Source organism: Nicotiana sylvestris, chromosome 2 (assembly GCF_000393655.2).
Source record: "Nicotiana sylvestris chromosome 2, ASM39365v2, whole genome shotgun sequence".
Taxonomy (NCBI): domain Eukaryota; kingdom Viridiplantae; phylum Streptophyta; class Magnoliopsida; order Solanales; family Solanaceae; genus Nicotiana; species Nicotiana sylvestris.
Window position 1 is genome coordinate 10479610 of NC_091058.1, and position 72089 is coordinate 10551698.

General features: G+C 39.0%; 3 protein-coding genes across 4 annotated transcripts; 2 read left to right on the plus strand and 1 right to left on the minus strand.

The window, feature by feature from the left end:
* Positions 1-6137: 6137 nt before the first annotated feature.
* Positions 6138-10831, plus strand: LOC104227404 (probable mitochondrial saccharopine dehydrogenase-like oxidoreductase At5g39410). 2 transcript variants are annotated; one of them, XM_009779644.2, is made up of 3 exons: positions 6138-6426; positions 8398-9304; positions 10062-10831. In XM_009779644.2, the coding sequence occupies exons 2-3, from the start codon at positions 8534-8536 to the stop codon at positions 10749-10751; spliced, it is 1461 nt and encodes a 486-aa protein (XP_009777946.1). In that variant the 5' UTR covers positions 6138-6426; positions 8398-8533; the 3' UTR covers positions 10752-10831. The 2 variants fall into 2 exon arrangements, with proteins under 2 accessions (XP_009777946.1, XP_070023794.1); XM_070167693.1 differs by lacking the exon at positions 6138-6426 and adding an exon at positions 7479-7790.
* Positions 10832-12651: 1820 nt separating this feature from the next.
* LOC104227405 (uncharacterized) lies at positions 12652-16042 on the plus strand. The gene is made up of 7 exons (XM_070167384.1): positions 12652-12950; positions 13040-13532; positions 14006-14144; positions 14269-14330; positions 14647-14785; positions 15378-15581; positions 15754-16042. The coding sequence occupies exons 1-6, from the start codon at positions 12806-12808 to the stop codon at positions 15513-15515; spliced, it is 1116 nt and encodes a 371-aa protein (XP_070023485.1). The 5' UTR covers positions 12652-12805; the 3' UTR covers positions 15516-15581; positions 15754-16042.
* Positions 16043-16379: 337 nt separating this feature from the next.
* LOC104227406 (probable ubiquitin conjugation factor E4) lies at positions 16380-32035 on the minus strand. Its single transcript, XM_070167694.1, has 16 exons — positions 30820-32035; positions 28112-28316; positions 27765-27916; positions 27380-27680; positions 27079-27231; positions 26569-26772; positions 26362-26474; positions 20759-20873; positions 19641-19730; positions 19328-19531; positions 19153-19248; positions 18886-19008; positions 17416-17508; positions 17142-17306; positions 16938-17027; positions 16380-16857 (listed from the first exon to the last, which is right to left on the minus strand). The coding sequence occupies exons 1-16, from the start codon at positions 31653-31655 to the stop codon at positions 16678-16680; spliced, it is 3120 nt and encodes a 1039-aa protein (XP_070023795.1). The 5' UTR covers positions 31656-32035; the 3' UTR covers positions 16380-16677.
* Positions 32036-72089: the final 40054 nt, after the last annotated feature.

Here is a 72089-nt window from a genome sequence, read left to right on the forward strand (position 1 = left end):
CAATAAGCTTAAGTCTTACTAACAATTTGAATTTTAATCCAACTATGGGATAATTAGTTTTTTTTTATTTTTATTTTTTTACTTTTCGATAATTCCATGTTGTATTTATGATTATAATTTTATTACTTTCTGTTAATATTTGTTTTTCTCTTCTATTTAATATGTCATTTTCAAGAATGTAGATATTGATTTTATATTTATAAAAAAACTTAGTAATAATAAAAAGGTAGTCATTAAAGGATATTCTTAAAGGATTTCGCTAAAAATAAATAGATAGTCTTACTAACAATTTGAATTTTAATCCAACTATGGGATAATTAGTTTTTTTTATTTTATTTTTTTACTTTTCGATAATTCCATGTTGTATTTATGATTATAATTTTATTACTTTCTGTTAATATTTGTTTTTCTCTTCTATTTAATATGTCATTTTCAAGAATGTAGATATTGATTTTATATTTATAAAAAACTTAGTAATAATAAAAAGGTAGTCATTAAAGGATATTCTTAAAGGATTTCGCTAAAAATAAATAGATGTAAATAATACAAATTTACAGGATTCTCCAATCTCATTTATTTATTTAATTATTTAAAAAAATTACTTAGAATTTGGGATGGATTGTTTAGTGAATTTCACTTCCTTCCCCAAAGATAATGACGCGCTAGACTCTTTAGGCGCGATTTAATTAATTTTACCTTCTTAAACTCGGATGCGCATTTCATGCGACCCAAATCTAAATCCTAAAACATCAAATAAAATATGTTTCGTATTGTGGGTGCATTTCATGTGACACAATCCAAAGATATGTTTTAAGCGATGTTCACATTCCTAAAAAATAATAATTATAATAATAAAGCGGTAAAAGATAAAATTTGCACATGGTTCATAATTGTATTAAAAATCAGATAAATAAGCCGAATATAACAGTTGAGCGACCGTGCTAGAACCACGGAACTCGGGAATGCCTAACACCTTCTCCCGGGTTAACAGAATTCCTTATCCGGATTTCTGGTACGCAGACTGTAATATAGAGTCATTCTTTTCCTCGATTCGGGATTAAAATTGGTGACTTGGGACACCCTAAATCTCCCAAGTGGCGACTCTGAAATAATTAAACCAATCCCGTTTCGACTGTCCTTTAATTGGAAAAAACTCCCTTCGCCCTTCGCGGGGTCGGAAAAAGGAGGTGTGACAGTACTTAATGCCATCTGGCGTAATTCGGGAGAATATGTCTAGTAAATTGTGGTAATTACTCGGGAGAGAGTTACGACAGTCAGAGCGCTCATGATCGGTAGAGAATACTTAGGCAAATTTATAAAAAATGTCGCGGGAAGGATTCCGACAATAAGGGAAATCATAACTCTAGACCTCCTTAATTTTTTCTCCAACCTGTAGTATCTTTAGTTATTAATTTACTATTTTAATTTGTCAGTTAATTAGTTAAACACAAGAATCTTATTATCTATAAGTTAGAAATTGTTTGGACTTGTCTTCTTGGTGATAGTGAACAATTGTAGCTAAGCCTTAGTTCTCTGTGGGATTCGACTCCGGACTTGTAAGCCGAATTATATTTGCACCGACTGCTTAGTGTTTTTTATAAGGCATAGTTGCGCGTGATCAAATTTTGGCATCGTTGTTGGGGAGCTAACTGTGTAGTTGTAGGTGTACATATTGCTAGGTTTAAAGTTTGAACTTTTATTTTATTTTTGTATTTGACTTTTTTTTTTAAAATTTTTGTTTTACTTGTTGACTTGAGATACATGACATCTTGGAATTATGAGAGTTTTGATGTTGGTAATTCTACTTTTGATCCCCCTTATGCATATTGTGGATGAAACCACCCAGGGCAAAATTATCAAAATATTTCCGAGAGCGAGTTTTGTGCACCAACTCAATTTTATGTGTGGAATGTGTGTGATATGTGTGGTGGTCATGATGGTCACTTTCATGGTTGTGCTTATATTTCTTATCTTCCCCCAACCCCTTACTATAATGGTTTTACTTTTTCTTGTGAGGATAATAGGAACAATGAACCTAGGGAAGCTGACCTAAAGGAGATCAAAGATATATTAAAGTGCCATGTGGAACAATATGATGAGAAACCACGGAAGATACAAAGGCAAGAGACAACTATTCACAACCTGGAGGCTCAAGCAAATAAATTAATTGAACCTTGTAAAGCGCAACAAGTTGACATTATGGATAACAGCCAATATGAGCATGAATTGGCTGCAAAAATTGCCATTATACTGGAGGATTTAAAAAAATACGGGGAGGAGCTAGAGGAGAAGGCTAGAGTAGAACACCAACAATCAATCGAACTAGATTTGAGGATGCCTATGTCGTAGAAGAGATACTAGAGTCAACCAAGGATATTGAGGATACATATTTAGTTGACTCTACTGTCATTGATACTGAGGATGTTGGCAATTCCAATATTCATGTAGTAGAGCGCATTGATCTCGCTCCAAGCATTTTTCCACATTATTTTTGGATGATGATATAGAAATAGAGTCATCCGAGCCACTTGAGGAGTCAAGGGATGAGGAACAAGGTACTTACATTCTGGAATTCTTCTTGCCAGAAAGTCGGGATTACACACCTTAGCTAAAGGCCAAGAAGTGCAGAATACTACATTATTTTATTGGGCCAGTCGGATTCGTTCCACCATCCCAGGAGCATGATCATAGAGCAGAATAAAAAATTGGGGTCCAATTCATAAGCTAGGGGTGGAGGCAAAAAGTGATTCGCTTCGTGCCGCGGCGTTAAATCAAGTGCTTGTTGGGAGACAGCTCAGCTTTACTGCTTTCTTTTTTTTTTTTTTTTTAATTATTGTATTATTTTTGTAGTGTCGATTTTTTATTTTCTAGGAGCATGGAAAGCAAAGCTATTGGAAGGATGCAACAACAAATCACATGTTTGGAACTAAGTGTGAGGTACCCGCACGAAGGACCAAGCCTGGGAGAAGTCTGAGTATCTCATGAGCTGCTAGTGCTTCGGCCTTTGGCCTACCAGGGAGTTTCTTTTATCCTCTTATTAGTTATGGTGTGCATTGGGGACAATGCATAATTTTAAGTGTGGGGTGAGGAGATTGTCTAGGTGACTTTCTATATTATTTTAATTTTGTTAGTTTAATTGAATAATTTTTTTAGAAAAACGAAAAGAAAAAAAAAAGATTTTCTTGGTAGGTAGTGTAGTAATTCCCCCTTGGTTTTTCTTTGTGTCGCGGTTCTTTTTCAAGAGTTTTGTTTGAACCGGGTGTAGTTAGTTTTATTTTTTTAGGAGTAGGAGCTAGTGTGAGATGAATTGAATTGCAACAATGTCTCTTGACTTTGTTATACCTTGAAAATAGTGAGTACTTTGGTTGTGACGCTTAGAGTCAGTTTTGACTCTTGTATAAGTACCTTAAATCATATGATCTTAAATTTACTTAACTAATTTGAAAAGAGTGCCTTGATGATCCAATCTTGAATGAGTCATGTGTCATGTCGGAATAATCCTGTTTCTTTGGCAACCACATTACAAGCCTTACCCATTTGTTTAAATTAACCATCTGTTTGAACCTTTTAATCTCTCATGAGCACTTGAATTATTATGAACTTTGTAAAATTTAAAGTGTGGGGTGGTTGGTTCAGCTTTTGAGTGGAACTAATGAAATAAAGAGAAAAGTGCACTGATTTGAAAGAGCAAGAGCCACTTGAATTGAAAAAAGAAAAAAAGAAGAATTGTGTGCAGATATTCATTGATAAGTGGTAACTCTTGATGTAATTGTGCTTAAATAATTGGGAGTTGATGTATATTGATGTGAAGGTGGAGTTATGGTTTGACATAAGTGTGAGGTTTTAAATGTTAAAATGTATGTATTAAAGTGCTTAGGGAGGTGTAGTCTTTCTTATATCTAAATGTATCCTACCCGTCCCTTAGCCTACATTACAAACAAATAAAGTTCTACTTGACCCTAGACTGAATGAGCTCGATTAGTAGAGTAGTACACTACTGGCAAGCCTATGGTGCATCTTTTGTGGCATATGAATGTCGTTTCTGAGAGTGAATTAATTTTTTCTATCTTGAGTTCCTAATTGTTCTTAACTTTTATATTGTATGGAACTACTCTCTTTGTTGTGTGAGGGCACTTGATTCATAAAGGAAAGGTAATGTTAGTGACCTATATGTTAGAGTAAGTGGGTAAATTGTGAATAATGTGTGGTACTTGCGAGTCAAATCTTGAGGTGAAGATGTTACATTTTTGTGCTTAGTCTATTTTAAATATTTTTGGTGTGATGAGTTAGGAGAATTGTTTAAAAAGGTCGTGTCTATATAAAATGTGGTTTGATTGCTCGAGGAAGAGCAATGGTTTAAGTGTGGGGTATTGATGACAGACTATACTTGCATATTTTAGTCGCTTATTACACTCTAATGTATTGCACTTTAATTAAGTTTGAACTTTAATCACTAGTACTTTGCACTAATTGTGCATGTTATGCTTTGTAAGAGTGATTCCAAGCTTTGTAGATATTATGGAATGAATTCAAGTGATTTGGAGCTTTGAAGTCTGAGTAAAAGCCCAAGGAATCAGGCCGGTATCGTGTTCAGGGATCAATAGATTCAACGATATATTGTGGAGCTCAAACAGAGTTTTGAGCGAAAAGCTATGTGCATTTTACTAGACAATGCGTCGTATGCTCGCTTGATTCTCCGTTTCATTCTTAACAAACTTTCAGGTCTTGCATTTTTTAGAATTCCCACTACCGCGGCACATGGTGCGGCGCGACGCGCCTGTGGAAATTTCCTGCAGCCTGTCAGAATCAGCTTTCTGAACTTCTCCACAAGCACATCGTGTGGCACGTCGCCCCATGCGGTGCGCTTGTGCAAATTTTATAGAGCCAGAGTCCTATTTCGCGCGGGAGAAGTTATTTTTGTCTTGCCCGACCCTACTTGGTATAAATATATGTAAAAACTCTATTTTAAGGACGGTGGACAGACTTTTGACACACTTAGACCTAGGGAGAGCACGGAGCCGCGGGGGAGACCTGAGATTCAATCTAAGGAGGCAAGAACACACTAGGAGCAAGGCAGGAAATTCTTCTACGAGTTTTTCACTTCCTTTTTCCTTTTTCCATTATTGGTTATGAATTCTAGTCTTATAATTTTGCATACTATTATGAATAGCTAATTTATTATCTAGGATTTTGATGAAACCCATTGGAGGATGATTTTCCTACTACGTTAATATAGATTTGCTGTAGCTTTTTCTCTAATTGTTCAACTATGTTTATATTGTGGTTGGTTGAAGTGCTCTCAATCGACTGTGCCTATTTAGTATGTATTACTCGGGAGAGAGTGCATATTTAGGTAGTTATTGAGCAACATCACTCCTAACGCATATAAGAGATCAATACGAAGGGTTTAAAGGTGGGATTAGGGATAACAAAACCTTTGGTGCGATCTGAGTGAGTCGTACTTAATGTCAGCTTCGGGAGAATATGTCTAGTAAATTGTGGTAATTACTCGGGAGAGAGTTATGACAGTTAGAGCGCTCATGATTGGTAGAGAATACTTAGGCGAATTTATAGAAAACGTAGCGGGAAGGATTCCGACAATAGAGGAAATCATAACTCTAGACCTCCTTAATCTTTTCTCCAATCCGTAGTATCTTTAGTTGTTAATTTACTATTTTAATTTGTTAGTTAATTAGTTAAATACAAGAATCTTATTGTCTATAAGTTAGAAATTGTTTGGACTTGTCTTCTAGATGATAGTGAATAACTGTAGCTAAGCATTAGTTCTCTGTGGGATTTGACTCCGGACTTGTAAACCGGATTATATTTGCAACGACCGCTTAATCCTTTTTATAAGGCATAGTTGGGCGTGATCAATGCCCATATTAATTGATGCATATTTTATTGGATTTGAGAAAATAATTTGAAATGAGTAATAAATACTATGGGTAAAACATGAAGAAATTTGTTGTCTTCTCTTGATATGCGTAAAGTACCAAGTAAAAGTGAACATCTATTTTTAGTATACATGCCAAGTAAAAGTGACCGGAAGGAGTAATACCTAACAGAAAATGGTGGATAGTCTAATACAGTAATAATTTTTGCTATAAATTAAAATGAAGAAGTACCAAATATCTGCACTTGCTCTTCTCAAGTCCTCCTCATGCCAGATTTCACATCCTTTAATTTCCATTAATGAACGGGAGTACGAGCGAGCGAATGATAACCATAGGATCAACTTCTTCTTGATCCAACGGCTATCTTTCTCCCGTGCTCCCTATTTAAGCTGTGTAAGCCTCGAATCAAAAACCCAAGAGATGAAATCCGCTACACAAAGAGCTAAAACAATGAAATCCTAGTGATTATCAGTAAATGAAGGGAACTCTTTGAAGGCTTGGTCTTGCTCGGTCCTCATTTTGTCATCAGGTAGTAATACGGAGGTTCTTCCATGCTATGTTAAAATACAATTTTTCGTTTAATTACCTTAATTTTTTGTATCTCATCTCTTGTATATTGAGGAATAAAAAATTGAAAAAAATGAAATTCGTATATATGGAGTTCCTGATTTCGTCATAGAATCTGATGTTTGATTCTGATAGCATATAAGTGTTCTCAATATACAAGATGATGCGAGGTCTTAACCAGCATATAAGTGTTCGCATCATTTTGTCATCTGATTTCGTCATACAAGATTTCGTCATGTAAGTCTAGATCGTTCTCCGTGATTCGAGGTCTTAACCAGCGTATTTCTCGAACGTAAGATGATACGAACTTTCTTAGAATGTATTTGATCTCTATGAAAAAAAAGAACATTTGTTTGTCACTTCGACAGCTTTGAGAAAGACAATATTTAATGTCTTTGATCTCTTTGTGAATATTCCATGAATTTTTACGGAGTTTCAAGATACTTTCAAAGGAAATATGTGGTCCCTTATATAGGTGTAGCTAGGGGTTCCTCCAAGTTAGAGTTAGCATTTGGTTATAGATTCTCAAATTTGTTTTGAAAAATTTGATTTGGGTGAAGTTTGATTTGAAAATAAAAATGTATTTGGACATACATTTCAAAACATATTCCCAAATTTATTTTGAAAAAACATGTGTATTATTTGGGATTTGGCCCAAAACCAGCAATTGAGCTGGTTTTTTGGGATTTGGGATTTTGCCAAAATATAGGCAAAATTTATGGTCAAACATATATTTGCCAAATAAAACCCAAGTTTATTTTGGCAAAATCTATGGCCAAACGGGTCCGTAGTATCTTAAATTTAGAATTTTACCCAAATTTCATATGGATTTGATCCGATAAAATTTTAATGTCTACACTGTCATTCTCATAAATGTTTTGTTATAAACATAGTTGCTTAGTTGAATTTAGAGTCATTACCAATAATAAAGAAATTTTAATGCATTATGAATAAATGTTAGGTATCGACTTCAAAATAATTAGAATTCTTAGAGTTAATTACCATATTGTCCCATATTTTAGCTTCTTCCCTTTTTTCCAAAACTTAACGTTCTTTTTCTTCGAGAAAAGGGGTTGCGACAAAACTTAACGTTCTTTTTCTTCGAGAAAAGGGGGTGCGATATATGTAGTGAAGGAAGCTCGTGTCAATACTTTCCTTGCAATAATAACAATATATTTAGTGAAATTTTATAAGTGAGACATGGGAAGGTTAGTATATATGCAAATCTTACATTTATCTTGTGATTTAACAGATGCGGATTTAAGATTTCAAAAGAATCGGTGCACTATTGTGAAGAGGTGGATCTAGGGAATTTACATTTGACAGGTTAAATTTAGTCGTTTACCATAAACCCACCACACCTTTAGAATTATAGGTTAAAAACTATATACTTTTTGAAATTTTATATATCTACACTTCGTACCGAAAACAAGACCGTCAAAGTGGGATTTGAACCACCAATTTCACTTGTAGAGGTGCATCCGATAATTATTGCACCATAGGAATGTTTAAGCATGGGTGAACGCAAAGGTAGATTCATGATTTAGACTTTATGTATTCAACCTTTAAGATATTTAACATTGAATTTATTATATTGCTAAAGTTATATATTCATATCAACTATTTATTGTAATTTTAGTAAATTTTTGACATTAATTTATGTTTCGTGTTAAAAAGATAAGTCTACTGGATTCAGATGAACCTGGTACTAAAAAGGATAAGTAATTCTGAAAAAATATAATATTGTTATATACGGTTTAGGGAGAGTAGCATGAGAATCCATATCCCTTAATCTGGATATGTCTCTAGGTAGAGAAACTATTTTTGATAGACTGTTATTGCATCCGTAGATTTTGAAGCCCATCGACTTCATATTTCTAAGTGATTTTGTCATTCTTCATTTAACTTGTCTCATTGTCCTTGTCAATGGCAGCTTACACAGGAGGATTCATTCTGCGCTACGGCTTCAAGTTTTGGAGGGAAAGAAACGATCACGGGAGGTGTACGTGGGTTTTGGCGGAAGTTCGGTCTTGGACTCTTGGACCGTAAGTGCGTCATTTTCTCAGAGAATGTGGACTAATAAGATGATTTCTTCAAAGATATTGGACTATTTTGGACTTTATCTCAAAAACTCACATCATCCACCATGTATTACGATATCTAGTAGGAAAATGTCTCAAAAGCTCAACCCAAACCCGACTTACGACGTGATAATCTTAGGTGCCTCAGGTTTTACTGGCAAATACGTCATTAGAGAAGCTCTCAAATTCCTTAATATTCCCTCTTCCCCATTAAAAAGCTTAGCTATAGCGGGACGTAACAGTTCCAAACTTTCCCATGCACTCCAATGGGCCGCCCGTTCAAACCCACAACCCCAAATTCCAATCCTCACAGCCGACACAACCGACCCATCTTCTCTCCGCCACCTTGCTTCTCAGGCTAAACTCATCCTTAACTGTGTCGGCCCATTTCGTCTTTATGGTGAGCCCGTTGTTAAGGCTTGTGCTGATTCGGGTTGTGATTACTTGGATATTTGTGGAGAGCCCGAGTTTATGGAGAGGATGGAAATGAAGTACCATGATAAGGCTGTAGAAATGGGCTCTTTAATTGTTTCGGCCTGTGGGTTTGATTCTATTCCTGCTGAATTAGGCTGGATGTTTAATTCGAGACAGTGGCTACCGCCGGCAATTTGCAATCGGATTGAGGGCTACATTAGTCTAGAATCGGACAAGAGAATTGTTGGAAACTTAGGGACGTATGAGTCAGCAGTGCTTAGTGTGGCTAATGCGGACAAGTTACAGGAACTAAGGCGCTCCAGACCTAAGAGGCCTCGTCCTGTGGTAAGATTTTATGATCTTTTCTTTTTTTGTTGAAAGGCTGGTTATTCAACTACATAACATGACTTATATACTTGTTTCATGTCGATCAATGTGTATATACGAAGATTTATTGAAACTTCTACTGAAGTTAGATTGGGGTTACATGTTTCAACAGGGGATTACGGACTTATTAGATATCGACTCTGGTACCATATGAAAAATTATAAGCTTCGAACGCAAAAGATAAAGGGTATGTGTGGAGTAGCCCATGATTTTTGTGGGAAAAATGTAAAAGGGCTCAGTTCAATCACATACTTCAAATCCTCGTATAACTATTCTATCTTCACTACTCTTTTGTTTCACCGGAGAAATGTTGTATGTTAAGAAGCAATTGATCTCTAAAGCTTAGAAGTTGATTAATCATTATATGTTTGAAGGTGTAAACTTTAGTCAATATCCGCAGTCAATTATAGTTAACTCGTTTTGGAGAATGTTTAAGCTGTTATACAAAATGATTATTACGTAAATAGCGGGTCAAATTCATTGTTTACTTTTTCTAGCAGGAATAAGTAGATTATACATTAATTATACATAGTTATACATATATTATACATGATCTATATATATATATATATATTATACATCGGTCGGCTATTTTTAGCTTAAGAGATTAGATGAGCGACTATTTGGATTAATTCTTCTTTTTTAAATAACATATCAGATCTGTGAAGCGTATTATTTACTCTTCCACACTCCAATATTTTCCCGTTTGTTTCAGATTTCTGGTCCTCCCCCTCATAAAGGTCCAATGGTACACCACCTTAAGGAAATTGGGCTTTGGGCTGTAAAGTTACCATCAGCAGATGCAACTATAGTGAGGAGAACACTTTCATGTTTGGCTGAAGCTCCTCGTGGTTTACCTGGTGTTAATGAAAGCACTGAACAGATTGAGAGGAAGGAGGCATTTTGGTCTAGCATAAAGCCAGCTCATTTTGGTATGAAGATAGCTTCGAAATCTCTGTTAGGTGTTGTTCATTTCATTATAGTTGGCTGGTTCATTGGTCACTTTGGTCAAACTAGTATAGGCAGGTGGTTGCTCCTGAATTTCCCTTCAGTGTTCAGTCTTGGATATTTCAGGACAAAAGGTCCAACTGAAGATGAAGTAGCAAGTGCTAACTTTAAGATGTGGTTTGTTGGACACGGGTATAGTGATGGCAATCTTGCATCACAAGGAAACAGGAAACCCGATACGGAGATAATTACAAGAGTAATGGGACCTGAGATTGGTTATTCGACAACTCCAATCATTCTAGTCCAGTGTGCCCTTGTTTTGCTCAAGGAACGAAACAATCTTCCAAAGGGAGGTGTTTTCCCTCCTGGGATTGTGTTTGGCCCGACAGACCTCCAAGATAGGCTTCAGCAGAATGGAATATCTTTTGATGTTATTTCAAAGAATGCTATTAACTAAATGGTAGTTGAGTGCAGTTTTAGTCATATGGAAAATTCGAATTTATGCCACAGTAATAATGATTCTATTAATTCCTTCTACTTTCTTTGCGTGTTCTTCTGACTGTATTTTTTCTTAAGTTTTAATATGCTTATTCAATGCCTTAAGGTGCTTTTCTGTTTGTTTCTTTCCGTGGACTAACTTCAGAATCCCTGGCCATCTTTCTAGTTCTTTCTTTATAGTGTCTTAACTATCTTTACAACCATATATAAAAGGTAGTCATAGAGAACTCCTAATTTTTCTTAAAGACATGAATTATGTGTAGAGAAATAACGCGGGAAAATAACAATAACACAGCTATAACATTATTTGTAAGTCCACGAATTGGCTTGAGTCGTGCTAGGCAACTATTTCAGCAATGTAAAATGTTTCCCCAATATTAAACAAGTTTACCTCTATTTAAGAGAATACAAGAATAGCAAAATATTAATAATAAATCCAGCAAGTTGAAATAGAGAGAGCAACTAATATCTTTTGTCAATTAAAATATTATAGAAGAAGAAATGAAAAGGAGAAGAACATATAGGAAGGAAAGAAGATAGAAGAATTTTCTTCCTTTGCTAATGATTAGCTTTTTTTGGTGTTTGGATGATAGAAGAATAATGGCCTAATCATTGCTATATATAGGCCTACGGAAAGCTTCTACACAAGATAAGTGTATCAAATTTCCTTCATGCAAGATGCCAAAACATCTCATGCAAAATGCCACTTGGCTTAGTAAGGTCATTTGTCAAACAATCTTTTTAAACAATGCCACATGTAAAAAGGTATGACACTTGTAAAATAAAAAGACACATGATTATTTAAAATTTTGAAAATACTCCCACGTTATGAATGAATGAAATTAGCTCCTGAATAGAGCGGAATGGCTATAGAAGATTCACATAGGAGACTATAACCAGTTTGGGATTGAGTTATAGCTGATCGATTAAAATATAAGTTTTTTCTCTCTTCTATATTAGTAGATTGATGTAGGTCAATTGACTAGATAATATTAACAATATTATGTCTCTTTTAATATAATTCTCTTTGTTGTCCGGAAAACAAAAGGTAACTGCAAAATTTATTTGAGGATGGAATTTAACGTTCTTAATATTTTGTGGGTTTTTAGCATTAAACCTCAAGCGAGGAAACCTTCAAAAATTATGTACTCCAACTTAGATTATTAAGCTGGACTATTATTGCAGCTATTCTCTAAAACTTTTTGGTTGAACGTACATATTCTTTCATACACCATTTTTAAAAAATTATACGTAGGAAATAGGAGAAGAGGAAGCAGAATTAGGGGAGAAAAGTAGTTCCCATAATTCGAGTGAGATTGTCATGGCGCAAAAATAGATATGGTCCGGTACTCCGTCATTCCCTGTATTGGTTATGTTCTTTATATCTTGTCTAAGGTGAGGAATTGAATCTTCACCAACAAGGTGAGAGTTCAAATAGTCATCCAACTAAGCTACTACTAAAAGCGAAGTCAAAATATTTTGTTTTACAATATAAGGGAAATGCTATTTCCAATATTTACGTACCATGCAATTTTATTACAGAAACAGGAGCTCTGATCAATATGTTCTATTTAACTTCTTCAGAAAAATATTGAAGTAGAATGTCAAGTAAATGTAATACACATAATTTTAAGTTGACAAAAGAGTTTGAATGAATATACACTTCTATATTCTTCCATATATAATGTTTTAATTTAATGCACCTAAATAAAAGGATGGAAACAAAAAAAGAATGTCACAAAATAGTAGTAGCACTTAAATTGAACGTGTGATCTTGCAGTTCAATTTTGGACAATTCCCATTAAGTTGTCCGAAATGTATAGTTAGGAGTACCAAATGTTTTGGGCGGGTTAGTTGGGCTTGACCCAAGTTGAACGTGGTCTCTTCACGACGCCGTTTACTCCTCCTTCGTCCAGTCCAGTCCAGTTCAATCCCCGGCAAAATCTCCATTTCCTACTCTCCGACCAGTAGTGAGGTAAGTGAGAGAAGAATCATCCCCATCAAGTTAATGCCATGAGCGCCTGCAAAACCTTATTTCGCTCCTCAATTTCGTTTATTGAGTTCAAAACTCGAAGCAGTTATCGGAGAAGTTTCTCTTCTCATTTTTTATCCAATTTCTCTCCTTTTAACGCACTGCGTCTACTCTCTCCTAATCCAGGTATCTATTTATAATGTTTGTGATTTTCTATGTGTTGCGCTGTATCTGTTTACTACACTAACCTTGTTCTTTACTGTATTTCTATGTAGGATTTAGAATCGAACCGTGTAGAGCTACTTCAAGACGATATGGCAGCACTCGAGGAGCAATTTCGCTGGAAACTTCGGAAAATGCGGAGGAAATGACAGTTCCGCGTGTCGCCGTAGAAATTCCGGAGGAAAAATCGGAAGATACAGTAGAAGAGTTGCTTTCCAATAGAGATGATGTAACAAAATTTATGAAAATGGAACGTAGGTCCAATACTGAAGGCCAGGGGCATCAGGACCGTTGGTTTCCGTATTTGGATAGATTTAAGGCGGGAAATGTGGATTTGAATAGCGCAGAGGTATTGGAAGCTTTGAATCCGGTTATAATGGATTCGAGGAAAGAGAGGTTTAGACATGCTGTGATGAATCGGACATATTCTGTATGTTTGGTGGTGGAAGGTTTGAGTGATTTTGGCAATATTTCAGCTGCATTTCGGTCAGCTGATGCACTGGGCATTCAGTCAGTCCATGTTGTAGCGTGTGACTGTTCGAAAAGGTGCTCAGCACTTTAGGTGAAAATAGTACTTATTTGTTTCTTTTTCTTACCATGCTCGATATTGCTTAAATAATTGGCAGTTTTAGTTGTATCGACTTGAGTTTCAAATGTATTCTTAGCATAATACATGATTTACAACAATGTGTCTGAGGCGACATGCTTTATAGTTTCCCCTCCTTTGGCTAGGGAAATAAAGAAGAACGTTTGGTTCAATGTTATACCCAGCTCGCGGTTATATTTAGTGAAACAAATGCATTTTGTGGTTTACTTAGTCATCGTGTTGATTAAGGTTTAGTGCAAAGCGTTCCAGAAGTGGTTTACTATCTAACAGTGCAAACAAATCCTGTCACAGAGAGTTCCAATATTTTTGTTTGACGATTTAATTTTGCAGGAAGGGAACGGTTTTTATAAGTGAATTGGTTTTATAGAGCACTCTTTGTGCAAGTGCCTTGACATTTACTATCTGCCTACAGGTACAGGGAGAATCGTCATGTCAGCATGGGAGCTGAGAAATGGTTGGACATCGAACTTTGGGATTCTGTCCATGAGTGTTTCAAAGTTTTGAAATCACGTGGTTATCGTATTGCGACAACACATCTTGGAATGGACGCAGTATGGAGATCCTCTTTTATTTCTTATACTGAATTGCCAGTGAAAATTTGCTTGCTCATTTTTTGGTTCTTTCCGTTTTATTGCTTTCTCAAGATGTCAATTGAACGTTGTCTTTCTATTGTAGGTTTCTGTGTACGATATGGACTGGTCATGCCCAACTGCAATTGTTGTTGGAAATGAGCTTAGGTAGGTGTTAGTCTGCTGTCCTCGTTCAAGAATAGTTATTCAGATTTGATCCTACCTGCTGACAGGGACTACTATATTCTGTCACATTTGAACTATAATCATATTAGCATCTGCGATAAATTTTTTGGTAGAATTTGTTATCAATTTCTTTCTAGTCTTGGTTCTCTATTTTAATGATCTTCTTTATGCTGAAGAAGATCTAATTCTATTTCCTTGTAAAATTAGAGATAATAGGAATATTGCCTCTTGGCATGAAAAGACTATGATTTATTTTTCTGAGATGGACCAGAACTAGATGAGATATTGTTGTTTGCAGGGGAATTAGTGATGAGGCTCTTGAATTATCAGACATGCACTGCAGTATTCCAATGAAAGGCATGGTAGACTCATTCAATGTATCTGTTGCTGCTGGTCTACTTATGCACCATGCCGTCTGTGACAGAACTTCTCGCTTGGTACGTGTCCCGTAGCGCTGCAGAACATTCACCTAACTCTTAATTTATACTCTTCTCATTCCTTTTTTTAATTCTTTCTCCTCTGATGGAAGGGGGGGGGGGGGAATCAAATTGCAGTACATCCGATGGAAAGGAGAAACTATGGACTAGGATTACCTTTTTTTTTTCTCGGAGATACAAGTATTGCCTTGATTTTTCTCTTTCTGGATGAGGTTGTGGGTTAAAGGTTATACATGTTGCATTAGCTACATAGCATGTTGTTTTTCTATCTTTCTTTTAACCTTCCGTGGAAATAGGAAAATAATGGTACAATCTATCTGCCTATGGTGCTTCTCTACTAACAATCAAGAAGGTGACAGCGTGGTAAAAGAGTGGTTCAATCTATCTTAAGTGTTAATTGATATCTCTCCTGTATTATTGTACCTTAGAAAATTTGAAACTTTGTTGACTCGTCTTTGGTGGTTGATGAAGGTGACACTGTAGTTGATCATAGTTGCTTCAAGTTTCTAACCTATAGAAGGATTTGGCCTTCTTTTGTTCATGATCTCCAAGATTCCATGTACAGAAAGTTGACTTTTTTTTTTCTTTTAAGGGATGTCATGGAGATCTAACTAGTGAAGAGAGCCAAATCTTGCTGGCAGAGTTCACTTTGCGCCACAGCAATAGTGCAATTAGGATTGCTCATGAATATGCAAAAAGAAAGATACCTGAGCTTAAATCAAAGCTGTGAATAACTGGTCAAACTAGTTTCCTGAAGGAAGCTGTTTTAGCCTATTTGCACGTGGGAACTTCACAGGTATTTCCCTACATAAGTGATTAACATTTTTTTCAAATATGACTATATTTGTTGTTTCGTGGTTTGCTCTTTTCTTTTCTTCTTCTTTTCCTGTCGTAGTGGAACAAAGTTCACATGTTCGCTTTGTTTTTAGACTTTGAATGACTTATGTTTTGGTTTTAATTATTGTCAGTAATATGTCTGGATATTCGCCACGCTTGATGCTGCTGACTGCCTGGTCGTATAACTGAGCAGCTATGCTTTTGCATTTTTTGGATAGTTCTGTTACAGCTTATGTATAGCTTTACTTTCACCAGTTTGCTTTTTTACGTCCACCATTTTTAAAGGATTTACTCCTTAATGTATTTTTTAATTACTTAGACGAAATAAGCTCTCAAGAAAAAATTGAGACGCCGTTAGCTTGCGTTCTTTATGGATTTACTGGTTTAATCAATGAAGCCCTCCCACCAAGCCACCTTCTACCGAAAGTGTAGCCGAAAAAGAAGTGGTTTAATGCAATCTAATAAACGGGGAGCTGCGGAAATTTGTTTGCCTTACAACCATCTGAATACTTTCTTCATCTTTTTTAATCTTCTCGCTTTATTTCTTACACACCAGTAATGCCTAAAATTACTGATGCTAAAAGAAAAACGGAAAGATAAATAAATCGAGTACCCAAATTAACAAAGGTATTACCCTTATAGGTAGGACTTGGCAAAGGTACAACTTGATATTGACAGAGTAGAGAATAAACAAATCATTTTATCAGGAGATAGAATGCTTAGTGCACTACATTCACTAACAAACGGACCAAAAATGTAATCACGAAAACATTAATATACCATTTCAGCAAATTCCCTTGTGTACATTGTGGTGGTCACATACATAAAGGCAGCTGATCATGCCAAAAGTTGTCACCAGGCCCGCAAGAGACATTGATTAACTAATAACATCAATTCTCATAACTCCCTATAGTTATTGGACCCTGAGGTAAAAGAAGAACTATCGCATACAGAAAGAAAAGCAAAAGATTTTCTAGTTTTTGCCAACAAGGTCTACCATTGATCACTTGAACCCAATATACACATGATCAGGTAAAAGAAGAAAAGATAAATCCCTACTCAATTAAATTTGAAGTATCAGTTGTTTGTATTGTTGTTTTTGTGTTTTGCAAGTTCAAATCTTCCCCATGCTTCTGCAATTCATGGGACCGAATGAACTCTTCAATTTTCGCCTTCAACTCGGTGTCGGGAATCAGCATGTCCGCAGTTAGATGAGACCGGTTAAACGGGTCTGACTGTAAACCAGTAGAAACAAGTGAAAAACAATAATTCCTAGTGGAATAAAAGACTTAGAAACATAGATATAGTGGCTTACACTATCACTAAGAAGGTGCCTCTGAATAACAGGTCGGTCCACTGTTATTCTCGAAGAGGGAAGAATGACAGGATCCTTCATCAAAGTATACTGCAAATCGAATAAAGACCATTCGTCCAAATCAAAAATATGACTACGGAAGCTATCTATATAGCAAGAATTGTAAGATACTTGATTTGATTTCGAGAAGAAGAAGGTACGTACTTGGATAGGATCAAGGAATTCATCAGGAATGTCTCCAAGCGCAGCCTCAGCGTCCATTGCTTCTGACGCTGCAACCTTGGCTTTTGCGCCAAGGTCAATGAACTCTTGAATGATCCTCATATCTTCACCAATTCTTCTAAGGACATCAGCTGCAGCACTAAATATCTGAAGCAAATCCAATTTGTCACGCCGAAGTCCAAACAAAGAATGAATTTGAAGAAAGCAATTTTTTTTTTAAAGGAAAAGAAAACAATTAGCAACATAGAGTAAAAACCTGATCACTGTACGATCGACCATCTCTTGTAATTGCAGCTGGAAAGATATTCTCCTTATCCCCTCTCGCCAAATGCACATATATTTTCACAATCTTCACATACGACCAAAAGAAATTGTAAAACTTCTACACACGTATCTTCTCCTGATTCTAGTAACAATACTATGGAGACTACAGGATACACTAAACAATAAGGAGAAAAAGAAATTTTTCTGGCCCTCTTCATGAAACAGGAGATACCCAGACACTGATGAATAGAGGAAAAAAGGGCTAAGTAATACAGAAATACACTTGGTTTTTGTCAAAAGAATAACCAGACGGCGCTTCTAATAAATTCAGAACATAGACCCCATCAACAATCATATTAGATATTGCTAAAACAATAATAGTCTTGGCAAATAAAATGCTCAAGACATTTTGTAGGCTTTCTACTTTTTGGTATATACTTCTTGTATACAGGGGTTTGGTCCAAAATTTACTGAAAATTCGTTTGCTTGATCCAAAGAAAAAAAAGAGCTCAAGACACACCTGTATTCAGATGATATTTGCTGCTAATATGCAACAAATTACTTGCTTTAGATTCTTTTACAGATAACACTACCAATATTATCATGGCTATAGCAAACTAAACTTCTACACCAAGTCATCATCCACATAGAGAAATAAATATACATCTGTTAAGGTCATTTCCCAACATACAAGTTCATTAAGAGAAATGATCAATTTTCCTTCACAAATGAGTGATTAAAAACTAATTTTTGCCACTATGGAGCATAATCCTTCCAGCAAAGCGGTCAATCCCAAAACAGCTATTTCAATATTAGAATACTTTGGGAAGAACCAAAAGGAAATATCTGATATAAATTGGAAAAAAATAATTATTCTATAATCTCAAACTCGGTATGACATCTCAGACACCAAGCATTCCACTTTTCACAACCCACACTGTTGTTTTTCAGAGACATATATTCCAAATCATTAATTAAACATTTTTCTACCAAACTTGATATGATAATCTATTCACACTTTGTGCTATTAGTAACTGTGCAAGTAGAAGTAGGTTTTGCCTATTGAGACGTGGGGATATTAGAAACAAGTCCAGTTAGAGATGAGGCAAAGGTGCCAATGTAGGTACAGAGCAAGCAAATGGAAAAAGAGGAACTAGACGTGAAGGTCAGAGAAGGAGAATTGGCAGATATAAATATAGTGATGTGTGTGCCTCTGGCATTTGATCACGCGGCTCAGTCATATTTCATATTTTCTTTACCTTATCTTTTTGCCGTGTTAATTTCCAATTTCAATCATAAGAAAAGCATAGTTGCACTTTGCTACTTTTTAAGTGTATAAAGGCAAAGACTTCAGTCAAAAGGTAAAAGATTAGAAGTTTTCCAATTTGAGGGACACTTAATGCCAGCTGATCTTTGTTAGTTATAGCAAGTAATATCAAGATATGCAAAGAACTTCATTCACCTGTTTCAACAACTCTTTCGGACGAAACTCATACTTTTCAGGGTCTTTCAAGCTGAGAGATTTTCTTTGTGGACCCACCAGCTGTAGTAAAAAGTAATTCAACATGCTAGCAACTCTCTCCACCTAGAAAACCATTTCGAGAAAAATTAAGGGGGAAAAACAGCTTCACCAATTATAAAACAATAACCAATTTGAAAAGAAAGAAAAAAACAGCTTCATCGATTAGAACACGATACCACGAGAAATGATATAGAATGGTGAACATACCATCTCAGGAAGAAGAAACGGGGCGGTAATTTGCTCTGAAGTAAATGCTAGCAGGCTCACATCTTCATTTGCCAACTTCATATCAATTCGAATTATCTAAAATCAACCAGCATCTTTCACTTAAATTATGAATATAGCTTTAGCAAATAAAAATATTTAAAGATTTAAAACTGACATTCTCTTGTGAATGGAACAGGCGAGTTCTCTCCTGCCTTTCTTGAGCTGGTCTTCGTTCCCATTCCGCTGTGTTAGACATTTCAGCTTCCAGCTCTTTTAGTTCAAGAATTTTATTAAGACTTTCATCGAGAAGATAGATGCTATCATTAATCAAGAAGTTTAAGAAATTCAAATAAACACCCTTCTCCTCCTCCTTGGCAATCTGTAAATATTGAGGTTACAGATGGAGCGTTATTGAAGAGTAGTTCAAGAGTTGTGTTATAAAACATTGAACGCAAAATATACCGAAAAGAGAGAAAAAAACTCCCAACCTGTCTCCATGCATTCCTGTGACTTGGAACTTGCCAAAGATATTCAAGTAGTTCAGCAATGTTGTGGCGGATATTAAATTTATCATAGAACTGCAGCAAAGAAGACATTCCATTAAAGAGCACACAGCGGAAGTCTCTACCATCAAATGAACTAAACTGCAACTAACAGAACAATATGGAATGGCATTGACTAAATTAGCAACTTTTGTTTCTGGCAATAAGGCTGAATCAGAGAGCCGACTGTTTATTCATCAACCATATTTTCTTTTGTGAGACAGCAACTTTTTACTGCTTTATCCCTGGCCACTCCACTTTTTAAGAAAAAATTGAAGACATATTACCAAAGCATTCAACGTCTTTATCCTGAAACAAGTATCACCCGAGAACCAAGAAAACACTATCCAAAACCTGTGGGTTTATAGAAAAAGAAAAATTTGATGACTTAAGCCAGCATTCAAACCTCTCTATGCTGAAACGATAATATCACCAAAGAACGAAGAAAACAGACTTTGAGAACCTGGGTAAAAATAGTTCTGTTTTCCAAATAGCCATACTTTAAAGATATTTCAACACTCATGGAGAACCATACCTACAAATAAAGTTCTTGGAATATGTCTACTTTTCAATAGACTCTTCCATATAGCTAACACTCGCACTAATTTTTCTTCGAGAAACCTCTTTTATGACGGAAAAAGATTAATTCTTTTAACGCCCCGAAAGATTACTGACAACCCTCAAGAACAAGCAAATATCTGTATATTTTTATGTCCAGCCAGATCTGAAGAATCTCCACTTTGAGAAGGTAAGGGAGAAGTGAAAGGTCAATGACCTGAAGTTTTGAAAATGAATGACACAAGCAGGACGAAGGAGTAAGCTCACATTTCAAGATCCTTATGAGACTATAAAAGTAATTTATAAAATTATGAGAAAAGAAAGAACTAGCATCACATATTGCTTTTTCCTTAGTAGGAGGAATTTTTAGGGATGCAAACAACTTTTTTCACTTGTATAATGTGAGCACAACTTGTTTGGGACTGAGGCATAGTTGATGTTTTTTGTTGCAGAAAAGGTTTCACTTGTCAAAGCACATATTAATTAATAAAGCACCAAAGCATTACCTGAGTGTGGGATCCTGTAAATTCAATGTCGACATAAACCTTCAAAAGATTCCTCACAAGATACTCCAGAGAGAGTTGATGCCCCTCAAACAAAGTAGAGGTTGCAGTCGAGCCGCTGCATAAAAAAATCACTTAGATAGGCGACAGGAAAAATATTCCTAGCATGCATAGAAACAAATTCTCCCTCCCTTCCCCGTTGTTTGCCATAGTTTGACTTGGCACAAATTTTAATAAGGAAAGGAAGACTTTTGAAACTTGTGCTCTTAAATATGGCATAACACTTGTGTGACTATAAAACTTTTGAAACTTGTGGCCTTCAACATGCCATAGTTTTTGTGTGGCTATAAAAAACTTCATTAAGGATAGGAATGTGCCTCTCTTTTTTTGCAACCGACTAATAAGTAAATAGTGCCAAACAAAGTGGAACAGAGGAGTAATAGTAAAAATTGTGAGAAGGCACGGGAGAAAATATGATATATATTGATATATATTGTGTGTGATGCAATACAAGAGGTGCTATTTATAGCTACTCTATACAAAGGGATACTACTCCTATTTCAATGTGGGACAATTACATAACTATCTCTAACACTCCCCCTCAAGCCGGAGCATATAAATCATATGTACCGAGCTTGTTACATATATAATCAATGCGAGGACTAGTGAGGGACTTGGTGAAAATATCTGCAAGTTGATCATTCGATCTCACAAACTTCGTAGTAATATCTCCTGAGAGTATCTTTTCTCTGACGAAGTGACAATCAATCTCAATGTGTTTAGTTCTCTCATGAAACACCGGATTTGATGCAATATGAAGTGCAGCTTGATTATCGCACACAAGTTCCATCCGACTGATTTCACCAAATTTCAACTCCTTGAGCAATTGTTTGGTCCAGACTAGTTCACATGTTGCCATAGCCATTGCTCGGTATTCTGCTTCTGCACTAGACCGAGCAACTACATTCTGTTTCTTACTTTTCCAGGACACCAAATTTCCTCCTACTAAAACACAATATCCAGACATAGAACGTCTATCAGAAGGTGATCCTACCCAATCAGCATCCGAGTACCCAACGATCTGCTCATGACCTCGATCCTCAAACAATAATCCTTTACCTGGAGCCGATTTTATATACCGGATAATGCGGACAACTGCATCCCAATGACTATCACAGGGAGAATTCATAAACTGACTTACAACACTCACAGGATAAGAAATGTCGGGCCTAGTCACTGTGAGATAATTTAATTTACCAACCAGCCGCCTATAGCTTGCAGGATCGCTAAGCGGCTCCCCTGTCCAGGGGGAAGTTTAGAATTCGGATCCATCGGCGTGTCAACAGGTCTGCAACCTGTCATCCCTGTTTCCTCAAGAATGTCTAACACATATTTCCTTTGAGAAATAACAATACCTGAGCTAGATTGAGCAACCTCAATACCTAGAAAGTACTTCAATCTGCCTAGATCCTTAGTTTGAAAGTGCTGGAAGAGATGCTGCTTCAGATTAGTAATACCATCCTGATCATTGCCCGTAATAACAATATCATCAACATAGACTACCAGATAAATACATAGACTTGAAGCAGAGTGGCAATAAAACACAGAGTGATCAGCTTCACTACGAGTCATGCCAAACTCCTGGATAACCGTGCTGAACTTACCAAACCAGGCTCGAGGAGACTGCTTTAGACCATAAAGTGACCGACGCAAGCGACATACAAGGCCACGAGACTCCCCCTGAGCAATAAAACCAGGTGGTTGCTCCATATAAACCTCATCCTCAAGATCACCATGAAGAAAGGCATTCTTAATGTCCAACTGATAGAGGGGCCAATGACGAACTGCAGCCATGGATAGAAAAAGGCGAACTGATGCCACTTTAGCCACTGGAGAGAAGGTATCACTGTAATCTAGCCCAAATATTTGAGTGTATCCTTTGGCAACAAGACGTGCCTTAAGTCGATCAATCTGGCCATCGGGACCAACTTTGACTGCATAAACCCAACGACAACCAACGGTAGATTTACCTGAAGGAAGAGGAACAAGCTCCCATGTACCACTTGTATGTAAAGCAGACATCTCGTCACTCATAGCCTGTCGCCATCCTGGATGAGACAATGCTTCACCTGTAGACTTAGGGATGGAAACCGAGGACAATGAAGATATAAAAGCATAATGGGGAGATGACAGACGATGATAACTCAAACCAACATAATGAGGATTAGGGTTTAGTGTGGTCCGTATACCTTTTCGAAGTGCAATCGGTGTACTAGGAGCAGGATCCGTAGTAGGAGCCGTGTCAGGTGCAGGACGAGAACCAGATGGGCCTGATGTAGGGCGCGAACGACGATGATAAGTCAAGAGTGGTGTTCCTGTGGCTGGGGAACTAGGAGGGATAACACTGGACTCCTCAAAAGTTGGTATGGGTGAAACCTCTGTGGTTGAAGGTGGAGGAGGATTACTAAACTCCTCAAAAGTCGGTATAGGTAAGACCTCAGATATGTCATGGTGGTCAGCAGAAGTGACATCAGTTGTGAAGAAAGGTTTAGACTCGAAAAATGTGACGTCAGCTGACATAAGGTACCTATGAAGATTAGGTGAATAACAACGATATCCCTTCTGAACACGAGAATAACCAAGGAAGACACACTTGAGAGCACGAGGAGCTAACTTATCTTTCCCCGGGGCTAAGTTATGAACAAAACATGTGCTCCCAAAAACCCGAGGTGGAAGAGGGTATAAGGCTGACTGGGGAAACAATATTGAATGTGGAATCTGACCCTTGATGGGAGATGAAGGCATCCTATTAATCAAATAACAAGCTGTGAGAACTGCATCGCCCCAAAAACGCAGCGGAACACGAGACTCAATTAGAAGTGTGCGAGCAGTCTCAATAAGGTGCCTATTCTTTCTTTCTGCAACCCCATTTTGCTGAGGGGTATAAGGACAAGATGTCTGATGAATAATTCCATGAGAAGACATAAACTGCTGAAACTGAGAAGATACATATTCTAAGGCATTATCACTGCGAAAAATGCGGATAGAGACACCAAATTGGTTTTTGATTTCAGCACAAAAACTCTGGAATATAGAGAATAACTCAGAACGATCTTTCATTAAGAAAAGCCAAGTACATCTTGAGTAATCATCAATAAAGCTAACAAAATAACGAAATCCCAAGGTTGAACTGACTCTACTAGGACCCCATATATCAGAATGAACCAAGGAGAAAACAGACTCTGCATGACTCTCAACACTACGCGTAAAGGAAGCTCGGGTATGTTTCCCAAGCTGACACGACTCACAATCTAATCTAGACAAACTGGATAAACTAGGCACCATCTTTTGAAGTTTGGATAAACTCGGATGTCCTAAACGTCTGTGGATTAGATCTGGAGGATCTGTAACTAGACATGTTGTGGAAGGACTGAGCGAGTTAAGGTAGTAAAGACCTTCTGATTCACGACCTGTACCAATTGTCCGTCCCGTACTGCGGTCCTGCATAATAAAAGAATCATCAATAAAATATATACCACAATTGAGGGCACGAGTCAAACGACTAACAGATGCAAGACTAAAAGGACAACCAGGAACATAAAGAACGGAATCTAGGGTGATAGAAGACAATGGGTTGGCTTGTCCAACTCCTTGTGCCTTAGTTTGACATCCATTGGCTAAAGTAACAGTAGGAAGAGACTGTGAATATACAATATTCGACAAAAGTGATTTATTACCAGAGATATGATCAGAAGCGCCTGAGTCCATGACCCATGGTCCAAGAGTACTAGACTGGGAAACACAAGCAAAAGAATTACCAGCAATAGGAGTGTCAGTCTGGGCAACTGAGGCTACTTGTGGAGATGTTTGCTTACTTGCTCGATACTGAAGGAGCTCATTATATTCTTCTTTAGATACAGAAAAGCCCTGGTTACCTGTAGTCTCGCTCTGAGCAACGTAGGCATTTTTGGGTGGACGGCCATTTAAGGAATAACACATTTCGCGAGTGTGTCCAAGTTTGTGACAATAAGAACACTTGGGTCTAGATCTCCCAAAACGACCGCCTCCTCGTCTATTCTCCATAGCTTGAGATGCCCGAACATCCATTGTCTGGGATGCAAGAACAGAGGAATCAAGTATCTATGATGAAATCACTGGGTGACTTGGTGCTGCAGCAAAGCGAAGTAATCGAGAGAATAATTCAACTGTAGGGACAGTCGGACTCGCCAAAATCTGGTCTCGTACTGAATCAAGATCATGAGGAAGTCCAGCGAGTGTAAGAACTAGAAACATTTTCTGTCGCTGCTCTTGTTGTTTTGACACACTAGCAGAAACTGGCATCAATGTCTCAAATTCCTCCATGACTGCCTGTACCTGACCCAAGTAAGTAGACATATCTAATTCTTGCTTCTTTAAGTTTGTCATCCGTGATATCACATCATAGAAGCGAGATATATCATTAGTGTATAACGTACGAGCCTTTGCCCAAACCAAATAACATGTCTGGAATGGCCGAAACAAAGGCATCAACTTAGAATCAATAGAACGCCACAAGATGCTACATAATTGAGCATCAATTTTTGCCCAAAGCGCTATCGCCTTTTCATCTCCTTCGCTAGACTGTTTAATCAGATGATCTTGCACACCTTGACCTTTACACCACAACTCGACAGATGAAGCCCAAGCTAAGTAGTTTGAACCTCCCATTAAAGGTTCCGAGGTAATCATAACATTAGAGTTTCCAGAACTCATGCTTTTAGACCCAAAAACATCAATTCCCAAAGACATCTTGTAAATTATTACCAAATAAGAGAAATAATCAACTGTAATCCACTGAAAATAGAGTAAGGAACACTGAACCAGAATAGTAAACTACTGTAGCAGTTGGAAAGTTACTGTTGCAGCCGGAAAATATTCAAAGTGGTCGGAATGAAATAAAAACAGTAGGGGTAGGATCGGAATTACCAGAAGACCCAACTGTTCTGAAGGAACTTTTTCAAAAAGTGGCCGGAAGTCCACTTTTTTGAAATCACTATTCATGCCGGAAAAATAAAAAAGTGGTCGGAATTTGGTGTAACCTGGATGGGTAGGCTCGGAATTGCAAGGGAAACAATCTGTCCTGAAGAGTCGTCGCCAAAAAAATGGCCGGAAGGTGGCCCACGCAACGTTGGAACTTTGCCGGAAAATTTTCTTTGGACAGTTACAGTACCGCCGAAGATTTTTACTGAGATTTGGTCGCCGGACAGTGACTACTCTTGTGGTAGTGTTGGATTTTGTGCACAACACTGACCGAGACAAAGCAGACGCAAAACAACTTTGAAAGTCGCTGGAAAAAAGGGTTCCGGTGACTGATTTTACTTCCCGGAATCGCTGGAATTTATGCACAGCGATAAATCTCTCACGATAGCTCTGATACCATGTGAGAAGGCACGGGAGAAAATATGATATATATTGATATATATTGTGTGTGATGCAATACAAGAGGTGCTATTTATAGCTACTCTATACAAAGGGGATACTACTCCTATTCCAATGAGGGAGAATTACATAACTATCTCTAACAAAAATAATGAAAGCAATATCACAACTGAATATAATTGAATCACCTTCTACGGGGCATCCAACAGTTTAGGACTTCAACCATCTTTGCTCTAAGATAAGGGTTTCTGATATATTCTGGACTTGCCATGAACATGATAATGAAATTCATGAAGTCGTCCTGTTAAGTAAGGCAAGAACAGAATTACATATCACAAAAGAACAAATGAAGAACAAGAATACGAATTGACATAAAAAGACATGACTAAACCTACCAGTAAGACACCATCCAAAGCTCTAGGAATTCGAGAAGCAAAAATTAGCAGCTCCATGGCATCTTCCACAAAGTGCTCAGGCATAGAAGCAAACTCCATAGGGCAAGGGGAAGGTAAAGGCATCTTAAAACCACCAACAAGGCCGACCAGCCAAATGACCATCAACCTGTAGAAGGATAATGCACGCTGGAGAAGCCCTCCATCCTGAAAACAAGGCAATCTTTTAACTCCGTATACAAGTAATATAAATAGGGAAATGCAGAGATATAACTTGCACCTATTCCTACCTAGGATATGTTGATTGCACATTTTTTATTTTACTCAAAAAAAAAAAAGCATGTATGCAAAGAAAAAGTAGGACAGAAACAAAGAGTTAACACCAAAATAAGGAGCTGCTTTGCTTGAAAGCAGCAATGTAATCAAGTATAATCTAATAAAATAGAGAGAATCCCTTCAGATTCTCAAGATTGCACAATCCTTCTAGTATTACAAAAGGAGAAGTTTATATACCCTCAGTATTTGGGCTTCATAGCACAATTTCTCCTGTGAATACAGCTCAAGTTCTTTCTCCAAGCGAGATATTTCCTGCTGCAACTGTGGTGAGGGTGCTTGTTCTAGCATGGTCTTCATAGTAGACAAATGATCTTCAGATCTTGAAATGTCCTAAAGATGATAATTAAATAATTAGATTAGTACAAACACCATGAATATACCACATTAACCTTTCATCCACTGTTACATATGGTTCAAGACATCCTTCTTTCACCAAGTATAATTTGGTATTTCCTTTCCTCAAGTCCTAATTCCTCACCTGAACAAGATGCTTAAAATCTGAAAATGCTTTTAGGAGACCCAGGTTGAGCACCCTTGCAGTCATGAAGAAGCATTCACATATGAAGGGGTATTTGGCTTTTTCACTACTACTTGATATTGGCCTGCTATTGTGGAGAATCGAAGGTCCACCAGAATCATTCCCGGAGCTTGTAGCTTCCTGAGATACCAACAGCCGATTTTCTCCATCACTGCCTTCTTTAGAGACATCATTCTCTGGATTATTTTGATTTATCCATTCAGAAACTTCTTCTGATGATGCATGCAGAGCAGTCAACCCCCTGATATGGATCATAGGCAATGTTAAAGGAACAAACATACATGCAGATGAAAAGGGGGGAACATGGGAAAGAAGAAAATTTCACCTCAGTTCCAGACGGGTGCTAGAAAACACATATTGGGGATCAATCTTGTCCCTTTTCGTTAAATTGGCGTCTAAGAAAGGTTCACAGAGCCGAAGCATAACAGCACTGAGATTTACAAACATGCCTGAACTAGCACAAGATAATGGATCAACCTGCAAGCATAAAATTTTGGAGTGAGGGCAGAGTAGAAAAACACAGAACCCAAAAAACAAATCTACAATCCGCACAAAGCAGAGGAAAAAGGTACAAGTACAAATAAAGTATCCACCACAGAGCCAACAGATGCATACTTTACGGGTCTGTTCACATTTTAGTGCTCTATAGTGTGATCTGGACTGAAAGCTTACCTGTAAATGAGCCCTTGAAGAATTTTTGTTTATAACTGCTGCGAGATATTCAAGGACATTTTCACGAATGGCTGTATTTTTCAGAAGAGACATAAGGACTTCTCCCAAGCCATCATACAAGTTATTCATAACAGTTTTGATTGTTGTGAAAGAAGACAGGAGATCAGCAGGACGCCGTGTTGCCGATTCCGAGAAACACTGCTGGCTGGTGGCCAACACAAGTAAAACAATCTATCAGTCCTTTGGAGATAAATAAAGGTCTTCAACAGAGAATATGTCAATGCAAAAGGAACTATCTTTGTTCACCTAGAACACTAAATAGCAACCCATCCTAACTTTTCAGTTAGAGAATGACAGATATGCATAGGCTAAGTCACCGATAACAAACATAATCATATACTAGCTTGACGGTGTCAAAAGAATCAACCTTTTCAATATAAGAAGCTAGAGAAATGCTTCTTCCTAGCTCTTTGAACTTCAGATAATGAACTTTAACAGTAACAACTTGCTTTTTCCTGTTAGATAGCTTAGGCCTTTTTTGTTTGCACTTAATAGAGGTCTGAATCTTAATCATTCAGATATCCGTCATTAAGTGCGTTTGTTTTTTTTGATCCGATTCTTAATCATTCAGATCTTAACAAGTTAAGATTGTTTGTTTTTTCAATTTTACAACCACTTAATGGGTCTGATCGTTTGAATAGATATTAATGATTAATATCTATAGCAGAGTCTTAATATCATTAAGATGTTATAAATTCAAGAATTTTTGTAAAAATAATATTTCATTATTACTCCTACACTTTTACCACTAATCACCATCGCCACTGCTATCGATGTCCCCTGCTATAATAGACTACAACCACCCACTACCCACCACCTATTACCACCATCCTCAGCCACACCACCACCGTTGCCAAGCATGAATGTCAACTGTCACTACCATTAGCCATCATTTACAACCATAACCAACAACCAACATTATCACAACAATCACCAATCACCGCTATTAACCACCACTATATATCACTCATCACCGCTATCAAACACCACAGTTAACTACTATTGTCATCCACCACACATAATTACCATTATCAACCAACACCACCACCACCAATTACTACCTAGTCGGCACCCACAAGCACTACTATTAGCCATTATTACCACCAACCACCATGTAAATTTTAAAAAAAAAATTATTAGTTTTAAATTAATTAGTATTATTTGATTTGACTTTATACTTATTAATTCTTAAACAAAGATCACATCTACACATTCAGATGTAGAGAAAACAAACAATCTTAATTATTCAGTATTCAGATCTTAATACAACATCTTAATATTCATATATGTATTCAAATTCAGATGTTTTAATCTTAATACACATTAATATCCAGATGTGTATTCAGATTCAGACGTCTTAATCTTAAATCTTAATAAAAACAAATGGTCTTAGGCCTCATTTGTTTGTTTTAAGATTAAGACGTCTGAATCTAAATACACATCTGAATATCAAGAACTGTATTAAGATTAAGACATCTGAATCTGAATACACATCTGAATATATTAAGATATGTATTAAGATCTGAATACTAAATAATTAAGACTGTTTGATTTTTAACATCTGTATGTATAAAATTTATCTTTATTTGAAAATTAATAAACATAAAATTCTAATGAAATACTAACTAATGTAACATTCTATCAATAAAATATATAATTTTTTAAAATATGATAGTTGGTGGTGGTGATGGCTAACGGGTGAATGCCGACTAGAAGCGGTAGTTGGTGGTAGTTTTGGTTGATGATGGTGGTTCATGCTAGTAGCTAGTAGTGATTGGTAGTGGTAGCGATTATGATTGAGGATGGTGGTGGTGGGCGGTGATAGTTAATAATAGCGGGTAGTGGTAGCAGTGTGACTAAGGAAGGTGGTGGGTGGGTGGTGATAGGTTATAATGATGGGCAGTGCCGCCTGTGGTTGTTGATGGTGATGGGTTGATCAGTTGTGGTAGTTGAGGTGGATGAGTGTTGATTGTAGGTGAAAATGATAGTGGTCAGAGTAGTGAGGATAGTGGGTGGTGATGGTCGATAATGGTGGCGGCTATGATTGAGGATGATGGTGGCATGATGGTGGTAGAGATGGTGGTGGTTGAGTATGGTGATGGTGGTGGCATGGCGGTAGTTGATAATGGTAGGTGGTGACGACAGTTAATAATGAATATGATAGCATCTTAATGAAATTAAGTCTCTGTTATAGATCTTAATCATACATACCTATTCAGACCCATTAAGTGATTGTGAAGTAAAAAAAACAAACACACTTAATAATTAAGATCTGAATAATTAAGATTCAGACTTTAAAAACAAACGCACTTAATGTCTGAGATCTAAATGATTAAGATTCAGACAAGTGCAAACAAATGAGGCCTTAGTCTCCTACACAACTTGTAAACTTATGCAACACTCTTTAGTGATCTTATCAATCAATAATACTTTGACATTATCAAAAAGACTTTCTTTTTCACACGTTAGCCTACACCCTTCTTGCAGAAACAAGCATGATAACAGGGATTGAACGAGTACGAAAGGCTGCAGCATCTGTTATTTTCAATCCATATTATAATGCCATATAATTTTTCATCAGTGTATAAAGTCAGGAAAAACACTTATTCAGGATACAATTAAAAGAGACAAAAGACAATTTTACTCACCCAACATCCGGCTGACTCTTAAAGATTGTATTATCAGGCAAAGCACTGACATGAAAGAAAGGACCCAAAATACTTGTCATCTCAATAACCCTTCCATTCAAATACACACTCTTAGGAATCCACCAAGGATGATTCACCAATGACTTTGCGCCCACCGGATACTTAACCAAGTACAATAAAGCCCTAAGTGGCTGCTGAAAATTACCCAAAGCTGAAACCTTTAACACAGTCCCTCTTAAATCCTCATACAACTGCTTTAAAATTGGGTCCATACTATCAAAATCCCCTTCTTTAAACAACTCATCCAAAAACCCAGGTGGACATGTCATTCCCCCACTACCCCCACCCCCACCAAACGCATCCACAGAGCTTGAAACCTCTGAAAACACCAAAGGAAGCAAAGGAGAAACACTCAATTTCGCTGTATCCCAATTAGGAAACATATCAGGATTCCCTAAATGTATCCTACAATAAGAAACCGCAAGCTTCTTAACTTGTTTAACCACTAATTCCATCTCAGACCTGACGTTTTTATCCTTCATCGATGCAATTTTCTTGCCCTCTTCGTGGGCCCTACGGAAACAGTTGATTAAATACTGGAAAGGGGGTTCAGCCGATACAAAATTACCTGAAAGTCGATCGATTAAAACCCGCTCCATTAAATCCCTAGATAACCTTAATTCTTTGCCCTCGCTTAAAATCTCCGCCGCCGTCATCTCTAAATACACGACACGTGTATCGTTTTCCATTGAATCAACTAGGGTTACGAGGAGGATTTTCCGAAGTATTATGTCCTCGATCTCCGCCGGCGTTCTCTGTGGTTTAGTAGTCGCCATGATTTCAACAATAAATAACAAGAATTCGAACAAAATTGATAGTTTTGAACTATTTATGGGTGTGAAAATTGATGATTTGGGAGAAGCTAGAGATTGAGACAAGAGCAGCTGGATTTACAAACTGTAGGCATGTGATATAACTACTTGCTATGTGAAAATTTGTAAATTAACATATGCATAAGGGTTATTTAAATACGTAGATAAAATTGGAGAAAACATTGAAAGGAGGATTGTGGAATCTGGATAGATGAAGAATACTCATGAAACCGAGGACTTTGGGAGATATAAGACGTGGTTTCCGAGTCTACAAGGTATCCTTATACGCTGTCGTTTTCTGTTCCAATGCTAACTTGAATTGGGAGTGTTGGTTTGAAGTTGAACTAGAAGACATTGTGGGGGTTGGTCTTACCACAAACCTAGTAGGAGATAGTTTAATGAAATCTAAATTGTTAGTCATAAGTTAAAAAAATCCAATGTATTGAGTTGATTTTCTACATTATTTTGATTAGGGGAGTAGTTGACATATGTGGACTTATTTGTAGAGGTTGTTACACGGGTGGGATCTTGACCTCGAATTGAATCGAGGCGAGTTGTATTGAGTCTAGCCTACTTTTATAATATGATTTGAGTCGAGGTTGACTAATCAAAACTTTGCAAAACCATAATCCAGCCTAAATAAGCTTTTTGATATTGTTTTCTGAGTATACTATTATGTTTGGAGGAATAATTAATTTCATAAATAGATTGACTAAGAAAATGAATAAGATAAATAGTTTAGATAGAGAATCATATATAATATAAGGCAAGTGGCGCGTTAAAAAAAATCGTGTGGCACTTTTAGGACAAAAATTAGTAAGCTATATATGAAGAAACAAAGATCTAATGTTCATTGACCTATAGAAAACATATGATAAAATAAAACGAAAGGTCCTTGATAGTGATAGAGAAGAAAAAAATCATATTAAATATATAAATACAAAAAAAAGAATAAGTATGAACGAGTTGTCACTAGCACAAAAATAGTAGTAGGAGATAGAATGGAATTTCCCATAACAGTGTGTCGATACCGAGGATTGGTATTGTGTCTTCACTTATTTGCCCCAGTTATGGATGAACTAACTAACACAATACAAGATGAGATCACATGGTGTATGTTATTTGCTGGTGATATTGTGTTAAATAACAAAATCAGTAAAGGTATCAACCAAAAGCTTAAACCGTGGGGAGCAAAACTCAGTTAGCATGAGAAGAGCGAAGTTGAGGTAAGATTAGATAAAATTATGGTGCCAAAATGTAAAATAACTTTTAGATATAGAGGCTCGCTTTTTAACGAGTACTCTTAGAATTAAAACTGGAAGGTTAAAGTGGAAAAGTTTTTCGAGGATGCTATGCGATATAAGGATACATACCTAAGTGAAAGGTAAGTTCTATAGAATAATTATAGACATGTAATATTATATGGTAGTAAATATTAGGCCGCTAAAATTTGACATATCCACAATACGAGTGTTGCAGATATACAAATATCAAGATGGTGGTGTGATCATATAAGATTAGATATGATTAAAAATGATTACATTCATCAAAAAGCGTAAGTAGCACTTATTGAAGATAAAATAAGATAAGGTCGCTTGAGATAGTTTGGTCATGTCTTGCATTGACTATAGATTCACCGATCCAACAACAACGACCCAGTATAATCCCACAAATGGGGTCTGGAGAGGGTAATATGTACGCAGACCTTACCCCTACCCCGAATGGTAGAGAGGTTGTTTCCAGGAGACCCTCGGCTCAAAAAGCAACAAGAGCCGATATATTAGTACCATAAAATGCATAATAAAATAACAGCAATACAAGAGATATGAAATACAGAATACGAAATACGAAAAAGATGGCTGGTATAGTAAAACTAGCAGGTAAAGCCCTGCATCAATAGACGACCAATGACATTCTTAGTCTAACTCCTAACTGGCTAGTCTCACTCTATTGTGCTGTAGAAATATTTACAACTCTCCCCTAACCTACAACCTTAATACTCGACCTCCATAATTCCCTATCAAGGGCCATGTCCTCAGTAATCCTAAGTCGCGCCATGTCCTGTCTGATCACCTCTCCCCAATACTTCTTTGGTCATCCTCTACCTCTCCGCGTGTCCATTACAGCCAGTCGCTCACACCTCCTCACCGGTGCATCAGTGCTCCTCCTCTGAATGTGCCCGAACCATCTGAGTCTTACTTCCCGCATCTTGTCCTCCATGGGGGCCACACCCACCTTCTCTCGAATATCTTCATTCCTAATCTTATCCATCCTTGTATGCCCGCACATCCACCTCAACATCCTCATCTCTGCTACTTTCATCTTCTGGATGTGTGAGTTCTTTACCGGCCAACATTCAGTTCCATATAACATGGCAGGCCTAACCACTGCTCTATAAAACTTACCTTTTAGTAACGGTGGCACTTTCTTGTCACACAAGACTCCCGACGCTAACCTCCACTTCATCCACCCCACCCCTATACGGTGTGTGACATCCTCGTCAATCTCCCCGATCCCCTGAATAACCGATCCAAGGTACTTGAAACTACCCCTCTTGGGAATGACTTGAGAGTCAAGCCTCACTTCAACTCCCGCTTCCGTCGGCTCAACTCCAAATTTGCACTCGAGGTATTCCGTCTTCGTCCTGCTCAACTTGAAACCTTTAGACTCAAGAGCATGTCTCCAAATCTCTAGCCTCTCGTTGACGCCGCCTCGTGTCTCGTCAATTAGAATAATGTCATCAGCAAATAGCATGCACCATGGCACCTCCCCTTGAATATGATGAGTCAGTGCATCCATCACCAGGGCAAATAGGAATGGGCTGAGCGCAGACCCTTGGTGCAACCCCGTAATAACTGGAAAGTGTTCAGAGTCGCCTCCTACTGTCCTAACCCGAGTCTTAGCTCCATCATACATGTCTTTAATCACCCTAATATAGTTACTCGGGACCCCTTTATCCTCTAAGCAGCTCCATAAGACCTTCCTAGGAACCTTATCGTACGCTTTCTCCAGATCAATAAACACCATGTGGAGATCCTTCTTCTTATCTCTGTACTGTTCCACCATCCTCCTAATAAGGTGGATAGCTTCTGTGGTAGATCGTCCCGGCATGAACCCGAACTGGTTGTCTGAAATAGACACCGTCCTTCGCACTCTCATTTCTACCACTCTCTCCCAAACTTTCATGGTATGACTTAGTAATTTGATGCCCCTATAGTTGTTACAGCTCTGGACATCACCTTTGTTCTTATACAACGGGACCATTGTACTCCACCTCCACTCTTCAGGCATCCTATTAGTCTTGAATATAACACTAAACAATGCAGTAAGCCATTCCAAGCCTGCTCTACCCACACACCTCCACAGTTCAACCGGAATTTCGTCTGGCCCGGTAGCTCTGCCCCTTCTCATCTTACGCATTGCCTCCATGACTTCATCGATCTCAATGTCCCTACAATTACTTAATTCATGGTGACTGTCGGCATTCCTCGATTCCCCAAGTCTAATATCTTGATCCCCTTCTTCACTTAGAAGTTTATGAAAGTAGGTTTGCCACCTCCTCTTAATCTGGTCATCTCCCATCAAAACTTTGCCATCGTCATCTTTTATGCACCTCACTTGGTCCAGATCTCGAGTTGTCCTCTCTCTCGCTTTAGCGAGTCGGAATAACTTCTTCTCCCCGCCTTTGTTCCTTAGTTCCTCATACAGACGAGCAAAAGCTGTCGTCTTAGCCTCCGTCACTGCCATCTTTGCCTCCTTCCTAGCTACCTTATACCTTTGACTGTTCTCTCTCTTCTCCTCCTCGTCAGTGCTCCCTACTAACCGCAGGCAAGCCGCCTTCTTTGCTTCCACTTTACCTTGGACAACTACATTCCACCACCAATCTCCTTTGTGGCCACCATTGTGGCCCGTATATATCCCTAACACCTCTCTCACCGCCTTTCTTATACAGTCCGCCGTCGTCGACCACATTGTATTTGCGTCCCCACTACTTCTCCAAGCTCCCATTGCCGATAACCTTCCTTCCAACTCCTTAGCTTTATCCTTAGTTAAGGCGCCCCACCTAATCCTGGGGCGTCCTTGTACTGACCTCTTCTTCCTCCTTATCCTAATACAAATGTCCATCACCAAAAGCCTATGCTGCGTTGAGAGGGTCTCACCTGGGATAACCTTGCAGTCCTCGCACAACCTTCTGTCGCATCTCCTGAGGAGGAGATAGTCAATCTGAGTCTTCGCCACCGAACTTTGGTAAGTAACCAAATGTTCATCCCGCTTCGTAAAACTCGAGTTCGCAATGACTAGATCGAAAGCCTTGGCAAAGTCCAACAGCGCAATGCCCCCTCCGTTCCGCTCTCCGAAACCAAAGCCGCCATGCACCTCAGTGTACCCACCTGCAGATGACCCAATATGACCATTGAAATCTTCTCCTATGAATAACCTCTCAGAAGGCGGTATACTACAAACAATCTCATCTAACCCCTCCCAAAAGCGCCTCTTAATATCCTCATCCAAGCCTGTTTGTGGTGCGTACGCGCTAACAACATTTAAAGTACCCTCACCCACCACCAACTTAATAGTCATTAGTCTATCATTCACCCGCCTGACCTCTACCACGGACTCTCTAAGATGACTATCTACCAGGATACCCACTCCATTCTTACCCCTCAGGACACCAGAGTACCACAACTTATACCCATCCACGTTTTTCGCCCTCGATCCGACCCACCTAGTCTCCTGGACACACGCTATATTAATCTTCCTCTTCTGCAGGATTTTCGCCAACTCTATGGATTTACTCGTTAGTGAACCTATGTTCCATGACCCGATTCTCAACCTATAGGCTCCCTTGCCCCCTCTACCTCCCCTGCTACCCGACCCACCCCCTAACCCCAGCCCCACACTCTGCCCCACCCGAGGACATGCCCTTATTCTATCATCCCAGACTGCAGCCACTACACTTACAACAATCTATAGAAAACTCGCTAGTGCACAACGTACGAAATCAAACTAGAAGGAAACAAGTGGTAACTAGTATCCTAGTTGAAAGGTTTAGCTATTGCGAAGTAAAGTAACAATAATTTAGCTAACACCAAAAGAGAAACAGTAAAACAGGAGGTACCAACTCCCGATAACAAAACCTGTGGCTGATTTGCTGTACTCGATGCAGTTGTACGCTCACGCACCACTTCCTACCGCCCTTTGCTGACACTCGCCCAGGTTGCTCTCCTTTGCTAGTGCTCGTGCGCCCAACTTGTCTCCGATACTCCGAGAATTCCTGACAACACAGAAAATACCACAACCCAAAAACCAGAAGGAGCTATCACCGCTACCACTGGTATAGCCCCAACAATATAAAATGTACCAAGAAAGGAGAAGAAGAAAACTAAGATACTAACATCAGGATTTCACATATTGTAGAGCAAAAGAAAGGGAGTAGAACAATATCAAAACCGAAACCAGCACAATCTGATCAATTATTTAAAATATAGTAAAAGTATGCATATAACAAGCACAAATACAATCTGATCAAGAAAATCAATCTAATGGACCTGACATAGCTTCCGACGATTAGCAAAATCAATCCAAAATTTCGATTGCGCAGTAGATCAGTGAATCCAAAGAGCTCGATAAAAATCACTGTAAACTCAATTAAATTATGGCAAGAAGATGTTAAAATCACCGATCCGTAAGTATAAAATTATGGCGAGAAGATGTTAAAAGGAGACCGATTGACCTAAAATCACATGAGAAGAAGTTGTCTTGAAAGACCTACAAATTCTTGAAACCAATAAAAACTAGCTAAAGATAGGATACAATGAAAGAAAAATGATATCTACTATTAAGAATAGGTTTAGTGTTGTTAGTGAACTTCTATTATTATATATATAACGTAGCTATTAATTTATTTTATTTGGTATGATGATGATATAAGTTGAACTTAAATGGAGAAGTAAAAATTCATATAGTCAGCCCAACTTATTTGGACTGAGGCATTTTTATTGTTTTATAAGCTATATACATGTTAATAGAATTGAAAGATAAAATGTTTGAATTTGAATTGAAAGATAAAAAATATTTGAACTTAAATCAAAAGATAATTATTTTTTTGAATTTGAATTGATTGATTAAAAATTTGAAAAGTAACATGGAACTTAATGCATGAATTTTGAAATGGATTGTTACATCTCATGTTTTCGTACGTTAAAGTACGTCATAAGTAAATTGATGGAATGAGATATTACATTCCACATTTTCGTATGTTAAAGTTTCGTCGTAAGTTAATCGACGTAAGTTTGAGAATGAGATTATTTTGAGATTATAAGCATTATGCTATTTCAAACAAGTGATGAGTAAATTCGTGAAGGTGAGAGGGGAAACAAGTCAAAGAAAATGATTTTCATTCAAATTCAACATGTTGGGATAGAATACAACCCAAACTAAAATACTCGGTATTTATGGACTAGTGTCATACAAGGTATCACATGACCATAATAGTAAAGTGTATAAGGTATGTTAAAAGCGAATGGTATTTTAAGTAAGTGGAGATAATTTTTAATTATGTGGGTAATTGGTTAATTATTGGGTAATGAGACATTACCTAGTTAATTAATAATTAATGGTGGATTAATTAAAGTCTTTGGGTAAAGACTAAGGTCTTTGGATGAGTTCAAGGTGTAAAAACGTGGCAGCCCCTCCTATTCTAATTAATGACTCATTAGTCATTCAAGAAAGGTGTCAAGTGTCACACTTGAAAAACTTAGGTGACACTAAGCTAGACATGTGGGCCCACTTAATAATTACGGATAACTTTCCAAATTCAACATTTTCTTCAAATCTCTTTAGAAAAGAACATAGTAATGTTCTTTCTAAGAGAGTTCAACCAAGCTTTCCATTTTTATGTAACATAATTCCTAAACTCTTAAGAAGAGTTTCAGCAAGCTTTCCATTATATAGCATTGATTCAAAATCTCTTGAGAAAGAGTTTCGACAAAGATTATTTTGCAATAACAACATTATTACTTTGAATATTTAATGCGATTGTTCCCTCTTTCGATCTCGCCATTATGTATTTCGTCGCAATTAACGTGTGTTAGAGGGATTGTCAAGAGAATTGACTCAGGTATGTTAAGGCTATCCCTTATTTCCTTTTGGCATTATCCATACGACACAAACGAAACGAGCAAATGCACAACTTCCATAAATGACTCTATTCGTAGAAATGCTAGAGATGCTTATATTCTTGATTCTCCATATGTCTTATTATTCTATCGTCTGTTCATGGGTCTCAGAAAATAGTAAGTGATAAAGTCTTTTTGATGATATTAATCAGAGGCATAATGGTCTTATGACACTCCAAAAGGTTTTATTAACGTATTTCTCATACACTGCATTCATTTACACTGACCCATGACCAGATGTCGTTATATATGCGTATATATGTGTATTATATGTATATGGGATAGGCAAAAATGTTACAGCATTATATACGCACCACCACCTGATCAGCTGGTATACGTTGATGATTTTACCCATAGTGGCCGAGATGATATGATGGGATGCCCTCAGAGGCTTAATGATGTTATGAACACATATACCTATGCATTACAAGACATTTATACGCATATGCATGACATTATAATATTAAATAATTCACAGAGCTGTTCAGACATACATGTCGAGTCTTTTACTCCATGGTTCTCTCATGTCTATTATTTACTAATTTTCATTCCTTACATACTTGGTACATCATTCGTACTGACGTCCCTTTTGCTTGGGGATGCTACGTTTCATGCACGCCGGTCCCGATAGACAGGTCGAGAGCCTCCAAGTAGGCTATCAGCTCAGCGGAAAATGTTGGTGTGCTCTATTTGCTCCGGAGTTGCTTATTTGGTCAGTATAATTAGGACACGTATTGATTGGTATGGCGGGGCTCAGTCCCGACCTTTATGATACTTATGTACTCTTAAAGGCTTGTAGACAAATGTCATATATATGGATACTTGTATGGCTTTGTCGGCCTATATTTAGTGTACGAATGATCATTCTGGTCTTATAGGCCAGTATGGCATATGTATAAGTTCGTATTCCCTCATGCTTTACTCTAGTTCATTTACCTATGATAGAATAATACAAAAGATACGTTACGTTGGTACTCGATTGAGTAAGGTACCGGGTGCCCGTCGCTGCCCATCGGTTTGGGTCGTGACAAAAGTGGTATCAGAGCAGTTCTGTCATAGGGAGTCTACAAGCCGTGTCTAGTAGAGTCTTGTTTATGGGCGTGTCGTGCACCACACTTATAAGTAGGAGGCTATAGGGCATTTAGGACTGTCACTCTTTCTTCTTACTCTAGATCGTGTGGTAGAGCTCAATTGTAAGAACTCAATTTCCTAAACTCTATTGAGTCAGAGAGACTTGATTTTTCATGATGCTTATGATGCGTTAATGTAAGGTCTTCGGTAGATCATGTGTGTACTAAGACGTATAAGTCTCTCGATAAGGAGCCTTAAGGCAAAAAATATCTATTCACCCCTAAAGGCAATGAGAGATTCAGAAGATAGATACAATCTTTAACAAGTAAAAGGAGCAAGATGAGAAGGGTACACGACACCCAATTAATGAAGATTATCGATATTTTCAACTCCGGCAGAAAAATATAAGCATTGTGAGTTACCCTCTATAGTAACAAAGGTATGTATAATTGGCCACACCCATCTCATTTAAACCCTATTGGGGGCTAATAGGTGTAGTTTAAGAAAAGAACGGGATATCAGGATCCAGCTGGGGTTAGAGTAACCCAAAATGGTGAATTGATTGTTTGCGTTAGTTGACATTTCCAAAGGATATTGCAAATGTACTAATAGATCTCCTTGTGAGACACCCAGATGTGGCCCTCTAAAATAGTACAACTGGATATGAGTACTATAAAGATAGACACTGGAAGCCTTGAGGGGTTAAATATTACCTTAGTGTGGCTCGTGTCCCTAGTAGAGCGAGAATGCTAGGGAACCCGACGAGCCAATGGATGAAGCAAGGGGAGCTAAAAGCAAAAGAATGTCTTGTTAAAGTTTTTCAAAAGAAAGTGATAGGCAGAAATATTAGCAGGAAAATAAGAAGAGAGATAAGGAAGCATTATGAGTAAGGTGTGATACATGGATGACAACGGTAGATAAAAAAAATGAAAGTATTACAGAGTCTATAATAGGTGAAGGAAGAAACTAGAGGTGATAGGCCTTGAGACAACAAAAGAGTATAGGACATAAAGTCATATCCTTATTATGAGAAATAAGTTCGTGACTCTAACGTGATTACCTGAGGGAAAAACTAGACCTTCAGAGTAATAGAAATTAGTATGGGATGGCGAACAAGATAAACTAAACATGGGTTAGGGACTAAGTGATTTGATAACGGTTGATATCATGAGAATTTCAGATTTCGGTCCGGCGATAATAGAATAGACAACAAAAGAAGATTCATGAAAAATTCAGAGAATGATCATTCAGGAAGGCGCTTCCCTAAAGCAAGCAATGTGAGCAAAGTTAAGCTTAAGAGACTATATGTGCCAATACACTAAGTGTCACCCTCACGAGTAATAAAATTTCGTTATCCTTGATACAAAAAGATTACCGCAAGGCAAGCAAGGGTCATTGATGATGTGAAAAGACGCCAAAAAAATGAAGAGGTACAACATCTATATGTAGATCATCATAGCGCTAAATCTTAGTACTCCCCTAAAGAGGGGAATATGGAGTGATGTGACATTAAGTCAGAATTAAGTGATTCTAGAATGGTAAAGGAAGAATGCAATAAAAAGAAAATGAGAAAGAAATGAGATTGCACTTATTCAAATCCTACGGATATGCAACGACTCCAAAACATTATGCAAGTACGATGTCAAGGAAAGGAAGTAACGGTTCCTTTCCAAGATGTTATTGATAAATAAGGAACCAGTGCGAGACATAAGTTAAGACAAAGGAAATAACCCCAAGAAAGATAACGCGGAATATTGATGTGAGAATGAGCCAACGAGTAGTTAGTAGTTGATTCAGGAAGATCCTAGTTATGGCTAGACAAGAGGATACATACGAAGCAGCAGATCGTGCAAGATAAACATAGTAAACCCCAACATAGTGAATTCAACCTTGCAGTTATGACAAGGTAATCCTTGAGAAATATTCAGATAGGAGTTGGGGTAGTTAAAGGTACCGTATGAGTGTGACAGGAATAAAAGAGAGTTCCACTGGGAAGACAGTTAAACTTCATTCAGGAGCAACCGTACAAGCATATAAGTGTGGAGGTAAGTAACTAAGGAATTTTATAGGTGAGCACGAACATCAAAAATTCTATCGGGAATACGATGTAATAAGCTCGCAGCTTTACAAGAGTCAGAGGGTCCTCCCTAAGTACTACAATGAAAGACTAGCTGAGTAAATAAGAAAGAAGGCTTCAACCTAAACATAGTGACCTAAAGAGGAAATGGTCGTATAATAATAATCTCACAACAACATTGTATGCACTCCATAAGAAAGTAGCACCTATCATGGTTAATGAACGGGAAGAAGAAAAAAAATCAAAAGGGTGATATTCAAGATCATATGGGTTGTATGGAATTTCAATATGTGTGGGCACTAAGATAAGCCAAGTATTCATGCAATAAGTGGCAGAACGGCCAGGGAAAGTAATTGCTTACATTTAAAGAAAGTTGAGAAGGAACAAAAGGAATTAGTCGATCAATGATCCAGAGTTAGTTACGTTATGAATGCACTCAAGATTTCAGAGTATTATCCATGCAGCATATATGTTGGCAATCATACAGCCGTAGAAGATGCTGATATAAGTTAAAAGAAAGAATTAAGTTCAGGTCATAGACAAAGGATTGAATTATTAGAAGATTGTATCATGGATATTCCATAGCGTCCACGGAAGGCTAAAGTAATAACTAATACCATGAGCCGTAGGTCGGAAGATATCTTAAGCCTACATAAAGGTTGATCAGAAAGAAGAAGAGACTAAAAAGTTACATCAACCAAGTAAATCAGGAGTCTAATTATTAGACACAGAAAATTATAGAAATCATGATTGAGAATATTGCAGGATCACTCTTAATATCAGAGGTACAAGAGAGATAGTACAACAACCATATTCTATAACAGCCCTACGATAAAGCTAGTTAGAAAAGTACCATCCTCATAAGAAGTCAGTACGAAGCTCCCACCAGATTGTGTATGCATCAGAGGTGCAAGTATTATAATAGAGCTTCAAGTTATGGACGTGGGTTACACCTAGGTGGAAGGGAGGTCATGAAAAAGATATAAGATACGATGCGAGATTTTAAGGTAAATAAGGTAAAGGTGAACAACATACGAGATATTCAAAGGTAGAAGATCGTGAATAGTTCATACTTCAGATAAAAGGCTAGAAGCGTGGGGATTCAGTATCTAGGAATAATAGCGGCTCGTCAGTAGCATATCTTCCAGCCTATGTTCTAGGTATTGAAAAATCTGACTAAGAGAGTAAAGAATATTTAGAGACGATGTGATGTCTCGCTTGATGTTCCAAAATAACATAAGGAAATCTATGATGCAAGCAAGTTAAAAGGTTGCAAGTAATATAAATAGATATGTGTAGGTCACAAGATATTGTATAGTAAAGCGACAAGGTTCTAGAAGACAGGAGTAAGGATAAGAAAGGGCGAGTGAGAAGGTAACGAAAATGGATAAGTCCTTAGGATTAAGCCCATGAAAACAAGAAGAGCAAATGGCTTCTCTAAGTTATACAAAGCTCACTATAGACTGAATGAACTCAAAGGAGTCTAAGACTAATAACATTTAGAAGGGATGGAATGTTGCCCTGGTAATACAATGAGGGTGTAATTGTGATAGATAAAGGATGACGTTTGGGCCTTCGATTGAGTAATGATCTGACGAAGAAAAGAAAGGGGTCTCATGAATTGAATATTATTAAAATACCCACGTAAGGTGAATCACATTGGGATGCTGTGAGATGTGGTTATAAAAGCATAGTATCGCCCCAAGTGGATCAATCTAATCATTTCAAATATTTCCCGATGAGACGTGAACCCTAGCGACAGTGTTACATAAAAGGTTAAGTTATCAGGGGTAGATTATAGATCAATATTAAGGTGAATCAACAATGGATGGATAAAAGTTATAAAGTATGAGATGAGATTAGGCCGTCATTCTTAAAATAAACAGTAATGTGGAAGCATTAAAGGACATAGATTTATACATATTGGATAAACAATGAAAGTAACCTAGAGTTTGGTAACAGAACTCATCAACGATAAATCAAAGTAAGAGTTATAGTATAGTATGACCTACCTAGATGCAGTAAAATCACACGGATGTATAACTGGTGCTATAAAACATGATATAGCGATATTCATAAATTCAATAAAGTACCGAGCAAAGAACTTCAGTATACCTATAGATGCCCAGAGAGACATCTTATTAACCTCTATATATGTTTACAAAGTAAGGCCTAGAGATTGACTAAAAGTTGGAGGAAAAAGAAGAGAAGAGTCTCATAGGCACACTTACAAGATCAGTATCGTACAGGCTGCATGATAGAAGGTAGCAACAGTTACGAGATTGGAAGGATTTCGATCACAAGTCATGGTGTGGGAAAGAGGCCTAAAAAGGGGAATGCCCCGGCCTTTGGATTTATTCACAGAACAGTTGCCTAAATAGCAAAGAGAGTATTAAAGTATTCGCAAGAGCTATAGGTTATGAGAATGATAAGCGCATCAGTCAACATTCGAGGACGAATGTTCCAAAGAGGGAAATGATGTTACACCCCATGTTTTCGTACGTTAAAGTACGCCATAAGTAAATTGATGGAATGAGATATTACATCCCACATTTTCGTATGTTAAAGTTTCGTCGTAAGTTAATCGATGTAAGTTTGGGAATGGGATTATTTTGAGATTGTAAACATTATGCTATTTCAAACAAGTGATGAGTAAATTCATGAAGGTTAGAGGGGAAACAAGTCAAAGAAAATAATTTTCGTCCAAGTTCGACATGTGGGGATAGAATACAACCAAAACTAAAATACTCGATATTTATGGACTAGTGCCATACAAGGTACCACATGACCATGATAGTAAGGTGTATAAGGTATGTTAGAAGCGAGTAGTATTTTAAGTAAGTGGAGATAATTCTTAATTATGTGGGTAATTGGTTAATTATTGGGTAATAGGACATTACCTAGTATTAATAATTAGTGGTGGATTAATTAAAGTCTTTGGGTAAAGACTAAGGTCTTTGGATGAGTTCAAGGTGTAAAAACGTCGCAACCCCTCCTATTCTAATTAATGACTCATTAGTCATTCAAGAAAAGTGTCAGGTGTCACACTTGAAGAACTTAAGTGACACTAAGCTAGACATGTGGGGCCCATCTAATAATTACGAATAACTTTTCAAATTCAACATTTTTTCTTCAAATCTCTTAAGAAAAGAACATAATAATGTTCTTTCTAAGAGAGTTCAACCAAGCTTTCCATTTTCATGTAACATTATTCCTAAACTCTTAAGAAGAGTTTAAGCAAGCCTTCCATTATATAGCATTGATTCAAATTCTCTTGAGAAAGGGTTTCGACAAAGATGATTTTGCAATAGCAACATTATTGCTTTGAGCATTTCATACAGATTGTTCCCTATTTCGATCTCGCCATTATGTGTTTCGTCATAATTAACGTGTGTTAGAGGGATTGTCAAGAGAATCGACTCAGGTATGTTAAGGTTATCCCTTCTTTCCTTTTGGCATGATCCATACGACACAAACGAAATGAACAAATGTGCAACTTCCATAAATGGCTCTATTCGTAGAAATGATAGAGATGCTTATATTCTTGATTCCCCATATGTCTTATTATTCTATCGTCTGTTCATGGGTCTCATAAAATACGTAAGTTGATAAATTCTATTTCATGATATTATCAGAGGCATAATGGTCTTATGACACTCCAAAAGATTTTATTGATGTATTTCTCATGCATTGCATTAATTTCCACTGACCCATGACTAGATGGCGTTATATACGCGTATATATGTATACTATATATATATGGAATATGGGAAAATGTTACGGCGTTATATACGCACCACCACCTGATCACATGATATACGTTGATGATTTTGCCCATAGTGGCCGAGATGATATGATGGGATGCCCTCAGAGGCTTGATGATGTTATGAACGCATATACATATGCATGGCAAGACATTTATACGCATACACATGACATTATGATATTAAATAATTCACAGAGATATTCAAACATACATGTTGAGTCTTTTATTCCATATTTCTCTCATGTCTATTATTTACTGATTTTCATTCCTTACATACTCGGTACATCATTCGTACTAACGTCCCTTTTGCCTGGGGATGCTATATTTCATGCCCGCCAGTCCCGATAAACAGGTCGAGAGTCCTCCAAGTAGGCTATCAGCTCAGCATAAGATGTTGGTGCGTTCCATTTGCTCTGGAGTTGCTTATTTGGTCAGTATAATTAGGACTGTCACACCTCCTTTTTCATCCGCGCACGCAGGGGCGCAGAGGGAGTTTTTCCAATTAAAGGACAATCGAAACGAGATTTATTATTTAATTCAGAGTTGCCACTTGGGAGATTTATGGTGTCCCAAGTCACCGGTTGAATCCCGAATCGAGGAAAATATTGACTCTGTATTACAGTCCGCGAACCAGAAATCCGAGTAAGGAATTCTGTTAACTCGGGAGAAGGTGTTAGGCATTCCCGAGTTCCGTGGTTTTAGCACGGTCGCTCAACTGTCATATTCGGATTATTTATCTGGTTTTAATACATGTTGAAACTATGTGCAAATTTTAACTTTTTACCGCTTTTATTATTCTTTTAATGAGAATTGCAACATCGTGAAAACACATCTCGAACCACGTCACATCAACGCACCCGTGGTTATTGACATGTTCCGACTCCGTTGAGATTTGGATTTGGGTCACATAAATGTGCACCCGAGTTTAAGAAAGTACTTTATTTAAAGCGCGCCAGAAGTGACTTGCACATTATTATCTTTTGGGGAAGGTCGTGAAATTCGCTAGATGGCCCGTCCCTAAATCTAAGTATTTTAAAACAAATATTTATTGAGGGCCCCACAATTTTGTATTTTTTTTATTCGGCGAGGCTCATCTCATTTTTATTCAAGGATAACCTAAAGCGACTATGATTTTCTATTTATTTGTCTCTAAGAATAAAGAAAATCCTAATCAATTAGCATTAAAAGTTCGGGCTTCAAGTTCAAGTCCGGGTTCAAACAAAAAGAAACACCTTCTAGTTTGAACCCGCTACCTAACTTAAGACCTGCCGCCTGCTGTTGTAAATATTAACAAACCAGCTACCATTTCGATTCAGTTCAACTTCAACTTTATTATATGAATTGGACTATTGGAATTAACTGTGTGGAATACAAAGCCATTTTTGTGCTCTTTTTACGATTTGCTGAAAAATGCATCAATGCTTAAAACTGTCATCAAGCTAACATTAATCACTAACATTTGAGAACTAACATTATTTATGTTGCTATTTAAAATGATGTTATTTACTCAAGTGAAATCGCAATTTCAGAATTAGACCTATTAAACCAACATGCTGATTTCCATAAACTATTTGAACCTGTTTTGTGACATAAACTATTTGAAACTATTTCACGACTACTGAAAAAAAGAATTAAATACAGTATATTTTATAACTAGTAATCACCAACTAAGATTAATTACAATTGATATTCCATGTTTGTAGAAATAGATTCAATCAGTCCATTTTATGCATTCCAAAGTCATTCCAATACATACTATGAAATATCAAGTGAACTATTGCTTATACATCAAATTAAACACAAAGAAACAGGGGAAATTCAGAGATCCATTCCAACAACTCTTTACTTCCTTTCCTTTAAATTTGAGAGCTTTAGAACGTGTACCTGGATAACGGAAATACAAGAAGATGAAGGAGCAGTCAGCAACAGTAATAACACAGCAACGCAATGACAGAACAACCCAGTGACAAATTAAAAAGGAAGGAACCAACAGAGTTCCAACAACACCCAATGAAAACAGTAGCCAATAACCAATAGCAAATTCAGGAAGAACCAATTGAAACCCCAGAAATACCAAACAACAACACCAATGAAACAACAACAATACTAGTTCTGATATTCAGCAGTAAAAGAAAAGACTCATTTTTCAGTTTCTTAGCTCTCCAAACACTGAACCTTTTAGGATTAAAAACCAGCCTGTTTTTTACTCTCAAATTACTGAACTTTTAAATGTTAAAAATCCAGCCTAAACTCTCTGAAAAAAAGACTGAAAGAGAACTCCTCTTCTTCTTCCGAAAAACCAAACCCCTTTTCTCTCTTGAAATGACCCTATTTATAACCCAAAAACAGGTATGAGCAACATATTTTAATCAATCCTTTTTAAGCGTTTCATACCATTATGTTTTGTTCCCCACACTTGCATGCCTTGTTCTCCACACTTGCATGCCTTGTTCCCCACTAGCAAATGTCTTGTTCCCCACACTTGCATGCCTTGTTCCCCACTAGCAAATGTCTTGTTCCCCACTAGCAAAAGCACTGTCCCCTACTATGTATTAAACAATGCCTTATTTTAATATTATTAGTGCTTAGTGGTTAGAGCACTCAAATTAATCATTTTTAAAACTTTAAATCCCAAAATACCCCTGAAACTATTGAAATTACCATTCTACCCCATCCGCTATATCCAATACTCCTAATCAATTAACCAAACTATAGTAGTTATAACCAATCTTAATTGAGAAATCCTAACAATTGACTAATTAAACACATGAAACCAACTCCCAATCAACAACATTAGGACAATTCAACAAGGCCAGATTCATATCAGAACAAACTTAACAGAACAAATAAGTATATCCAAATCACTAAACACAATCATCAATTGAACTCAAAATAGTAGGAAAGTCGTCAAAATGCATACACATATAATTTCAACGAATATGCAGTAGGATACTTCATGCGAAAACTTTATCAAAATGAACCCACATTAAAACGAAACCACAAATAGATCCGTGAATAACATAGATTCGAGGTAAGAGATATGACCTTTACTACTGCACTTTCTTGCTCCGTTACGCACAGTGAAAACGAAACTCCAAAGAAAAATCAAAAAATCTGTGAACGAGCTATGGCTGACCTTTATGCTAACGATCCGACGTCGAACAATGTTGAACTTCCGATGAAAACAACTTTGTTCACAACACTGTTTCGACGCTTGACTAACAAACACGGACTCGGACGGAACCTCGACGCACTCCCTCGACGTACGACTGAGCACGACCTCGGATGGTTGGTCTCGTTTTGGACTAGAGGGTGGCTGGTCTCGTTTTGGACTGGAGGGTGGCTGGAGAAGGTGAGGCGAGTTGTTTCATTTGGTCGACGAGCTGATGGAGTCAAGGTGGTCGTTGGTAGTGGGGCTGGCGTGAAGGGAGGTGGTCGTTTGGAGAAGTTGGTGGTGGCTGCTGGACGTGGTCGTGGTGGGCGTGAGGCGGGCTGTCGACGAGTGACGGAGTTGCCGGTGGTCGTTGGATGTTGATAGAGAGGAGAAGACAGCCATAGGGGTGGTCGTGGTGGCTGGAGGGGTCGTTTGGAGAAGAAGAAGACGGAGGGTAGCCATGGACGTGGTCGTGGGAGCTGTTTGGAGAAGATGAAGAGGAGAGGGGGCGGGTGGTTTAAGGTTTGTTGTTATGGGTTGGAAATGAGAAATGGAAAAAGGGGGGGGTGGTCGTTTGGGCTATGGGGCAGACTGGGTCGGGGATGGGGTATGGGCTGGGTATCTGGGTTTCAATTTCAAAGGGGAAGAAAAATTGTTTGGGATGATGGACTTTAAATTGATTTGGCCCAAATATGACTTAACACTCTTTTATTTTGCCTTTCTTTTCTTAAACTAATAAAACTAAAAATTCCAAAAATCCTAAATTAACTTATAGGACTAGATTAATTTATAAAAGTACTAACTAACTTTTAATAACAATTAACACACACAATCAAATAAAATCACATAACTTGGACATGAAATGCTAAAAATGCAAAAATACATTATTTTGTAATTTTCTTTCTCTTAAAAACAAAACATGGTTCAATTAATTCCTAAGTGCACAATTAAATCTCAAATGTGCATGCAACATATATTTTTTGTATTTTTCTTAATTAAAGTAGAAATAAACATGCACAGACAAAATACAAATAAATCACAAATAACACAACACCATTTTATTTTATTTTGAATTTTTTGGGAGTAGTTCTCATAGGGCAAAAATCATGTGCTCACAGCTTCCCCTCTTTGTCCGAAAACACAAAGAGTTTCTGTGCAAAGATAAAGTGAGCGGATACGAGCGATTTTTGCCCGTTGGAATACTCCGTGTGAAGCATTTTTGAAAAGATTTAACCGAACCTTTGCTTCACAGGTTTCCTACATATCCCTGGCTAAAAGGGAATCAGGTTAATGTAGTTCGTGAAGTTTTGGTAGCTGGGACTACCATGAGACTGCAATGTTACTGCTGTTGCATGCTGTTATTACTGCTTTCTGACCTCCTTACTACACCATTGCTAGAAAGAAAACAAAAATCTAGACTAGACTAATGATTACAGAATCTTATCTATCTTCGACTTGCTCTTGTAGTCTTCTTTCAGATTTCTGAAATGGGATTCATGCTGGGGGTATTTTTGTTGTAACCCTCCGCATTACTGACTTCTGACTTGATCTTGAAATGTATTCCTCTATTCTGCAGGCGGGCTCCTGACTTCAACTTGAATGTGTACTCCTTTGTTCTACAGGCGGGCTCCTGACTTCTTCAACTTAAAATATAACAACCTCCGTTCTACAGGCGGGCTCATGACTTCGACTTGAAATTGTAACAACCTCCGTTCTAATAGGCGGGCTCCTGACTCCTTCAACTTAAAATGTGACAACCTCCGTTCTACAGGCGGGCTCCTGACTCCTTTAACTTTAAAATATAACAACCTCCATTCTACAAGCGGGCTTCTGACCTCAACTACAACTCAAAACGTAATACCTCCATTCTCCAGGCGGGCTCCTGACCTCAACTACTTCTTAAAAATATAGCACTTCCATTCTCCAGGCGGGTTCCTGACTTCGATAAACAATTTGAAAATAATACCTCCATTCTCCAGGCGGGCTCCTGACTTCAACTACGACTTAAAAGATAATACCTCTATTCTCCAGGCGGGCTCCTGACTTCAACTACTTCTTAAAAATATAGCACCTCCATTCTCCAGGCGGGTTCTTGACTTCGATAAACAATTTAAAGATAATACCTCCATTCTCCAGGCGGACTCCTGATTTCAACTACGACTTAAAAGATAATACCTCCATTCTCCAGGCGGGCTCCTGACTTCAACTACTTCTTCAAAATATAGCACCTCCATTCTACAGGCGGGTTCCTGACTTCAACAACTTCTTAATATAACTCCTCTATTTTTCAGGCGGGCTCCTGATTTCAAGAATTTCTTAAAGACATAACACCTCCATTTTTCAGGCGGGCTCCTGACTTCAATTTATGATTTAAAATGTAACATCTTCCTTCTCCAGGCGGGCCCCTGACTCCAACTTGACTTTAAAACATAGCACCTCCATTCTCCAGGCGGGTTCCTGACTTCAACTTCAATTTGAAATGACAACAACCTCCATTCTCCAGGCGGGATCCTGACTTCAACTACAACTCAAAATGTAGTACCTCCATTCTCTAGGCGGGCTCCTGACTTCACTACTTCCCAAAACATAATACCTCCATTCTACAGGCGGGCTCCTAACTTCAACTACAACTCAGAATGTAATACCTCCATTCTCCAGGCGGGCTCCTGACTTCAACTACAACTTGAGAATATAACAACCTCTATTTTCCAGGTGGGTTCCTGACTTCAATAAACAATTTAAAGATAATACCTCCATTCTCCAGGCGGGCTCCTGACTTCAATAAACTTTAAAATGTAACACCTCCATTCTTCAGGCGGGCTCCTGACTTCAATAAACTTTAAAATGTAACACCTCCGTTCTTCAGGCGGGCTCCTGACTTTAACAACTTCTTAAAGTTATAACACCTCCGTTCTCCAGGCGGGTTCCTAACTTCAACTTCTTCTTAAACAATGTGTTTTATTGATGTTGTTCCTTCCTGACTCTCGAACCATTTTCCTTCTAACTTGAATCATCCTATTTCTGAACTGCTTCCCTCAAAACTGGTGTTTTATTCCTCTAAAAACTGCTGGGGATAACACCGATACTTTATTCACAAATATGTTATTTTCCTTCTTCAAAAACTACTTCCTTTAAAGCTGGTGCTTTCACTTCTCTGAAACTTGCCGGGGATAACACTGCTGGGGAATTATCTTCCTTCTTAAAAACTAGTTACTTTTCTCCTTTTAACAATGGTGGGGATGATACTGATTCAAAGACCACTACCCTTAAAACTTGGGTTATCTTGCTTCTCCTAAAATTGCTTTCTTTTAAACTTGTATTGCCTTCTCCCGTAAACTGCTGAGGATTTCACTTCCTTCAAAACTTGTGTTATCTTCCATCTTCCCCAAGTGGCTATCTGATTTCAAGAAAATTTTCGCAATGAGAGAAAATTTTCTGCCCCAGTTTGATAATCTTCTTTGTGGTCATGTCTTCCCGCTGTCAATAACATTTCCTTTCCCTGCTTCAAATCAAAGAAAAATTTGTTAGTTTAAAACGTGGTGAGTGGTCGTGCCACTCCTGCTGGGGATGGTTTTTCCCTTTTTCCTTTCCTTGCTTTGCGCTATATTACAAAACTTGCTGGGGATGATATTATTTGCTGGGGATGATATTCCTGCTGGGGACGGTTTTCTTTTCTCTTCCTTCCCCGCTCTGTGTTGTTCGACCATCGTGGAACTTGGTCGATAATCTGTGGGAGCTGTTCCTGCATCTCGCAAATCTGCCGGCGATCCTCTCGGAATTTGATCCATAACTTTTCAACTGTTGTTTTTTCTGTTTTTTTCCAACTTCCCTTGGAAATTCGATCCTCTTGGAATCTAGACCCATTCATCATTTGGTCTTGCGACAAACTTCTTTTCGCTTTGTCGCCTTATCTTTGGCCCGTCCTATCCACATTGTGTTTTTGCACCATCTTGGAAACTGGTAATAAGCTCTGAAAATCCTTTTCAAAAACAAACTGCTGAGGGGATAAAGTCTTTAGACCAAGAAATGAAAAAGTGATGATTTCAAAAGATAGAAAAAGAAGAAATCTTTATGAACAAATGCTGGGGAAAAGGAAAGAAAAGAACTTATCTGAATGATATAACTGATCCCAACGATTATGTCGTGAATTCCGGATTAAGCATCCCAGTCTATTTGTATCAATCAATCTTTCGGAAGGCCTCATCCTGCTGGGGATAAACAGACACTCAACTCTTTGCCAAATGTGGATCCTTTCCGCCAATCTGGTCTTGTCGCCTCATAGTGCCCTTCGAGGGGTTTTCACCAATAAGACTCTCTCATTTCTCTCAACTCCCGTTGCCTTATGGTGCCTGTGAAGGTTTTCACCGATAAGACTCTCTCATTTTATTTCTCTCAACTTACGTCGCCTTATGGTGCCTGTGGAGGTTTTCACCGATAAGACTCTCTCATTTTATTTCTCTCAACTTCCGCCGCCTTATGGTGCCTGTGAAGGTTTTCACCGATAAGACTCTCTCATTTTATTTTATTTTTTCAGCTGGGGATCGGGGTGTTACCGATATGACTCTCTCTGCTGGGGATTCTTTCAGCTATCAATTCATTTCCAGCTTATGACCCTCTTCTCTGTTGGGGATCAGAGTGTTATTCCCGACTTCCGTTTGCATGACTTGTCACTTCTCAGATACTGATCGGGAGGTCTTTTTTGGACATCAATATAGGTTTTTGGGTATGGCTAAAAGAAAAGGGTATCAAAAAGGTTCAAAATAATTTTGATGGGTAAAACATTACAACTCTTGGAATCAAACTTCCTTCCCAAAATTATAAACACAACTTCTGCCCCAGTTTTTCTTACTTGGGGATTTTTTTTGTTTTTATTTTTTTGTTACACTATGACCGAGTCGTGAGGCGCCTACGTATCCTTCTTTGAGGAATCAGGTCAAACGTAGTTCCCAATTCCTTTGTTTTTCTTGTGACTTTTCTTTTGTCTTTATTATCATTATTTTTCTCTTCTCTTTTTCTTTCATTTTCATTACTGATTCCAAAAGAGGGGTATGAAAGAATAAATAAGGCTCAAAGGGGGAAGCAAAGGTTAAATTGTTTGGATAGAAGAAAGAATTGCCTCCGTCATTTTGATTCTCCGATAAATGCCAAGTACAAACAAACAACAATTACAATCAAAAGAAATCATACATAATATCTCTTAACTGCTTCCGAATTGATGGCCATGTCGGCGCATTTCCCTTCGATATCTGTTAAACATAAAGCACCATTGGACAACACTCTGGTTACAATGAATGACCCTTGCCAATTCGGGGCGAACTTGCCCTTTGCCTCAGCCTGATGTGGGAGGATGTGTTTCAGCACCTGCTGTCCTACTTCAAATTTCCTGGGACGCACCTTCTTATTATATGCTCTTGCCATCCTCTTTTGATACAACTGGCCATGACATACTGCTGCCAACCTCTTTTCATCAATCAAGCTCAACTGCTCCAATCGGGCTTTGACCCATTCATCATCATCAATCCCAGCCTCAACGATAATCCGGAGGGACGAAATTTCTACTTCTGTCGGTATCACTGCTTCAGTTCCATATACCAACAAATAAGGAGTTGCACCTACTGAAGTGCGGACAGTAGTGCAATATCCCAACAATGCAAATGACAACTTTTCGTGCCATTGCCTGAACCCTTCTACCATCTCCCTCAATATCTTTTTTATGTTCTTATTGGCTGCCTCAACCGCTCCATTCGCCTTGGGACGATATGGGGTGGAATTGCGGTGTGTAATCTTGAACTGTTGACATACTTCTTTCATCAAACCGCTGTTAAGATTAGCACCATTATCCGCGATGATCACTTTTGGGATCCCAAATCTACAGATGATATGAGAATGAACAAAATCTACCACTGCTTTCTTGGTCACCGACTTGAAAGTTTTAGCTTCAACCCACTTAGTAAAATAATCGATGGTCACCAGAATGAACCTATGACCGTTGGTAGCTGCCGGCTCAATTGGCCCAATGACATCCATGCCCCAGGCAACAAATGGCCATGGTGCTGACATTGTATGCAATTCTGTCGGCGGAGAATGAATCAGATCTCCGTGTATCTGACACTGATGGCACTTCCGCACGAAACTGACACAATCACGCTCCATAGTGAGCCAATAGTACCCTGATCGAAGAATCTTCTTTGCCAATACATATCCGCTCATATGTGGCCCACAAACTTCAGCATGTACCTCTATCATAACTGTCGTGGCTTGACTAGCATCTATACATCTCAGCAATCCCAAATCTGGTGTTCTTTTGTACAACACTCCCCCACTGAGGAAAAATTCATTTGCCAATCGCCGAATGGCTCTCTTTTGATCTCCGGTGGCCTGTTCCGGGTATATCCCCATCCTGAGGTATTCCTTGACATCATAAAACCATGGCTCACCATCCATTTCTTCCTCTATCATGTTGCAATAAGCATGCTGATCACGAACCTGGATATGCAATGGGTCAACATGAATTTTGTCTAGGTGGTGCAACATCAATGCTAAGGTGGCTAAAGCATTGGCAACCTCATTATGAACTCTTGGGATATGTCTGAACTCTATTGATCGAAATCGCTTGCTCAGATCGTGCAAACATTGTCGATATGGTATGAGCTTCAAATCCCTTGTTTCCCGTTCACCCTGAATCTGATGCACCAGAAGGTCCGAGTCTCCCAAGATCAAGACATCCTGGACATCCATGTCTGCAGCTAGCCGTAGACCCAAAATGCATGCCTCATACTCAGCTATGTTGTTGGTACAATAGAACCGCAGCTGAGCCGTAACAGGATAGTGATGTCCTATTTCAGAAATAAGTACCACTCCTATTCCAACTCCCTTCGCATTTGCGGCTCCATCGAAAAAAAGCTTCTATCCTGGTTCCTTGGTCATTTCCAACTCATCTATTTTTTCATTAGGAAAATACGTCCTCAAGGGCTCGTATTCTTCATCAACAAGATTCTCAGCCAAGTGATCAGCCAATGCTTGGGCCTTCATGGCCGTCCTCGTCACATAGACGATGTCGAATTCTGTGAGTAATATCTGCCATTTCGCCAATCTCCCTGTGGACATAGGATTCTGGAAAATATACTTCAATGGATCCAAGCGTGAAATGAGATAAGTAGTATATGATGACAGATAATGCTTCAATTTCTGGGCCACCCAAGTTAGGGCGCAACATATCTTCTCGAGTTGAGTGTACTTAACCTCATAGCCTATAAACATTCTTGCTGAGATAATAGATGGCTTGCTCATTCCTTACTGTAATGTCGTGTTGCCCTAGTATACAACCAAACGAATTCTCCAGGACTGTTAGATAAAGAATTAATGGTCTTCCCGGCTCAGGTGGAACCAACACAGGTGGATTTGATAAATATCCTTTGATCTGGTCAAATGCTTCCTGACATTCTGCCGTCCACTCTACCGCAACATCGTTCTTCAGTAGCTGAAAAATGGGTTCACAAGTCACCGTGAGTTGAGCGATGAACCTGCTGATATAATTCAACCTTCCCAACAGACTCATTACTTTTGTCTTGTTCTTCGGCGGTGGCAAATCTTGGATGGATTTGATCTTTGACAGGTCCAACTCAATGCCTCGCCGACTGACGATGAATCCCAACAACTTTCCAGATGGAACACCAAATGCACATTTGGCTGGGTTGAGCTTAATATCGTACCTTCGAAGTCTTTGGAAAAACTTCCTTAGGTCTGCTACGTGGTCTTCCTGATGCTTGGATTTTATGATCACATCGTCCACGTATACCTCGATCTCTTTGTGTATCATGTCATGAAACACAGTAGTCATTGCTCTCATGTACGTTGCCCCAGCATTCTTCAAACCAAATGGCATTACCTGGTAGCAATAAGTCCCCCACGGCGTAATGAAAGCCGTCTTTTCCGCGTCTTCTTCATCCATCAGAATCTGATGATACCCCGCATAGCAATCTACAAAAGACCCGATCTCATGTCCGACACAATTATCGATCAAGATATAGATGTTGGGTAATGGAAAGTTATCCTTTGGGCTTGCCCTATTCAGATTGCAGTAATCGACACACACCCTGATCTTGCCATCTTTCTTCGGCACTAGCACCACATTAGCCAACCAATCAGGATATCGAATGACCCGAATAACCTTTGCTTGCAGCTGCTTGGTTACTTCCTCTTTAATCTTCACACTCATATCTGTTTTGAACTTCCTCAATTTCTGCTTGATGGGAGGGCATGCCTGGTTAATGGGCAATTTGTGAACCACTAAATCCGTGCTTAACCCTGGCATGTCATCATACGACCATGCAAAAACGTCTTTGAACTCAATAAGTGCTTTGATTAGTTCTTCCCTGATATTCGGTGCAATGTGGATGCTTATTTTAGTTTCTCTGATATCATCCACATCCCCTAAATTGATGGTTTCTGTGTCATTTAAGTTGGGCTTGGATTTCTCTTCAAACTGCCTTAACTCTCTGTTTATCTCTTCGAAGGCTTCATCCTCATCGTATTCCGATTCATCATCACAATCGACATCTTGTACAATTAGTTCAGAATCAGATTGATTTTTTAGACTGGGTTAAAGATCTGTTGTGCATATCATGTCATTAGAACCAATATAAAGAGAACTGTTGAGAAAGAGAAAAGAAGAAAACAAAATTAGAACAAAATAAGAAGAAAAAAAAGCTTTCACTTTATTAAAATACGGGATAACAGAGTTTCACACTTTGCCGAATACAAAACAAAACTGGATTACAACCCTAGAATAATCCAAAAAGACAAGAAAGAAAAATCAGAGCCCACTACTAAGACTCCCTCCGGGTAGGAAGGGGAGTAGCCATCCAATTGCTGATATTTGCCCAGGCCCCACAAACTGTACATCTAACCTACTGTACCCTTCTCCAGCTTCTATCATGTTGACATCGACGAACAACCTTTCAAAACCCTGATTCAAATCTCCACCTGGCCCAATCAGTGGTCCGAGAACTTTCGGGACCGACAACTTTCTGATACCTGCTCTGACAAATGATCTGGATAGGCGCGGGATTGGCTTGGGAAGGACCTAGACTCTTTTCTTCAACTTGTGGGCCCGTCTCACATCCGCCGCTATAGGCTTGAATCCCAACCCAAATGTGTATAGATTTTTGGACAAAGAAGCTGGCTGAACAATACCCTGAAGATAAGCCCCTAAACCTTTGCCTGGCACAAACCCGTTCTTCAACATCTCCGAGGATACCATGACAGTCGCAATTGCGATCCTGGGAAGTGGAAGGTCCTCGCCTTCAGAAATTTTATCCACTGAAACCGTATCGTAAACCTGGTAAACCCACGGTCCCTTATCATCATCAGTCTCTATGAAGGGCACGATGGCATCACTTACGGCGCTTGCATTGTCTTCCCCATGTACTATGATCTCTTGCCTATCCCACTCGTATTTGACCATCTGATGTAATGTAGAAGGCACTGCTTTGGCAGCGTGGATCCAGGGTCGCCCCAACAGAAGATTGTATGACACTGCCACGTCTAACACTTGAAACTCCATGGTGAACTAGACTGGACCAATTGTTAATTCAAGTATGATGTCACCCACTGTGTCTGTACCACCACCATCAAACCCTCGAACATAGACGCTGTTCTTGTGAATCTTGTCACCATCGACCTTCAGTTTGTTCAATGTGGCCAAAGGACAGATATTGGAACTGGACCCATTGTCAATCAGTACTCGAGTGACTACCGCGTCTTCATACTTCACAGTCAAATAAAGGGCTCTATTATGTTCTGTACCCTCCACGGTTAACTCATCGTCTGAAAAAGTGACCCTGTTGACCTCAAAAATCTTGTTTGCTATTTTCTCCAGATGGTTCACAGAGATCTTATCCGGAACATGGGCTTCATTCAGAATTTTCATCAATACCCGGCGGTGCTCATCTGAATGGATCAACAATGATAACAATGAGATTTGTGCCGGGGTCTTCCTCAAATGCTCCACAACGGAGTAATCTTGCGCTTTCATTTTCTTTAAAAATTCTTCCGCCTCTTCCTCGGTAACTGGATTCTTTGTCGCTACTGGATTGGCCCTTCTTAACTCTGCGGGAGCAAAACACCTTCCCGAACGAGTTAACCCCTGCGCCTCACATGTTTCCTCCACAACTTCCTTCCCCTCATGCATTACCATTACTTGACTGTAGCTCCATGGCACAGCTTTCTCGCTGATTATCGGCAAATGCATTACTGGCCTGATAACAACTGGTCCTATGCATGCCCCCTTTACGGCTACTGGCTTGCTTGATATCCCTTGCACCGTAACTTTGACCGGCTTTGGATTCTTGGAAACATCAGACGAACTCTTCCCCATCACCACCACTGGCTTGCCTTCTTCCCTTTCCGACTGTACTACCGCCTCTCCACTAATCGACTTTTCTTTCGGACTGGCACGGATCATCATTACCGTTTGTGAGGGCTTCTTGAGCTTCCCTCCTTCGTGCACTAGTTCGATCATGTGGGCTTCATGGTGTGCCGGCAACTGGTTCTGATTGATGTTGGGTGCCTCTGGCTCCTGGACCTCAATCCTATTTGCGTCAATAAGATCTTGTACGGCAGTCTTCAACTTCCAACACTTCTTAGTATCATGCCCAAGAGCCCCCGAACAATATTTACAGCTTACCGAGTGGTCCAGATTTTTGGGAAGGGGATTTGGCAATTTGGGCTCCACAGGACTCAATAGGTCTAACTGCCTTTATTTGTGGAACAGAGTAGTATAGGTTTCTCCCAGCGGAGTGAATGTTCTCTGCCTCTGCACCCTTTTATTCCTGAAAGTCTGATTCCCACGGAAACGTGGTCCCGAAGGATTCCTGTAGGCCCTTGGTGGTGGATATGTGTTTTGTGGAGGTGGATATGTGTTTTGTGGAGGTGGATATGTATTTTGGGGATTCCCAGCGCATGCCATTGCGGGCGAGCCGGAGGCTGGGTGTAAGTTTGGGCATGATGGACAGAGAAATATGGCTCTTATGGTGGGTAGTAGGGCTGTGGAGGGCCGTATGGAATGTGTGGGTAATTTGAGTGATGGGGTCTAGGTTGGTAGTGAGGGAGGGGACCTCTGGATCTGGACCAAGTACCTACCTCAACTGTTGTGACATCTTCCCTTTTCTTCTTTCCGAGTGCACCTCCCGTGCCGCTCTGGATGGCCTGAGTGGTTGCTTTAATTGCCGAATAGCTCAGGATTTTGTTGGACTTAAGTCCCTCTTCAATCATACGGCCCATTTTTACTACTTCGTTAAAAGATTTGCCAACTAACGTCACCAAGTGACCGAAGTAAGTTGGCTCCAGAGTCTGCAGAAACTATTCCACCATCTCCCCCTCTCTCATCGGAGGATCAACTCTTGCCGCTTGCTCTCTCCAGCGGAACCCAAATTCTCGGAAGCTTTCCCCGAGCTTCTTCTCAAGTTTCAGCAATGTGAGACGGTCAGGGACGATCTCCACCTACTAAAATCCTGTCTTGTGTACCATTCCACTACATACCCGCTTAGACTTTGACCAAAATGAGCTATCAACAGCTCGTCCTTTCCTCCAGCCCCTCTCATCTTACAGCAAAAACCTCGCAGATGGGCCATTGGATCACCATGCCCCTCGTATAGATCAAACTTTGGCATCTTGAACCCTACCGGCAATTGAATGTCGGGGAATGGGCACAAATCTTTGTAGGCCACACTGACTTGGTTGCCTAACCCATGGATATTCCTGAAGGACTGCTCCAAGCTTTTAAACTTTCGAAGCACTTCGTCTTGCTCTAGGCTCTTAGCCGGCTTTTCAGTCTCTACCGGGATCTCGAAGTGAGTATTATAAGTATGAGGCTCGGGTGCTTTGAAGGTTGGTTCAGGGGGTAATATTGGTTATCGTGAGCCTGAAACAACGGCTCGCTGGATGATATTTGCAGCATGGCTGGTAGGGGTGCCACGAAAACTGGAACATTGGTGGAGGAGGGTTCTGATTGGGTTGTGAAGCTTGGGGATCATAGGCATTTCTTCCCTGATAGTATTGGTGACTGGGGAAGCTTGTTGAAGGGCCGAGGGGAGGGTATTCCGGCGTGTGTCCTGGTGGGAGAGTGGGAATAACGGGAGGGTTAGGCACTTTTTGTACCCTAGCTAAGGTCAGCTGTATTTCTTTCATCTCTTGTCTCATCTTATCCATTTCCTCCTTCAGCATTTGATTCTCCGTCCTTTCATCCTCGACACTTTGGTCTGAACTAGTCATGCTTTTTAGTACGGGCCCTTTGGATCTTGTTTGGTAATGGTAATCTGCCAGAACGTTCTAACAAACTAACTAGTTCGAAATCTCTGGATAAACAACAAACTTGTTAGCGTTAGAGTTTAACACATATTGCAATTTCACGTTGGGGGATTGTGAGCACGTGATTTTTGCCCTAAATATGATTATTCCCAAAAATCCCAAACAAAATAATTTTTCTTTATTTTTACAATTTTTGTGCATTTTGGTGTCATTTTCTGATAATTGTTGCATTTTATTTGCGCATGTTAATTTTTATAAAATACAAAAATATGCATTTTTGCATTTAGGTTTTAGTTTTATATTTTTAGTATCAATTAAGGGTTAATTTGTTTAGAACAAAACATGAAAAATCACAAAATTAGTTCACTTTTGCATTTTAATGATTTTTATTGTGAATTTGTCATGAAATAGTTTTTGAACAATTTTAGGAATTAATTAGTCTTTGTTTGAAATAATTAGGATTTTGTGTTAGTTTTACATCTTTATAAAAATTAGAAAAAATTATAAAAATTTTAAAAATGATAAAAAGGAAATAAAAGAGAAAAGAAAATAAGAGTAGAATAGGTGGTCTTAAAAAGACCCAAAATCTGGGCCAATTCCGTTCTTAAAACCCCCCAGCCCAAAATCAATACCCATTCCAACCCCAGCCCAAATCACCCCTCCTTTCCCTGACCCGACCCGGCCATATACACTCAAAAGCCAATCAGTCGATCAACCCCCCAGATCCCTAATCCCAGCCGCGACTGTGCTTCTTCTCCCCAACAATATCCGAATTCAACCCCAAATCCAGGAAAGTCCATGGCGAGTGAGCCTCAAATCCACAACCCACGCGTTCCCCCATCCCTCCTCTCACCGTTCTAATGGATTTTCCCATGCGAGATTCCCCTCCCCTCTCACTCGCCCGATTTTGATCTATCTCACACGATTGGAAGGTCCTAGAGATGATTCGTTGGATGAATGTGAGGCATTGGATTGATTTCTTTCAATCCGAGCCCGACATTCATCCGGGGTTCGTTTCATAAAAGGACTCAATCCGATTCTTCGAAAGGGGTGGAAAAAATTTCAGAGAAAAATTGAAAGGTTTTCTGGTGAACAAATGGTTTTTCGGAGGCTATTTTCTTTGACGAAGTCATTAAGCTTAAGAGAAACATAGATACAATTTCTTCTTCTGATTTTTCTGAATCCGGATTGGAATTATAAGGAGATAAAATTGAAGTTCAAACTGGGTTCCACGGTCGTCTTGCTGAGTTGTTTGCTGAACCTCGCTAGGATTTGGAGTTGAAAAGTGTTTTGTCGAGCCTATTATTATTAAAGGAAATTTGAAATCTCAGGTTCAATTTCTTTTCTCTTCTGCATCTCTGTTTCAAAGCGTCTTGAGCTGTGAGATTTTGGTTGGAATGGTTTTGTCCTGTAAACTGATGTCTTGCTGATAAATCTCCCCTCCATGTGTGATGCATTTAACTATGTTCAGCTAACGAGAGTCGATTTTGTGGGTTTGACCTCTATGCTTATATGATCTGACGTTTATTATGGCATCGAGTTTTCGTTTGAGTCATATTTCGTCGTTTTCAAATGAACGTTTGCTTTCAGCTTTGAGATGGTATGAACTCTTGAAGGTGTTTTACCGCTTTTAGTTGAAATCGATTGATTTTAAGTCTAAATGACTGTGTTCATTAGTTCCAATTTCATAATACGGACCAGGTTCAATTGTTTTATCTTAGCATGTTCGAGTCATGAATCATTAAGGTGCCATGTTCCCTGATTTCACGACCATTTTGCACATTCAGTTAGTTTTAAATTGCCAAAGTTATCTTTGATACTGTGTACCCTCATGGTTTATCATATTTGAAAGGAAAATAGGGTGTTCTGGGGTTGAAGTTTAACAGTTGATGTAACTGAATCCTAGTTTTTTTTTGTTAATGTGACATTTGTTAGACACTGACTCTTATTTTTCTTAGTTTGTTTCTTCGAGCCTTATTCCGACATGTTGCTTTCTCAGGTTATTCTGGGGTCTTATGGTAAAGTTGTAATGGGACTATATGTAGTATTTGTTGGCTTGCGTGGTGTAAATCCTAGGCTCTACGGTCAATAGAAACAATCGTCACTTTTAAGATTCAAGAATGTTGTCTTGAGATTTAGATTGTCAACGTATTCTGTGAAATCACAAAACTATTATAATCAAGATTGAGTATGTGTTGAGAAGTTGAAGTCGCCCATGCCTTATTTTCTTTTGGTTGACTGTTTGAAATGGCTAAGGGTGAAGAGTGCTTCGACTTGCATATTGTCAGTGATTGTGGGTTGATTTGTATGAAACAGTAGGGTAATTGTGGTTATCATCTCTGTCTGATTAAGATTCCGTATACGTGCTTGATTAGTCCATGAGTTTGGTTCTATATATGGCTGTTGCTTCGACTTAGCATTGTGATTCTGGAGGAACTGTACATGTGAGCCTAAATGATGTTGATTTTTGTCATGAGTTCAAAGCTGGAGTTTTAAGTTGAAATTGTCCAAATGCTTTAATGGCATGTCACAAGTTCAGTTTGCATACATACCTACTGTCGTCCAGCATGACTTCCAATAGGGATTTCTGTTTAGATCAAGTTTTCTCGCATATAAGTTATGCATGAACTACTCCTGAACAAGTTCATTTTATCGATTCATCATGTTGGTAGGATCCTTTATGTATCATGTGTTTCAATGGTTTAAAGAGGTCAGAATAGGTCTAGAAGTGACGTTTGTCAAAGCAGAGTTATGTGCTCGATTGGTTGTTGTTGATTTGTTAGCTTCAAGCTCGATTCATATGGTTCAAAAATGATCCGAAATCTGTTTTGTTAAAGTAATTTTCTAGGCAAAATACTGTCAAATATTGGAGGCTATTGTCGGATTGGTTCTGGGTCAGTCTCAGCCGCAGTTTCCAACTGATTTCGGGGCGTTCGTAAACTGAATTTCGTCGAGTTCTTGCTGCTTGGTTTTTCTTTATACGATTGCCTCCCTCTATCATTGCTAACGTTCCATTCCCTTATTTCTATGTCTCTGCCAATTTTCATCTGCTTTCTAACTTGGTCTGTTGCTATTCTGTTGGAGTGTACAATGTTCCTTAGATTAATATTGCCTCGCTGATTCCTTTGAGAAATAAATTCCCACATGAGATTGCGATCGCTCGTATGCATATGCTGTTTCGAGCCTGGGTAGATTTTCGTTTGCTGATTTTTCATTTTTTCCTCTTTACTTCATGTTAAATATTGATTTGGTAACATTTTGGGGGCTATCAAGTTCAACGCTAGGCAAGTGAATTCAGTGTGTGTTTCTGATTTTGACTTATGAAGGAATGGACTACTATGATCAATTGTCCCATTCTTTTGGAATTGGGCCATATGGATTCTTATAAGACTACTGGATGCAAGCTTAGTCTAAATTGTTGGTATTTCATAGATGGGCGGACTTGTAGGCGCGCAATAGGACTATTACAATTACGGGTATGGATCCCGTGACGTGATTGTGATGCTTAGTTTTTTTTTGATACATAAATAGGAATAATAAAGTTTGCCTTAGCTAAACACATTTCTTTTCCTTTAAAATTAATTAGAAGTGCGCCATGCCAAACAAAAATGACAAATTGTGTGGCCCTCATTTTAAGCAGGAATTGATCCTTAAAATTTGAGGCGTGCCGTTTAGCAAATTCCACGACCCTCGCAAAGTGAAAACGCGTAGTTGATTTAGGCGCGCTCTTAAAAAATTACCTTCCTAAACTCGGGTGCGCATTGATGCGACCCAAATCCAAATCTCGATGAAATCGAAATGTGTTTACAATCACGGGCGCATTGATTGCGACGGGGTTCAAAACGCGTTTTCACGACATCGTAATTCTTATAAAATAAATAATGATAGAAAAGAGGTTCACAAATTGAGACGAGCCTCACCGAACAAAAATAAATAAATGTGGGGCCCTCAAATAAATGGTTGTTAAAACTGATTGGAACTTGGGAGGGCCGTTTAGCGAACTTCACGGCCTTCCCCAAAATAATATTACGTTAGAACCTTTAGGCACGATTTAATTAAATTACTTCTTTAAACTCGGGTGCGCATTGATGCGACCCAAATCCAAATCTCGGCGAAGTCGAAATGTGTTGACGACCATGGGTGCATTGATGGCGACGTGGTTTGAAACGTGTTTTCACGACGTCGCAATTCTTTTAAAATAAATAATGATAAAAGTGGTTTACGAATTAAAAGGCACATAAGCTAGCATGTATTAAAGTCAGATAAAATCAAATACAATAGTTAAGCGACCGTGCTAGAACCACGGAGCCCGGGAATGCCTAACACCTTCTCCCGGGTTAACAGAATTCCTTACCCGGATTTCTGGTTCACGAACTATTAACAGAGTCATAAATTTCCTCGGTTCGGGATTCAACCGGTGACTTGGGACACCATTAATCTCCCAAGTGGCAACTCTGAATAATTAATAACTAAATCTCGTTCCGATTGTCCTTTAATTGGAAAAACTCCTTTACGCCCTTGCGGGGTGTAGGTGAAAAAGGAGGTGTGACAGCTCTGGCGACTCTGCTGGGGAACGAACCCAGAATCTCTGGTTTCGCAGGGTTCAGAATTCGAGCTTAGATAAATTGTTGTATTTAATTGTATCTGATTTTCCTACATGTTTTGTGCTGAATGTGCTAAATGTTTCCGCTTTGATATTATCTGAACTGTATATAAACTGTGCCGACACCCTTCTTTCTTCACCTCCGGGGATGTGCTTACTGGTTGAGACTCCCTATTCTGTTAGTGTCATACCTTGAAATAAGAAAGAGGCCGGACAAGTTACGAAGCCGGATGGCCTTTTGGTTCCTGGTAAGTTGCCCCCTCCTCGACTCGAGTTGTCCGCTCGGGTACACAGTCTAGAACACTGACCCAGGTTTTGAACATAGAATAAAGTGACTTCATGCCGTATCCCTAGTAGGAACGCTTATTTGCATCATGTTGCATTTGACTTAGGGGACTTAACACAGGGATTGGGTCCGTCTAGGACTAGCAACCTGAAATGAAAAGACCATCCTGATGCATTCTCTTGTGCTGTGCATTTATTTGTTCCGAACTTGCATGTTGACCGGTTTCTAGATCTCGAAAATGTTGGAAAAAAAAGAAGAAGAAGAAAAAGAGAAAAAAAGAAGAGAGAGATAACAATTAGGGAGTTAAAAAACCCAATGCCCAAACACTGTCGAAACTCTGCCGAAATTTTGAGTAAATGAGAAAGGAAAATGCTTTATTTCTAATAATCTACTTTACTAAAAGCAAAAGAAAAAAGGAGGAGTCTTTTATTTTTGGAAAGTGTTTGTTGAAAAAAAGAGTCCTTTATTCTTAGTTTGGAAAATATGTTGTTTATTGTTTGTTGAAAAATTGAAAATGAAAAGAGTTTTGTTTTAAAATAGTTCGGTTAATTTACCCGAACTACGCATGGTTTGATTCTCACAGGGCGTGAGATACGTAGGCAACCCTCATCGGGTCCAACCTCCCCTTTGCAAAAATAACCAAAATATATCAAAATTTTAATTTTTGTCATAAATAAACCAGGTGATGCCGTTTTTGTCAAAATAGCCAAATGTTCCCAAACGGAACGCCGGAAGGCTGACCTTGCATAGATAGCCACCTTTGGTCATGTTTTCATTTTTCGACCTTCACAGCCTTAAGTTTCCGTCCCCAAGGCGTTGAAAGGCCGTGTTGCAATACCAGGTCAATTTTTTGATGTGTGACCTGTTAACTTCCGCAGCCTTAAAATCTTTGTTCCCAAAGTGCTGAAAGGCCGCGTTTGAGAGTCGAGTTCTTCATTTGAAAATTTGAAAATATATAGGTAAATTTTGAGTCAAGCTATAGATAGTTTTTTTTTAAATAAAAGTTTTTTTGCTCAAACGCTTTAATAAATGTGCAGGATGAGCACAATGATAAATGAGCCCTTTTCAATAATGACCAAAATCCCTTTTGAGCTGCAATTATGGTGGAATGATTTAGGCAAAGAGGGGCAAGACGAAGTGAAAAAATATTTGAAAGACCTTCCGGATTTATTAAACATTCAGCCTCGGGGGGATATTATCAGGGCATTGGTCGCCTATTGGGATTCGGCACATAATGTATTTCATTTCTCAGACTTTGAGCTCACCCCAACATTGGAAGAAATAGCGGGGTATATTGGAAGTGATCAAGCTCCATTGAGGTTCAAATACTTGATTGCTCCTAGGGCCATTACCATACACCGGTTCTTGGATTCCTTGAAAATACCCCGAACAATTCATCATCCAGATTTTGCAAAGGGTTTTTGCAGTTTCCGCTTCATATATGATAGATATGGCCACGTGGGTGGGTTCAATAATCCAGACTTTAAGCTATGCAGTAGAAGTAACCGACAAAAATGGGAGGAACACAAACGGGTGGCATTTATGATAGCTTTTTTGGGCCTCATAATATTCCCAAGGAAAGATGGTAATATTGATTTGAAAGTAGCAGGGGTCGTCAGTACCTTGCAAACCATGGGGAAAAGCACTTTAGCACCTATGATCGTGGCTGACATCTTCCGGGCTCTCACTGCGTGCAAAGCTGGGGGCAAATTTTTCGAGGGATGTAACTTGTTGTTACAAATGTGGATGACTGAGCATTTGTGCCCTCGCTCTCAGCTATTGAGTTATGGTTCGGTTGAGAAAACTTGTATAGGAGAATTTTACACAAGAATCAAAGGGGCTGGTCTCCCTGAAGGAGTCACGGCCTGGACATCATTATTTCGGAACCTCAATGCCGACCAGATACAGTGGGTGCTTGGATGGTTGCCTGTCGAAGAAGTCATATATATGCCAGCAGCCCGGCCGCATTTTTTGTTGATGGGACTCAAAAGCATCCAGCACTATGCACCATATCGGGTTCTGAGGCAACTCGGTAGGTATCAAGTAGTACCGAGAGATGAAGATCTAAGTACCCAAGTGGTCGAAATTAGTCCTGACGGTCGGTTCCCCGAGGAAGAGGTTCGCCAAATCTGGAGTGAGTGTCAACATTTGATGGCGAACACTTGTGTGTCAAATAGGGTCAAAGGGGAAGTTGCCCCAGGGTATCATGATTGGTTCAGAGGTGATGTGGCATGTGGGAGACCGGATAAAAGACCTCATCTCGAAGATTTCGCCAAGTCGTCCCAAGAGCAGTGGGATTGGTTAGCAAATGAAGAAGGCTATCGAGTTAAGATTGGTAAACTGAAACAACAAGTTAAGAGTCTGAAATTTGAGAACAGTGTACAGGTTGCCGCGGATCAAGGTGAAAAGAACAGTCCGGCTCAAGAAAACGAGGCGCTCAGGGCCCAAATTAGGCAATTGAGGATAACCGTCGATAAGCAATCGAGGAGCCGATCCGATGAGCAATTGATAAAAAGATTGGAAAACGAAGTCGGGGAATGGCGGGATGAATTAGAAAAATCTGAGAATATCATGGCGGAGCTTAAAGCACAGTGGGCTACAAGAACAGAGGAGTGTCGCCAGTACTTGAATCAGTTGAAAAGGGACCATGAGAAAATTGTTGCCAATTTAAAGAGAAAAGTGGTTGTCCTTGAGGGTAAAGCGGTTAGGCAAGCTAGAGATTTTGAAATTGAAAGTGGACATTGTTACGACTTGTTGGCCCAAATGGAGGTAGAAGTGCAGTGGTTGCAAGACCAACACCTGCAGGACTCTCGAGCTTTAAAGACCTGCAGCGATCAGATAAGACGTTTGCTCATAGAAAAGAAGCAAACAAAAGACAGGATTAGAGCCATTGCTCATGCCATTTTCAGGAGATGCCGGGTTTGTGAAGACATGACCTATACTACTTTTGTCTCAGAAGTAATGATCTATGTGAAGCGAACCATGAATGAGTTAGAGCAGCTTGAAAGGGATTTGGATCCTAGGCCCGCGGCGAGGCCGAACGACGCCCCGCGGACACCTAAGTTTGAAGCACTAGAGTATGCATAGTCCGTTTCTGTAATTTTCTACCATTTTGAGTCAGTCTTTCGTATGTCCGTTATCTTTCCAGGTCAAGTACGTCTGCAGTCTTAGAGTCTGTATTTGCTTTTAATTTGCGTCTGTTAGTTTCATTCCGAAAAGTGTTGAGTTTGTAATAGTTTGTTTTAGTAATGAAAATTGAAAATTTCAAAAAAAAAAAATCACCCTTTATTGTTGCATTTATTTTCATGAACTACGCTTGGTCTGATTCGTGCGGGGTCACGATACGTAGGCAATCTCCATAGGATTCGACCGTGATCGTAAGGAAAAAAGAAGGAAAAGGAAAACCAAAGAAAGAGAGAAAGAAAGAAAAGAGCAGAAAAACAAAAAGACAAATGAGCGGGAACACAAAAGAGAAAGAAATAAAAGAAAGAGAAGAGCACAAGAGAGGGATGAGGTAAGGAAATTTGAAAGAAGGGTAAAAAGAAACAAGGAACGAAGTGCCGGGATGACGCATGCGATCGAGCAAATGCATAATAGAAATGATTAACTGTATAAGTGCATTCATGCCAACGTGCAGTTGTTAAATCTGTTAAAACTTAATCGCTAACAAAGTGGTTGTCTAAATGTGTGAGCTCAGGCAGGTGGTTAGTTGATTGGCAATTCTGGCAACTCACCCGTACAACACCCGGTCGAAAGATCAAGTAAAAATGACAGGGCAGGATTCGGAAATCAGCATCGTAGACCCTTCAAATGAAGTTGAGGTAACAGATGTGGGTGCTATGAAAGAAGAGATGAGGAAATTAAAAGCACAAATGGCTGAAATGTATCGGGCATGGTCTCAGGGACATCCGACACCACTATATCCCGCTAATCTATCTTACATCCCACCCCTGGCTCAAGCTCAGGAGCCCACCACTCCCCACGCATCTTCAGCCTTCCCCTATCACGCCCAGGGTTATGGTACCACTTTATACGCTCCCCCAGCTCCACCCCCCAAACAAAACCCTCCCCCACCCATGGTTCCAGTCTTTGTGGCACCTCCCCCAGCCCCACTACATAGATCGTCCAGTGAGCCGCTACTCCAAGCTCACGACACCTAATATTACCCTCCTGAACCCACTTTCAAAGCGCCTGAGCCATATACCTATTCTCCCCATTTTGAAATCCCGGGAGAGGTTGAGAAACCGGTTAAGAATACAGAACAGGAGGAAGTGATTCGTAAAGTCAAAAGCCTGGAGCAATCCTTCAGGAACATGCATGGTTTAGGTAACCAAGTCAGCGTTGCATACAAAGATTTGTGCCCTTTCCCTGATGTTCAGTTGCCTGCGGGGTTTAAAATGCCAAAGTTTGACTTGTATGAGGGGCACGGTGACCCAGTAGCCCATCTGCGTGGCTTTTGTAGCAAAATGAGAGGTGCTGGGGGGAAGGATGAATTGTTGATAGCATATTTCGGTCAAAGCCTGAGCGGATCCGCACTAGAATGGTACACGAGATAGGACCCCGGCCGATGGTATACATGGGATGATTTAGCACAGGCATTCATTGGCCATTTTCAATATAACCTTGAGATAGTCCCCGACCGTCTGTCATTGTTGAAACTGGAAAAGAAGCCTGGGGAAAATTTTTGAGAGTTTGGTTTCCGCTGGAGGGAACAAGCAGCAAGGGTTGATCCTCTAATGAGGGAGAGTGAGATGGTAGATTACTTCTTGCAAACATTGGAGCCTACCTATTTTGGTCATCTGGTGACATCTATCGGAAAGTCGTTTAATGAAGTGGTAAAGATGGGAGCCATGATCGAAGAGGGATTGAAATCTAACAAGATCTTGAGCTACTCGGCATTGAAAGCAACCACCCAGGCCATCCAAAGCGGTACTGGTGGTGTGCTTGGAAAGAAGAAGAAGGAAGAAGTTGCTACGGTTGAAGCTAGTGCTTGGTCCAGGCCCAATAACCCTCCACTCTACTACAACCAACCCAGACCCCACCACCCAAACTACCAATATACCCCATACGGCCCACCGCAACACTACTATCCACCATCAGAACCACACTTTTCTATCCACCATGCCCAGACCTACACTCAGCCTCCGGTGCACTCACAATGGCGCGCACCGAATCCCCAAAACACACATCCACCCCCACAAAACACCTATCCACCTCCCAGGGCAAACAGACCAGGAACCAGCTTCCGCCCAAACCAAGATTTTAGAAGTGAGAAGGCCCCAAACAGAAAAACATTTACTCCGCTGGGAGAATCTTACACTGCTCTCTTCCATAGATTAAAACAGTTAGGAATATTGACCCCAATTGAGTCCAAAGCACCAAACCCCCTTCCTAGAAACCTGAACCATTCTGTTAGCTGTGAGTATTGCTCAGGAATGCCGGGGCATGATACTGAAAAATGTTGGAAGTTGAAAAACGCGATACAAGAGCTCATTGATAATCGTCGTATTGAAGTACAGGCTCCAGAGGCCCCAAACATCAATCAAAATCCGTTACCAACGCATTATGAAGCCAATATGATCAAACTGATACATAAGGGGACATAGCTTAAAAGACCCTCGCAGGTGGTTATGGTGATTCGTTCTACGAAAGCCAAGGTCAAAGAAAAGACAGTGAGCACAAGGCCAGTGGTTCAGTTAAAAGCAATAAAAGATAAGCCCGTGTTGGTAATGAATAAAGGACCATTTGTTGCTGCAAAAAATACAGAGCCAGTCAAGTTAGTGGTACCAGGGTCATCATCTGCACCCGTGGTTATTGTGAAAGGGGCCCACATAGAACCAATTGTCATAAAACCAGTAGTCCAGTTACCCATGGTTGATAGCAAAGCCGTACCGTGGAAATATGACAAGGTAGTGGTGACATACAAAGGAAAGGAAATTGAGGAAGAGAGTTGT

Bases quoted from the DNA above. Each gene is read 5' to 3' on its own strand.
- LOC104227404 (XM_009779644.2), top strand. From the start codon at position 8,534: ATGTGGACTAATAAGATGATTTCTTCAAAGATATTGGACTATTTTGGA. The intron at 9,305-10,061 runs GTAAGATTTTAT...CGTTTGTTTCAG, and splicing joins CTAAGAGGCCTCGTCCTGTG to ATTTCTGGTCCTCCCCCTCA.
- LOC104227405 (XM_070167384.1), top strand. From the start codon at position 12,806: ATGAGCGCCTGCAAAACCTTATTTCGCTCCTCAATTTCGTTTATTGAG. The intron at 13,533-14,005 runs GTGCTCAGCACT...ATCTGCCTACAG, and splicing joins GCGTGTGACTGTTCGAAAAG to GTACAGGGAGAATCGTCATG. The intron at 14,145-14,268 runs GTATGGAGATCC...TTTCTATTGTAG, and splicing joins CACATCTTGGAATGGACGCA to GTTTCTGTGTACGATATGGA.
- LOC104227406 (XM_070167694.1), bottom strand. From the start codon at position 31,655: ATGGCGACTACTAAACCACAGAGAACGCCGGCGGAGATCGAGGACATA. The intron at 19,731-20,758 runs GTAATGCTTTGG...TCTTTGCTGCAG, and splicing joins TTACAGGATCCCACACTCAG to TTCTATGATAAATTTAATAT. The intron at 17,307-17,415 runs GTTTTTACTCTA...GATTTGCTTCAG, and splicing joins GTCGATCGTACAGTGATCAG to ATATTTAGTGCTGCAGCTGA.